The 71,469-nt window shown below is 41.5% G+C and overlaps 5 protein-coding genes across 7 annotated transcripts; 2 read left to right on the forward strand and 3 right to left on the reverse strand.

Annotated features, from left to right (window-relative positions):
- Positions 1–16,050: 16,050 nt before the first annotated feature.
- Positions 16,051–19,497, reverse strand: LOC147868043 (uncharacterized). The gene is made up of 3 exons (XM_087315765.1): positions 19,492–19,497; positions 19,321–19,375; positions 16,051–16,961 (listed from the first exon to the last, which is right to left on the reverse strand). The coding sequence occupies exons 1-3, from the start codon at positions 19,495–19,497 to the stop codon at positions 16,510–16,512; spliced, it is 513 nt and encodes a 170-aa protein (XP_087171891.1). The 3' UTR covers positions 16,051–16,509.
- A 6,941-nt stretch (positions 19,498–26,438) lies between these two features.
- Positions 26,439–29,309, forward strand: LOC147868044 (pyruvate kinase, cytosolic isozyme-like). The gene is made up of 3 exons (XM_087315976.1): positions 26,439–26,736; positions 27,255–27,716; positions 28,216–29,309. Exons 1-3 carry the CDS (start codon positions 26,470–26,472, stop codon positions 29,026–29,028), a joined length of 1,542 nt encoding a protein of 513 aa, XP_087172102.1. The 5' UTR covers positions 26,439–26,469; the 3' UTR covers positions 29,029–29,309.
- Positions 29,310–35,880: 6,571 nt separating this feature from the next.
- LOC147868045 (phytyl ester synthase 1, chloroplastic-like) lies at positions 35,881–43,729 on the forward strand. The gene is made up of 14 exons (XM_087315974.1): positions 35,881–36,554; positions 36,861–36,912; positions 37,024–37,079; positions 38,392–38,550; positions 38,789–38,893; positions 39,206–39,312; positions 39,863–39,984; positions 40,345–40,453; positions 40,540–40,670; positions 41,360–41,726; positions 42,195–42,308; positions 42,419–42,504; positions 42,629–42,741; positions 43,237–43,729. Exons 1-14 carry the CDS (start codon positions 35,930–35,932, stop codon positions 43,428–43,430), a joined length of 2,340 nt encoding a protein of 779 aa, XP_087172100.1. The 5' UTR covers positions 35,881–35,929; the 3' UTR covers positions 43,431–43,729.
- A 1,222-nt stretch (positions 43,730–44,951) lies between these two features.
- LOC147868046 (uncharacterized) lies at positions 44,952–48,311 on the reverse strand. 2 transcript variants are annotated; one of them, XM_087315977.1, is made up of 5 exons: positions 48,179–48,311; positions 47,682–47,795; positions 47,022–47,551; positions 46,148–46,780; positions 44,952–45,808 (listed from the first exon to the last, which is right to left on the reverse strand). In XM_087315977.1, exons 2-5 carry the CDS (start codon positions 47,687–47,689, stop codon positions 45,678–45,680), a joined length of 1,302 nt encoding a protein of 433 aa, XP_087172103.1. In that variant the 5' UTR covers positions 47,690–47,795; positions 48,179–48,311; the 3' UTR covers positions 44,952–45,677. The 2 variants fall into 2 exon arrangements, with proteins under 2 accessions (XP_087172103.1, XP_087172104.1); XM_087315978.1 differs by having other exon boundaries at positions 47,022–47,588.
- A 1,412-nt stretch (positions 48,312–49,723) lies between these two features.
- LOC147868047 (uncharacterized) lies at positions 49,724–53,643 on the reverse strand. Of its 2 annotated transcripts, none has more exons than XM_087315979.1 (7): positions 53,387–53,642; positions 52,379–52,436; positions 52,217–52,297; positions 52,004–52,042; positions 51,300–51,542; positions 50,317–50,455; positions 49,724–50,217 (listed from the first exon to the last, which is right to left on the reverse strand). In XM_087315979.1, the coding sequence occupies exons 1-7, from the start codon at positions 53,578–53,580 to the stop codon at positions 49,970–49,972; spliced, it is 1,002 nt and encodes a 333-aa protein (XP_087172105.1). In that variant the 5' UTR covers positions 53,581–53,642; the 3' UTR covers positions 49,724–49,969. The 2 variants fall into 2 exon arrangements, with proteins under 2 accessions (XP_087172105.1, XP_087172106.1); XM_087315980.1 differs by having other exon boundaries at positions 50,034–50,217; positions 50,321–50,455; positions 53,387–53,643.
- Between the last annotated feature and the right edge of the window lie 17,826 nt (positions 53,644–71,469).

Genomic DNA, 71,469 nt, shown 5'->3' on the forward strand with positions numbered 1-71,469 from the left:
CTTCTAGATTTGAGTGTATAATTACTTTATAAAGTGTATTTTTTTTGGACATAAGGGTAATTTGGTAAATCTGGAATTTCCAGGGGCATTCTAGTAAATAGACAAACTTCCAAGGGTATCCTAGTACTTTTCCCTAAAAAGAATATGCTAAAGTTTTGAAATCATTACATTGTATTTAATCCTTAGATATCCCCCAAATTATGGCACCACATGGGAACATGAATGTGCATTGGCAATGCTTGTGCTTTTCAACGATAAGATTGTGGGTTTGAGGTAAATGGGATCATTGTGTTACTCATGGAAATTTCAATTTGTGTTTCATGCACAGTCATAATTTGGTCAAGAAAACGAAATCGTTATCAACACATTTGAGTAATTCTTGATGAGTAAGGTCATTGATCACCTATAAAAAGGGATCGAGAGACATTGTAACACTATCGTTCTAATTTGAGTTTCATATAGTTATTAGTTAGTAAAATCTATGTCGTCTATTCTGTTAGTGTTTTACTGTTATGTTCGACTCAGTGACAACCTGCTATTTGTAAAGAATCGGGTATGATTCTTGTGTAGCGGAATAGGTGTGAACTGTGTGTATGAGAGAGAGAGAGAGAGTGAGGGTGAGAGTGAGTGAGAAGTAAGACACAGAGTATACACAAGGTAGATTGTATTAACAAAGGAGAAAGACTCAACATTATACAAAGAGGGAGGAGGGTGCTTTATATAGTCACCCTCTCTCTTCATTAACTACACGACTCATGGAGCATGGGGAATGTGAAAGCTCATAAGTTATGTGTCATAGAATTTGATTCTATGACTCATACAAAATGCTAGAATACAAAGTGGTGACTTAATGGTGACTCTTGACCATTGGAGTGTCTATTCACTCTCAAGGTGAGTTCACACACTAGACCAAGTTGAGCTTGATTCTCAACACGCCCCCTCAAGCTCAAGTCGGGTCGGTTTTAGACGGTATCCGAAATCCACTTCTACTCGTGTCGGCGTTCCGGAGTCTGCATCGACTCGCATTTATGCGAAGTTGCAGAATCCGTGCTCCACCTTGCGTTGTGCGTAGTTGCAAAGTCTGTGCTTTGGCTTGCGTCTTTCTTCACGGCTTCGTTGCGCGGTTGCGGAATCTACGCGTTATTGCGATTGCGTAGTGTCTTGCGTACTCCCCCTCAAGCTTGGCAGGTCAGGGATCGTCAATCCGAGATCGGTCATGAATTGCCATAGCTTGTCGGCTCCTAAAGCTTTAGTGAAGATGTCGATTGTTTGAAGATTGGTGCTAATGTGTTGTAGGTCGACATCGCCAGCTAGAACGTGCTCTCGGATGAAGTGATAGTGCACTTCGATGTGCTTTGTCCACGCGTGGAACACCGAGTTCTGAGCCAAATAAATATTGCTCATGTTGTCGCAATAAAGGGAGGTCGGATCCTTGATGGGTACACCCAGATCCTTCAAAATCCTCTTGAGCCATACGGTTGCGCCCCTATATTCCGCCTCCGTACTCGAAAGAGCGATGGTAGGTTGCTTCTTGCTACTCCACGATATTGCTTTGCTGCCGAGGGAGAAAACAAATCCGGAGGTTGACCTTCTATCGGCTTTGTTGCCAGCCCAATCGGCGTCTGTGTACCCCTCGAATTGTATTGGCATCGCGGTCTTGTAGAGGATGCCGCAATCCATTATGTTGCTCACGTTGTCGAGGTATTCCTCGCGGATGCGTGGAATGAGGCGGGACCTCGGGGGTCCTGTACCAAAGAGCAAGAGAGAAAGGACAAGAGACCCACTACGTGCGAGCGTAGATTCACAGGGACACGGCCCTTCGACACAAAGACGCGAGTGGGACAGCGACACAGAAAGACACGAATGTATTTATGTATTAACAAAGACAGCAACAAGAACACGGAAGCAACAAAACACGAAGTCGGTTACAACCGAACAAGCCGGCGAACAGATGTCGATGCCTGTTCGTAAACGCACAGAAAGACAGGAGCAGGTTGGAGGTGCTGCCGGAAGCACTCGGGCATTCCTCAGAGCAGTGAGAGCCTCCTGAAACCTGCACCGAAAGAAGCTATGGAATTTGCGAACCAGAGAGAGAGAGAAGCCTTCGCCCACAAACCGACAGCACTTCGTCCTCGACTCTTCGCGATCCCTTCCTCCTCCTCGTCTCCCTCCTTTTATAGGCAAGAAGGGAGTCGTTTCCTATTAACTTCCTACCTACCGAATCTACCTACCTAGGATCTCCCATGTCCCTAATTCTCTCCTATGTTCGACACAAGGCGTACGTGCGTGAAGAGACGGTTCCTATGCTCCGGCGCACCGATTCCGCTTGTGGACGGTTTTCTTCATGACATTCGCCCCCACCTAACCGGGCATCCACCGGCATGCGCCAAATTGAGTTGGGACGGAGAAAACCGGTCCAGCCTTCATTCCCCGCCCGTCGGTCCTTCCTCGGTTTCGGATCGTTCATCGTCCCGGTCCAGGCTATCCGGATCCGGCTCGTCGTCGTGACGCTTCTTGAACGCTTTGATCCGCTTCCCAGCTACCGGTATCGCCACTCTCGTGTCGTCGAGTTCCGCCAGATGGTACGTCCCGTTGTCGTTGGCGCTTTGTACCACGTAAGGCCCGAACCACCTTCTTGCGAACTTCCGTGTCGCTCGGTGCTGGTTGTCGAGGTTGCTGTTGTAGACTAGCACCCAGTCGCCTTCCTCGATCTTCTTCGGTCGGAGCCGGTGCGTTCGGTCGAACCGGGCTTTGTTCCTCATCCTTGCTTCCCGAAGCTTTACCGCAGCCTGCTCCACGTCCTCCGGTCTTCGCTCGAGCTGTCGTATACGCGCCGCCAGAAATTCCTCCCGGCTCATCTCGTCTCTCCAGTCCACAGTTGCCCACGAGGAGATCGTACGTTCCATCGGCATGACCGGCTTCTGCCCAAACATGAGTTCTGCCGGCATGAATCCGGTTACCGAACTGTGCGTAGTTCGGTCCGCCCACAACGCGTAATGCAGCAGCCGCGGCCAGTTCCCGACTTGACCTCCGCATGCCCGAACTAACGCCTTGACGATCGGTCCGTGTCCGCGCTCCACCTTTCCATTCGCCTCCGGATTGTACGCAGTGGTAAGCGAGAGCTTGACTCCTAGCCGGTCGAACAGCTCCTCGGCCTCTTCGGCGTCCAACTCCCCGCGATCAGCCACGATCTTCCCGACGCACCCGTACCGGCATATCACGTCCTCAATCAGGAACTGACATACGGCCGCGGTCGTTTTGTTCTGAAGGGCCCGGCCTTCTACCTGGTTCGTCAGATCTTCCCGAGCCAGGACCAGATACCGCATCTGTCCTTCTCCCATCGGCATCGTCACCAGGTCTACCATCCATTTGAAGTGGATGGTCGGAGGGTACGTAGGGTGAAGCTCGTCCCGATGTCGGACTCCAGAGTGCATCTGACAGCTCTCGCAAGTCGTCACGAACCGATGCACGTCCCGGTACAGTCCCGGCCACCAGTACTTCCCCTTTATCTTCTCGAACGTGGCCCACGTTCCACGGTGTCCAGCCCAAGGGCTGTCGTGGTAGGCCGTCAGCAGCTCCTCCTGTTCTTCCTTCATCGCCACCACCCGGAGCAGGACGCCGTTCCTCTTCTTCGGGTGCTTCCATAAGTATCCGTCCCGGAGAAAGAATCGGTAAGCTTTCTTCCGAATCCGGTTGGCCTCGTCCTTCGTCCATGACGCATCCGGCGTCATTGTCCTCAAAAATCCACCGATCTAGAGCCACTCGCCGTCGTACCTGCTCTCGTCGAAGTCGTTAAGTGCCGGAGTGCTCGTCCCATCGGTCGTCACGTACGCCGCCTCGAAGAAGTCCACGCCGACTTCTTCATCCTCCGAAACCATGCTGCCCTCGTCATCAAACCTCGCCCTCGAAAGCATGTCGGCCATGGCGTTGTCCTTTCCGGAAATGTGCCGTATTTCCGGCTCCAGGGACTTGATGTACGCTATCCACCGGAGCATCGCCAGGTCCGGTGTCGCGCATCCGGAAACCATGCCGAGAATCGGCAGGCAATCCGTCTCGATAACCACTTCTGTCCCGATCAGGTAGTCTTTGTCGGCCTTTACTGCCGAAACGATACCCCAGAGTTCGCGTTTAACCTGGGCGTACCCTCGCTGTCGTTCACTGAGGACCTTCGCGCCGAATCGGATCAGGAACCGAATGTCGTCCTTGTCCTCTTGGTTGACGACCCATCCGATCCCGATCGGACTCGTATCCACTGTTATGTATACCGGGGTACCCTTCCCGTAGACAGCCTTACGGAGCGTCGGTGCTGCCGCAAGAGCTTCCTTTAGCTTCCGGACCGACTCCGTGTGCTCGTCTCGCCACTCGAATTTTCGCCCTTTCTTCAGCAACCCGTATAGCGGCTCCGCAACGTGGGCGTAATGCGGGATCCATATGTGGTAGAATGCGCATGCCCCCAGGAACCTCCGAACTTCCGTAACCGAGCTACAGTCGGTCTTCATCGCGGAGATGGCTTCTACCTTTGCCGGAGACGGCTTCCGGCCATATGGTCCACATAGGTGCCCGACCACCAGGATTTCTGATTGCCCGAAGGCCGATTTCTCCCCGGAGAAGGTGAGCCTCGCATCCTCTAGCCTTTGTAGCACCTTCTCGCAGTCGCCGATGTGTGTTGCCACGAATCGCCGGCATCCGTCCGGCCCGACTGTCTCCTCCTTCTCTTCCACCGGGCACCCTTTGATAGGGATGTCGTCTAGAAACGGCATGGTGATGTCCGGGATGCAATCCCTCAGTACCTTGTTCATTGCATTCACCATGTGGGCCACCGAGTTGGTCCCTCCTTGCGGCAGGGTACACATTCGCACTAGGCCGAGGGGAGTTCGCATCGTCGTAATGTCTCCGCTCTCCACGGCTAGCTGGAACTGGTCGTACCCCAAGTACAGATCTCCGACCGAGTAAATCGACCTTCCGGCGAAGGCCTCCGTGAACTCGTCTATGGTCGGTCTGATTCCCGTGTTCCGAATGGTCACTCTGTTGACCGGCTGCAGGTCTTGAATGAAGCGCAATGTTCCGTTTTTCTTTGGTACGGTAAACCATCGGTTCGAGTATGGGGCACTCGACGGTTCGAGAATGCCCATATCGACTTTCTGCCTCAATAGCTCCATCAACTTCGGGATGTGAGCTCTCGGTACTGGAATCGGCTTGAGATTCCACGGTACATGCGGTACCGTGAATATCACCATCGGCTCCACGATTGTCGGGTCTACGCACCCGATCTCTTCCGGTGAGAATGCGAAGGCTTTCCCATGCCTTCCGAGCATCCTCCGAAACCGGTCTTCCTCCGCCGGCAGTAGGAACCCACCCCCACCGATTTTGAGCTCCCGGAGCGTCCCGTCGGTGAAGGTGTGTCCTATGCAGGCCGGATCTCGTAAACTGGGGTCCGACGCAACCCCTCTGATTCGGGACTCGCTGCCCTCCGGTAAGGGTGCCGGGACTGGCCTTACCTTCCGGTCCACAGTCTTGTACTTCGTGCTAACTCGGGCAGTCCGATCCGACCCGAGCCCCTGACTGAAGTCCGCAATGACTTCGTACATATCTTCGGAACATACCGGTATCGTCCGGTCTTCGTTAAGGTCTTCTCCGGCTACCTTCCTCAGCATTCCCAAGGTGTCGTCGAAGGAGACTGCCTCCACGGCTCCGCTGATTTCCTCTTCCGGGCCGAGAACTCCGCACGCTCGAAGTCGCTCCTCCGCCCTTGGCCTTTCTCGGCCAACGATGCCGACTATCATACACCCTCCGTCGTTGGAGAAGCAAAATTTCCTACCTATCGTACAGGGTTTCTTCGGTTTCGGTTCTATCGTACAGTTGTGGGGTTCCCGAGTGTCCGGACTGTCTCGGCCCCACGCCTCGGCAGCCCTCTCTAAAAATCCTCCCGGTTCTCGCCACCGAGGGATTCGCGGTTTCGCTCGTGGTTCGGTCGCACCGTCAGAAATTGGACCGAATGGCGCCCGTCCTGGCTTTTGACCCTCGCATAGGCCGAACCGTTGTCTAGCACCTTGGTCTCCATTCTCGCCGTCGTGATGTATGGTTCCCCTAATATGACCGGATGCGAGGACGTCTCCTGTACGAAGAAGTGTTGGTCAATCTCGACGTCGCCGATCTTGACTCGCATGTTCGGGCAGGCCCCATGCAGTTCCTCGGTGGCGCGCGTCGCCGCCCGTATCTTCCACCCGTGCTTGGTGTTGATCGGCCACTTTCCCTTCTTATAGAAGTCCATGGACATCAGGTTTATTTCCAAACCGTGGTCCACCAATGCCACCACCGGTTCCTGAATATCTCCGATCTTTACCGGGGTCTCCGTGGTCGCTCGGGCCTAGTGCGGCCTTGAATAGTGGCTCTCCGCCCACTCATCTTCCAGCGCCATGTCGTCGATGTGCGTCGTCCGCACCTCCACCGGTCTTTCCGGTTCCGTCTCCGTCAACAGCCTCTTCCATTTCACCAGGTCCACAATGGAGTCGTGGAACTCCTTCTTGGCGATCCCAAGCACCTCTCGCAATGACAGCTCCACTTTGCTATCGAGGATCCGTTCTTCTAGGACCTTTCGTAGGTCCGTAGTCCTTTCTATTTCCGTCCCCAGTCGGTATCCGCCCTTCCTGGGGTTATCTTGCGAGCTGGACCCACCGGCATCGTTTCGTCGTTGCCTGAATCGGGTCTCATACCGTTGTGAGGGCCCGGCCGCTCCGGCTTTCCCCACTCGTTTGTCTTCTACCAGAGCCTCGTAGTTCCGACAGGCGGCTTCTACAAAGCCCGTCCTCTCCTCGACCGGATCGCTCCACCCGGTTATTTCCCGGACCCATCTCTCAGCGCGGTCCGTTTCATCTTTCCTTAGCCGTGCGCCGGCAAGACCTTCCAGCATTGCCGACCAGAATCCGTCTTTGCCCTCCTTTCGGGCCTCGCTGCCCCCGACCCGAATGTCGGCCGACGCCGAGTAGTGGATGGCCTCCATGTGTCGGGACTCTGCCTCTTCCATCAGTCTCTTCATTCCTCCTCGCCCGTCGTTTCGGTTCAGGGCCCTTTTGGTGTCGCCGGCGTGCACCCGGCCTTCCCACAGGTACACCACCCGGTTCCTCAACGCTTCTGCGAAATCGCCGCAGTCCTTCCAGATGTGGCCAACCTCGTCGCACCACATGCACCTGTTCGCTGCTACCGGCCGTCGGTCACGAGCCGGTTCGCCGCCTTCCCTTCGAGTCTGGGCGATCTGGAGATCCTTTACCGCCCGCGTCAACTCCTCCAGCGCTGCTCCTCCGGACGAGCCACTGACCATGCCGGTCGAAGCCGGATCGGTTTCTAGCCATTCCCGGGTTTCTTCCCTTCGCCCTTGCGGTGCCGGTTCAAGCCTCCTTGCTGTGACAGCACCCACACCAGCCGCCCCGTTGTCAGCCCATTCTCGCCGTTTGTCGAAACGGCCACAGACTCTCTTAACCGCAGCCCAGTCGGTCGTCAGCCCGTCTTCGGTTTCCAGCAAGGAGCCGACTTGATCCCGGTCCCGCTCGTCCACCGACTTGACGAATAGTAGGACTCGGCTCGTATCTAGAACGGTTCGGTCAAGCGCCGAAAGGCGCGCAAAGCGTTCTTCGAACTCCCGGAGGAGTGCCGACGCGTTTCTTCCCTTGCCGGGGGACTCCACCCATTCCATGAAGTCTCGTTTCGAAAGCCGGAGTGCGTCGTCCAGCCCGTATTTTTCCAAGAGTCGGCCTTCGAACTCCTCCCAGGTACGGCTCTCCGCCCGCACCTCGAGCACCTCCGAATGGATGCTCGGCATCGCCACTCGACGAAACCCGGCAAGACGCCTCTCTTCCGGAATGTCCCGCATCAGCATTTCTGCCCCGTAGGACGCCAAATACTTCGTGGCATCCTTTCCGCTGAACCGGCCGATCGTACCGACGACCGCCTCAATGGCTCTGTCGAGGGCGCCGAAGCCCTCGCGTGCGCTCAATATCCGATCCACGGCCGAAGCCATGGCCTCCGCAAGATCCGACCCTTTCATCTTCTGCTCTTCTGCCGCCTCCTTCACGTCGGGTTCACCAAGATGTCGAGGTATTCCTCGCGGATGCGTGGAATGAGGCGGGACCTCGGGGGTCCTGTACCGAAGAGCAAGAGAGAAAGGACAAGAGACCCACTACGTGCGAGCGTAGATTCACAGGGACACGGCCCTTCGACACAAAGACGCGAGTAGGACAGCGACACAGAAAGACACGAATGTATGTATGTATTAACAAAGACAGCAACAAGAACACGGAAGCAACAAAACACGAAGTCGGTTACAACCGAACAGGCCGGCGAACAGATGCCGATGCCTGTTCGTAAACGCACAGAAAGACAGGAGCAGGTTGGAGGTGCTGCCGGAAGCACTCGGGCATTCCTCAGAGCAGCGCGAGCCTCCCGAAACCTGCACCGAAAGAAGCTATGGAATTTGCGAACCAGAGAGAGAGAGAAGTCTTCGCCCACAAACCGACAGCACTTCGTCCTCGACTCTCCGCGATCCCTTCCTCCTCCTCGTCTCCCTCCTTTTATAGGCAAGAAGGGAGCCGTTTCCTATTAACTTCCTACCTACCGAATCTACCTACCTAGGATCTCCCATGTCCCTAATTCTCTCCTATGTTCGACACAAGGCGTACGTGCGTGAAGAGCCGGTTCCTATGCTCCGGCACACCGATTCCGCTTGTGGATGGTTTTCTTCACGACAACGTATCGTAGAACTCGCTCAGCGCAATCCAAGTGAGTATCACGCGGTGTTTGCATGAATTGGCTAAGGAGACCGAGCGGATAACTGAGATCGGGTCGAGTGATCGTGAGGTAGATGAGACTCCCGATGAGTTGCCGATACTAAGTCGGCTCACACGCTTTCGTGCCGGAGTTCGCATCTAGTTTGAGATTGCGATCGAGCGGGGTTGCCGCGGATTTGCACTGAGCCATCCCGAACTTGTATAGCAAGTTGAGGATGTAGTGTCGTTGAGAGATCATGATTCCGGCTGGAGTCCAAATTACCTCGATGCCGAGGAAGTAGTGGAGCTCCTTCATGTCCGTCATCTCGAATTTGTCAGAAAGGAGGGATTTGACCTTATTGATTTCAACGAGATGCTCACCTCCAATGACTAGGTCATCCACATATAAGATGATGACGATCGGACTTGCGGAATCGCTTCGTATGTAGAGGAAGTTGTCCGATTTTGACATACGGAATCCAATTTGATGAAGATATTGCGTTATCTTCGAATGCCAAGCACGCGGTGCTTGCTTGAGGCCGTAGAGTGGCTTCTTGAGTCAGCATACAACTTTTGGATGGGTGCTCGAGTTGAAGCTGGGTGGTTGTATCATGTACACCTCCTCTTCTAATTCGCCTTGTAGAAAGGCATTCTTGACGTCCATTTGATGGAGGTGCCATCCTTTCGCCGCGGCAAGCACAATTACGGTCCGCATTGTCGTCATCTTTGCCACCGGGGCAAAGGTCTCTTCGTAGTCGACGCCATGCGTCTGAGCGTATCCTTTCGCTACGAGTCGAGCTTTGTAGCGGTTTACGAAGCCATCGCCGTTATACTTGACCTTGTAGATCCATTTGCATATGATCTCCTTTTGTGTGGTGAGGTGGGAACGAGATCCCACGTCTCGTTCTTCCGTAGTGCCTACATCTCCTCGTTTATTGCTTCGATCTATCGTGGGTCCTTCGCGGCTTCCGGAAAGGTTTCCGGCTCCCGTACTGTCGCTACCTTCATCATAAAGGCGTAATGGTACGCCATATAATCGTTGTAGCTGAATCGGCTTACGGGGTTCTTCTCACGGGTAGATCGGCAAAGCTTTTCATTTGCAAAGATGAGGGCTTTCTTAGCTCCGATTGGTACATCGAAGCCGCCGAACTCACTGTTGAGTGAGTGGGTCGACTCATTGTCGTCGAAGCGATCATCTTTGTATTTCGACATTTTCGCCTTGCCTTTGTCCATCTTCGAGCTAGGCCGTGATGTGCTTTGATCGCTCAAAGGCTCTTGTGGTCCGCTCAGTCGGGTCGTGATCGGACTTTTTTCGAACATGCGCGTAAGGCGATCTTCATCCTCTATCTCTTGTTCGGCGGATTCCGGGTCAAGCGGAGTCGAAGTCGAAGTTGTCTCTGGTGCGTACCATGATGCAGACTCGTCAAAAACAACGTCTCGACTTACTCGAGATTTTCAAGTTGAGGGGTTGTAGCACTTGTACCCCTTTTGCTCCAGTGAGTATCCTACGAGGATACATTTCTCCGACTTCGGGTTGTTGGGAGATAGGCCCCTCCGGATGGGAAGGGAGAAGAATAGTGTCGACGAACAAACTCGGCCGAGGCCGATAGGCCTCGGCCGAAACCAGATGACGAGTACCCGGCTACGGAGAGCAGGATGGTATAGACCCGGTGAAGACCGGATGAGGAGTACTCGGCTACGGAGAGCCGGATGATACAGACCCGGTGAAGACCGGATGAGGAGTACCCGGCTACGGAGAGCCGGATGGTATAGACCCAGTGAAGACCGGATGAGGAGTACCCGGCTATGGAGAGCCGGATGATACAGACCCGGTGAAGACCGGATGAGGAGTACCCGGCTACGGAGAGCCGGATGGTATAGACCCGGTGAAGACCGGATGAGGAGTACCAGGCTACGGAGAGCCGGATGGTACAGACCCGGTGAGAACCGGATGAAGAGACATATTCGTAAATATGTTTTCTGAGAGTCCATCATGGCTATATTTGTAAATAGCTGAAAAGTAATATTAGTATAAATATGACTTAGGGCAAACTTTTAGTTGTTGTTGTCATTCTTGTTTTGCACGAGATTAGTGCGCGTAACAGTGTACATAGAGAGAGAGAGAGAGAGAGAGGTCGTTGTCTCAGTTGTAATCGCCGCCTGTGGCGAAGATTGTGAGCACGAGGTCGTTGCCTCAGTGAACTCACTGTTGTACATTCTTGAATAGTGACAGTTTGCAACCTGTGGGCTGCCGTGGTTTTTTCCCCTAGTTTGGGGTTTTCCACGTAAACCTCCTGTGTACTCTTCTCTTCTTTGTGTCGTTTATTATTTCCCGTTTTCTGTGTATGATTCTAAGCTCGGTTGTGGCCGAGCGTTGCAGATAAGGAGCGTTGAGTTCCCGTCATGGGTCAAGCTTTTGACGCTTCTCGTCGGGGATGTGCAAGTACGCTATTGCGCCGAATATCCGGGTGTGCGATAAGTCCGGCTTCTTTCCGAAGTATTTTTCGTGCGGAGTGACCTCGTGCACGCCGGATGTTGTGCACCGGTTCATTAGGTAGACAGCCGTATTTGTAGCTTCGGCCCAATATGACTTGGGCATATGCTTCTCGTTCATCATGGCCCGCGCTACTTCGAGGATGTGCCGATTTTTGCGCTCGGCTACTCCGTTTTTTTGCGGAGTGTGTCGGCAAGTGAATTCTCGCCAAATTCCTTCCTTTCGAAGATACGTCGTGAAATCATCTGAGAAGTACTCCTTGCCGCCATCCGATCGAAGACAACGTACATGTCGGCCCGTGGCTTTCTCGACTTCATTCTTGAATGTCTGGAAGTGTCTGAACACTTCGCTCTTTTGCCGCATCGGGTAGATCCAAGTGTACCTAGAGAAGTCGTCGATGAAGAGCACGTAATATCGGCATCCTTCGAATGTAGCCGTCTACGTCGGTCCCCATACGTCGGAATGGACTACGTTGAGTAGACCTTTGCTCACGTTCCGCTCTTTCGGGAATGGGTGTCGGTGTTGCTTGCCGAATTGGCACGCTTCGCATACACCTTCAATCTCCTTCTCTTTGAATGTCAGGAGTCCGATGACAACTCCTTTCGATTTCATTGCTTTGAGTTTGTTGAGATTGATGTGGCCGATTCGCTTATGCCATAGCTCTATGTCGGAGTCGGCTTTCATTCTTTTCGCGAACATGGCGGATTTTATCTCGTGTGAATCGAGAATGAACATCTGGCCCTCTCTTCTTCCACGTGTGATGATTAGGCCTTCTTTTTCGATGAAGCACCCTTCTTGGTCGAATCGTACTTGCATCCCTTGCTCAACCATTTGGCCGACCGAGACCAAATTCTTCGTGATGGTCGGTACATGCAAGACATTTTTAATGTAATTTTGCATACCTTCTTTTCCGAACGGAACATTGCCGATGTGCCGAATCAGGTGCGTAGTGTCGTCCCGGTTTCGACATAGTCGGGTCGATCCAGCTCTCGAAGTTCTCGGAACCATTCTTGATGCGATGTCATATGGTTCGAGGCACCGGAATCAACGAACCATACGTCTTCCGAACTGGAGGCACTAGTTGAGGTAGAGGCCAACATAGAGTTTGCTCTATGTTTCATCATGAACATTCCGCCACGATCTTCGTAGTCGGAGTTGTGCGTGTAATTCGTGAGTTGTCGGCTTGTGGAAGTCGTTTCGCGCATCTTCTTTCGGCACTCTTCTTCGTGGTGGCTGAGCTTTCCGCAGTATCTGCATTCGGTTGCATTTTGACGGCTCGGGCCAGAGTAGAAGCTCCCCCTTCTTGCAAAGGTTCCTCGTTGACTTCTGTTTTGCGGCCGAAATTGGGAGTTGTTGTCGTAGGTCGGACCTCGTCCGCCTTGTCCTTGGCCGAATCGGCCTCTCGCTCGTTCGCGTCCTCTTCCTCCATTCGAGTGCGTGTAGAGCATGTGACCTTCCAACTCATTGCTCCTTGTACGCACGTGGTTTTTTCGACCAATAGCATTGATTGGAGCTCGAAGAAGGAGGGAGATTTGTCCCTTGCTAGAACGGCGGTTTGCATCGCGTCGAACCGTGGTGCGAGGCCGCCGAGGCATATTTGCACCATCTCATCATCATCGATGCTTACGCTTATTGATCCGAGCGAGTCGCAAAGCTCCTTGATCTTCAAGGTGTATGTCGTGATGGACATGTCCCTTTGTTGAATGTTGTTCAACTCTTGGCGGAGTTGAAGCTTCCTTGTGGTCGTGTTGGCGGCGAAAATCTTTCGTAGATTTTCCCATGCTTCCTTCAGCATCTTGGCTTCTCGATTGTAACCGAGCATGTGGTCGTGAACACATGTTGCCAAACAATACATCACACGGCTTGCGGCTTGCGGCTTGCTCCCATGTCGCATATCCGGGAGCCGTGTCGACGGGTCGGTCTTCGTGCGCTCCTTTGATGTAGCTCCAATAGCCTTGTCCGACAAGGTATTGGTGCATCTTGTACTCCCAAGATGCGAAGTTGTTTCAATCCAACTTCTCGGTAGGGAGAGCGCTCCCCATTTGAGTATTCATTATGTCGATTCTTCTTCTTCTTCTTCTTCTCTCTTCGAATGCGAGCTATGTAGCAAAGCTACGATAGCGATGAGCCGGTTCTTGGTCGTCGGTGTGGAGCACAACACACGATCACGATGAGGCGAATGGGCTAGATCAAACTACCAACCTCGCTCTAATACCATGTAAAGAATCAGGTATGATTCTTGTGTAGCGGAATAGGTGTGAACTGTGTGTGTATGAGAGAGAGAGAGTGAGTGAGAGTGAGTGAGTGAGAAGTAAGACACAGAGTATACGCAAGGTAGATTGTATTAACGAAGGAGAAAGACTCAACATTATACAAAGAGGGAGGAGGGTGCTTTATATAGTCACCCTCTCTCTTCATTAACTACATGACTCATGGAGCATGGGGAATGTGAAAGCTCATAAGTTATGTGTCATAGAATTTGATTCTATGACTCATACAAAATGCTAGAATACAAAGTGGTGACTTAATGGTGACTCTTGACCGTTGGAGTGTCTATTCACTCTCAAGGTGAGTTCACACACTAGACCAAGTTGAGCTTGATTCTCAACACTATTAATCATATTAAGTCAATTAGTTGATCATTGTACCTCATATCATAATTCATATAACCAACCAATACGCAATTCCATTCTTACTTCCACAGTTTCTTGATAGAACGTTCAACATTATTGTGTTGTCAGTCACAGTAGTCGACTGTCAACTGAACGACACCATTTAGCACACCATCATCAAGATGTCATGGTGGATGATATTTTCATCATGTCGTGATTCTTCTATTGGTCACCCATGGACAGAAAATCTAGGGATTGGTTGAAGGTCTATGGGTTATGAAAACTCTAGTTACAAAGCTCGAATCCTTATCCATTTTGATAAAGAAAATGGGCAATCCTCTATTTGCATTAACATTTAGTGGAGTGATGAATGAAATACAAGATAAATTTGAAGGAATGGCGGTAACTATATTTACTTCTACGGAGTGTACTCTTAGGTGTGCCTGTAGTATGTAGGTATAAACTTACTATTAAACTCATTAAAGACATTGTATGAAAAAATGTAGGATAATTTCTATGAAGAATTTTTGAACTCTTCACTAACTTAACAAAGCTTACACCTATGTTTATGTTAAAATATCAAAAACTCTACGTTGTGATGGCTTTAAAATAAGTACTTCATGAAGATTACATCATATGGATCCAAATCTAATATGTGTGGTTACAAATAAGTGATTATAAATATATTATAATATTGATGTGATAGTATGTGAATTGTAGATTTTTTATAGAAACATGTGATTGGCAATTCACTTAGTACTTATTCTTCTCAAAGTTAAAATATTGTCGTAATTAAATTAATAAAATTACATTTCCTTGCAATCTTAATGGCATGAACCATATCAGATAATGTTTTTTGGTTTTAAGAATTTATTGCAAATAAAAGTATGTGATTCCACTATTTTTCACGCGCAATTCATTATAATGCATTTCTATTTCTAGGTTCTCAAAATTGATTGTTTGTACAACTTGAACATACTAATTATATTGAGAACTAGGGAAACTCATGTCACATTGGGGGTGTAGCAACATATGATTAGCTTTGCTAATCTTACTATGTGTTGTTTTGTGAACTTTTGTGTCCTTAGGCTGCTAGTTGTGGAGGGAGGGATATTAGATGTGGGCTAAAACAAAGGCTCTTTCATTGAGATTATATACTAAATTGCATTAGAAATTCTCAAGAATGAGAGTGGCAATATCACTAAGATTGTAATGTGAGTGCGATCAATATAGTTGAGAGAAATGTGATGTTCTCCCACATGTTGTCAGGCAACAATCTTCCTTGGCTAGATTATGATGATGAGACACTTGATAACGGTCATAATACATAGCTTGGTTTATGCTAGCAATTGAGTGTTTATGGTACTTCCTAACATCATAAGCTCAACATTTTAGGGGAGGGCCATTGGGCAAAAATCATTGTGAAGGGGGGTGGGGATTTGTCAAAATAAAAATTCATAGAGAAGAAAAAGAAAGAAAAGGGAACCTCTCGAGCTCCCTTCCCTCTCTAAAAGAACCACAACTCAATCCATGCCATGGGTTGCGTCATATCCCATTCATCACTTTCATTCTCCCATGGATGCAAACAATTTACCCATCTCTCACACCACACAAATATGTTGGACGTATCACTCCCTAGATTTAGAAATATTTGGTATTCTTGAGCCCTAACCATCTTCCAATAAAGGCATATATTCACGAGTGGATGTGCCATGTTGTTTGTCATTGAACATCTTGCTACCAGAGTAAACTATCGCATTTATATATAAAGACAAAAAGGGATGTGAAGGTAAAGGTAGAGCACCAACTCTTACAACAAGTTAAAGTCAATTAAAATAAGATAGAAAGGAACACTTGGATATAAAAGTCTAAACAAACAAGATGTTAAAGATAGAACATCTTACAACAACCAACTTAAAGGTCATTAAAAATGAGATGGAAAAGAAAACTTGACTAAAAGTTGAAAAAAACAAGATGTTAAGTGGTTAAGCTCCTACAAGACATTTAAAAATAGCTAAGAATGCAATGTGAAAGAACATTGAAGTAAATGATGAAAATAAAATAGTGATAGAAAGTATAGCTTGAGAAGGATAAATATTGGTTGAAACAAATTAATGAGATGTATGGGTGTTGAACAACTAAGTAAACCAACATTACGATATTCGTAAATAGTATTGCACACAACGCACCGATGGTTTTGGGATATATTGTATAAACTACTCCAAAAAGGTACTCTTACACCAATGATTTTGGGATATAGTATGTGCAATATTCCACATGTTATTGTGCAGATGATTGCACATATTACACCAACATGTATCGAGCAATATTACACATATTACAACTAAACACCAGGGGGCGATGTAGGTATTGTGCACAAGCACATAACCTTGCCCACCATGTTGATCCAAGGTCTTTGACGTTAAGATGAGAAATGAGAATGAAAAACTAGAAGATATGATGCAATGTGAATGGTGAGGGATGTGACATTGATCGTGGCACTTGTTTTGGCCAGATCACTAGGACGAGGGACAAATTTATGGAGTGACAATATTGTGAGTAATGCGAGTCGACAATATTTATGAGGCATGCTCTAGGTAGTATATGGAGTTGACAATATTGCCGTGTTTTTCATATAATGGAGTCATTCGAAGAGGTGGAAGGACATGGAACGAGAGAGGCCCATAATGCCTTTGAACACCAATTTCTTGTTATTGGGTTTCGAGTCATCGACATAGATTTCATGGATGGGTACCCAGAGGCCCAATTCCTTGGCTTTCACACCTTTGATGTTGGACATGCGTCCTTTCGTGATGTTGGATGTGATGATGGTATCGTAGGAGCACATCCGGTCGGCTTTCGCGAAATGGTGGCGTTGCCCACCACGTGTGACGGTCCACGAGAACCCAGTTTCTTCGACGAACCCACTCTCGACAATGTCCTTGAGGGGTAGCATGTTCTCCGGGAGGCCCATTTCTCGGAAAAGCAGCACCGTCCTCTCCATGAACTCGGATTGCCCTTTGAATATCACCGCCTTCTCTCGGAGCTCCGGGAAAGCGAGGGGAGCAGCAGGACTAGGACTCGGACTAGGACTAGGTGGGGGTGGCAGTGTGGATGTCACTACCGCTTGTTCTTGCATCACAACAGCCATTTTTTTTGCTATGTGATTCTACTTCTTTTTCCTTTCTTTCTTTCTTTCCTTCCTTTCTCTGTCTTTCAGCTCTATCCCTCTCTTTGATGTTTACATTGTCTCGTCCCATCCTTTTTATGCATGGACTTCCTCATCAACCTTCGCTTTCTTGCTTTTATTACTTGCCTGCTTTTCCCCCTTTCCAATCACCTAATGGCTTTATGCCCTTTCTAGTTTACCTAAGGAGTTATGAATGCAACAAACATATCCCAACATAAACGCTAGTGGGGAATTAGATGAAAGACATTGATTGTTGTGTGCCCTAACTATGCTCGACACCAAATCTCCATATATCCATAGCGAACATCATTTATAATATAGCTTTGTCATAGGTATGGAGACGTCCAAACTCTAGGTCCTAAAGTGTATGGAGGCACACTTTACCGTAGGTATGGAGACGGCCAAACTCTAATTGCGTGCATGGATGCACATGCTCCGAGAAAACTGTCTTTATTAGTTGGCCCAATTCCATCTTCATGTGTGAAAGCATATATTACGAAGTTATGAGGAAATACCAATAACATTGTAGGGAGCTATGTAGGGAGCTAGCTGAAGCTACACTACTTTAACAATTATCTTGGCTTTGTTTGAAAACTTGAGAAATTTTTCGATAAAGGAAGGCACCGTTTTCGTGACTAATCATGTGACTACGCAATTAATAGGTACTAATACTAAAGTTATAATGACAATATAGAGTCATTAATTGGTTGAGTGGCGATGGGGAGTAACAAAGAGAACAATATGGATTTAGTAGAGAAGCTAATCTTGGCCAATACAAGTTAACCTACTTGCAAAATATTGGCCAAATACAAAGAGTACTTTACACATCCCTTTGAGGCCCAAGTCAGTTAGGTGGTAACTAATGGGATTAAATAGCATTATATGCAATGCACAAAATGTGGATACATCCAATAACCATGGATTTACTATTTATCTATCTATCTATCTATCTATTTAATTTCTATCTATAAATGTGTGGCAATTTACATTCAAAATTTACCATTCCCCTTGTCCTTGTCCTTATTGAACCTAAGATTGCTTTACAACTTACATACAATCACAAGAAAAGTACCAAAATCTTAGCCATCGTGTGTTGTAACTTGGAATCCAACTTGAAATCAAAGAACTCTTGCACATACAAGTTTGCCCAAGGCCCAAAAACGAAATGTGTGGTTCTCAAGAAAATGAAAACTTCTCTAGAGTGAGAAATATGCCACATAATGCACATGGTTTTAAGGAGTGAATCCAATTTTGAGTAGGGGTTAAGTATTTGTCTCGTTTCAAATTCAAGTGTTCTTTACGAGAAGGGGATAAATCTTTAGTATAATATATCTATGCACCATTAATTAGGATGGGGAGGTTGCTCATTAAATGGAACAATTCAATACATATATGGAGTTTTGCTCTACATAGCCAATTTAGGAACAAGATGTTGAGTTCTAGATTAATGAAATTTAAGAAGAAACGTTTTGGAAGATGGGATACGTTCATGATCTCTTAATACATTCCACTGGAATGAGCCTCTTTCACAACCCAAACGTATCACAATTTGGAGAAATGTGGAGGCTTGTGGTTCAGATATTATTGTATTCAAAAAATAATATGTTATAAAGATTTACAAACTTCAGTTAAGATTCATCCCAAGGCGCTATTATCCGTCAAATTTGATTTGGTATAACCATTGATTATGACTTGGAGAGTCAAACACAAGAAAATAGAAACTATTCTCAAAAGTAGTTTGATAGTTACTTGTGCCACAAATATTCTATCTAGCGGTAGTAATGCATCAAAGAAGTTAGATTTAGTGTCTAACTAATAGGTGGAATCTGAGTAAATAGATGGATTAACTACTTGCAATTTATTTGAAACATAACTTCTTAGCTTTGAATTTATAAGTCCATGGTAAGGAAATTTTCTGTCATGAAGATTAGGATCTTGTAATCATGAAACTTGAGGGTAACTTTATTACCTTTTTCAATGAAGTCTAGATATCACACTGTATAGCAATAGTCTACCTTGTCTTCTTACAATATGGTCAACAATAAACAATTGATGGCAACAACAAATATGTAGTATCTATGTCAAGTAGCTTCACATGCAAAAGTTAGAGCCACATACAGGAATTAAAGGATCAAGGCACAATTAATCTTCTAATTGTACATAATTACCACCCATCTATCACGAACATATATACATATATATTTTTAATTTATATATACACACACACGCACACACATACATAATTAACCATAATGCGTGATATATATAGATAGATATATATATGGAGAGAGAGAGAGAGAGAGAGAGAGAGAGTAAATGTCTAAGTTGGACCCATGATATGGTCTTACCATTAAGTAATTTATGGATATTTGAGAATTGAAAATTGGTTGGAATCCTTACCGCAATAGCTTAACCATGCCCAAAAATACATAATACAATCATTACCCAACCATAACATTGTGTTTCATGCCTAACACATGCATGTTATGATGCATGAATCCTAAGAAACAATTGAGCACATGCAACACAAAGGTTACAATCATAAAGCCACAGATGCACATCCTTAAGGAATATGTTGATATCTCACATGTTTATGTGCACCGGTACACATTAGATCAACATGTGATATGTAATCTCCCTCAATATCAGTTGTTCTGTTGGATAACAAAATCATAATATGAGCTTACCATCTTATATAAGCTTTCAATATATTTATACATTCTAAGTTAATAGGAAGCTTAGAATGATTACGGTCAGCCACGTACTTATTCCATTATAATGCGTCAACTCTTTGTTAGATTTTTCACAAAACATCATAGTGTAATCGTCCTTCACACTAAATTAATCATGGCAGTCACAAAAAAGGTCATGCATAAAACAAGTTGAGCCATTTATAGCACGGGACTAGCATGTAATATCTTCTTAGAAAAGCTCCACCTCATGCTCATGTAGAGAAATATTATTTGTCTTTCCCATAGAAGTAGTGAAGAACTATGATTTACTCCATTAGGACATCAAAAATATTTTGTACTTTTATATTACCCTAGCCATAAAACTATCCCAATGTAACATGAAATGGAACAATTGAGTTCCTTCTGGGTTTGCACATAACATTCACAACTGTAAATTTTTATAACTGATGGATGGAGTTTTGTTTTTGGAAGAAAAAAAAAACTATCGTTATTCGTGTTGTGAAACATGCTTCAATCAACACAGATAGATTGAAAAAGCTAGAAAGCGGTCTAGACGTATTTTGCAAGCAATCCAATGCCATGATCAATTGGCACAAATCTTGTGCAATATGGCTCTCTCATGATGCACATCCTGCGTGGCACCCAGATCCCGCTTTCAAGTGGATCAATCAAGGTGAGAGCACCAAATAGTTGGGTTTCCAAATTGGGTTCAACATACCTCCGGAGACTATGATTACACCAGTTATTCACTCCATACGACAAAAGTTAATACATTGGAGTTCGAAAAAACTCTCGCTAGCGGGGCACATCATAGAGGCAAACCAAGTATTACTCGCGACAGCATGGTACAGCCTATCATGCTGGACAATCTCCAAGGAAAGTATACTGTACGACTGGTACGCAAGGAAGATCATGCAACTCGGGCCAAGGTGGCGTGGCCTATACTCACATCACCTAAGTCGAGAGGAGGATTGGGTCTTATTGATCCCCTCTCACAATCAAAAGCCCTATTCGCCAAATTTGTGGTGTGAGGACTCCAATTAGGGAATGACTGCTAGAAAATGTTATTGCGGTTACGCTTCACTTACTTTAGGCCACGAAAAGGGACCAATTGGGCCCCCCAAACTAGATGAATTCTAAACATGGATCTCAAACCTAGTTTCTCCCGCCAACTAGAGGATAGATTTAGTGCAACCATGTGGAAAGCGTGGTGTGACATTAGATGAGGACTCAAGTGCGATCAACCCAATTTCGAACCTGTCTGGCTCAGTCAACGTATCCTTTGGAACCCATGTATTAGGGATGAATCTAATCAACTAATTGGATCAAGTAAGGGGTTGTCATGGGGTACATGTCGGAAGGTCGAGGAAAAAGTATAGAATGTTGGAGACGGTTTATGTCATTGCCAATACAAGACCAAGCCAACATCCTCCATGGAATCAGGGGTGAATGGGCTATGAGATCTGAAATCATTAATGCTCTATTGATTAGGGAAGCAGATCCTCAAAGGACGACAACAGAGAATTGGATAGACTACAAGGAGGAGGGCTCTTTGCTCCCAAGAGGTAGGGACACACCGGACAGGATCGAAGGCTCTGAACTGCAAGACAACGAGACATCAACACAGCGTAAGGCAATTCGAGTACTAGCATATACTGGGCATAAATGGATTGTAGATCCTAATCCGATCGTACAACCAGATTGGCACATATGTACTCATGAAAACACATGGCTACATAAGGTCAGTTGGGACCCTTCGCAATGGACATGTGTGATCCTTACGCGGGGCAAGGAAGCAAACCTATCCCTTTCTTTCAATTCACAACTAAACGGGGTCGCCATATTATAGCCGTTCAATCTGCCCGAGATCCGGTTGCTGAAAAGGTCTAGAAAACATATCATGTTCCTAACACAATTATCACCAAGTTTTGGCAGAAACTTTGGAAACAACAACACGCGAGGTGAATCACCACTTTCCAATGGCTATTAATACATAAGTCACTACCGGTTGGTGCATGGCAATGTGGGAACTTCAGCTCTCCTAATTGTGTAGCGTGTCCAAATGTAGTAGAATCAATACAACACGCTCTATGGGACTGCCCAGAGTCCCATCGAATATGGCGGGAGGTTGGCTGCTTATTGCAATTATGCCAGGTGCAAGGCTCAATCAAGTGGGGGAATGTATGTTGGCTATCATGGTAGGCCCCAGTTGACAGATGTGAGCATCAGGAAGAGGGGATGACTTTGGTTATAAAAGCACAAGAGGTTTTTTTCTCCACCATTGACAATGTCTACTCAACTCCTATCAATGCCAAATCTCAAGTTGTGTTGGAATTGGTCAACCCAATAACTCTTTAGATTCTATGGAAACAACGATGTAGACGGGTCTTCTCCAACCAAACCGTGCAGCCAATAGTGTTAATTCAAGAGATATGGAGTGAAGTGGTAGCCACTCTAAAGAGCCAATATGATGGCCTCAAGGGTGACTCTGATGGAGTTGAAAGACAACGACTAGCCTTCATCCAACAATGGTCGTCCTCCCCCTTTACTGAGTCAGTGGGAATCCACATAAGATGGACCTATCGTGTCCCTACAGGGATTTGTATATACTAATCTCATTTGTAAAATTTTATAACTAATGAATGGAGTTTTTTTGGAAAAAAAAAACATGAAGCACTTCAAACAAGTGTAACAATGAAGTGGAGGATCTAGGTGCAATAAATAGGATCTACAAGGTTACGCATTTGTATGGAGATGAATGAAGTGTCGTACATCAATGAGAATAAACATCAATTTTTCTTCCTCTCTCATCACCACTTCTACAACACTCTTTATTACATCATTGTCTCCCCATGTTCTTAACGTATGAGCTTGGAAGAGGTGGAAAATCAAAAGAGCGAAATCGAGTAGAGAATGCCGTCCATATCAAAATGAAATTGGAAACCAGTAAAATGTTAAGCCCAATATATCCTTTGTCTTAGTTTTTATTTGAACAAACACGAGAGAATGCATTATCGAGCCTTATGTACTATACTTTTCAATTTGGAGCATTTATTCAACACCACTTTCAAACTTGTTGGTTTCACCTTGAAACGTGCTTACCCTAAGCATCTCCATTTACTAGAGTAGAAGATGAACACTAAAATTCACCAGTTGAGGATTGTTGTAGAAATAAAAATGCTTAGATTTACTACCTCCATCAAAAAGTTTTTTATTGTAATGATATGATAACTTTATAGTACTAATCTTTAATTGTAAGAATATCCATAATTTGTATGGTAGACACATTCTACATCTATCAAAACATTGAGGAGTCTCACTTGTGTTTTAAAGTTTGGGAAACCTCGAAATATTATAGCATTACAGTATATATTCCAATTGAATAAGGTAGCCCTGACACGAACCCCTTTCCTCTTTATGTGCCCTTTAAACAATGTTTAGAACAAGAAATAAAATCAGTTAAAATAAAAGACATGTGAAAACTATTGGGTTACATTACTCCTAATTTATCATCTATCATTATTATTTAGGAGTGACCATTTTCTAACATGAACCTTCATTGTTTGGTATATTTCGTATTACTAACATTCACTTTTACCAATGGTATCAATAAAGCATCATTCCAAGGTCAACATGATCAAGTGTTGTATCACCACTTTAATTGCCCCATTGTATCAAGGGTAGCATTGAATCTACCCTTTCTAGTCCCATTATTCTCACCATATACCCATGGGCCAAGTTTTATATATTTTGCAATTCGTAACAATAAGTTGATGGGATGACAAATGTTGTTAATTTATTATTATCAAGTTAATCAAATAATTAGAATGGTGAGTTAAAAGGCATTGATACCATTTTTGGGAAAAAAAACAACGATACCGCTGAATCCACAAATGGAGACTGATAAACCCGAAATATGGCAATTGGTAAGCAGTATCACAATTTGGTATATTTGGAAGGCTCGATGTCTAAAGGTATTCCAAAATGTGACGGAAAGACTTGCCCAAATAAATTATGGGATTTGGACAGAGGTTCTTTAGATAACATAAAAGGTAATACGCAACTAGCAGAGCTCAAATGATTGGAGTTTCATGCCATATGGAACAAAGGCATATTTTATAGACAGATTTCTAATAAGGTGGAGTGGTTCTACAGTCTACTCTATACCAATGTATTTATTTAAGTTGATGATTAGAATTTAGAAAAGGGATTCACTACCAAAAGGTGTTATCTTGTATGTATAGGTATATTATCTTTTATGTATATCCTTAGGGCATTTCTTAATACTAATGTAGTATCTTTGTTGGGAAAAAATGATTAATCCATTAATGGATTAATAAAAACATAACAATATATTCACAAGTTAAAATGTGCATGACTAATTTAGTAGTTATTGGATTAATTAAAAATAATTAATGACACTAATTAATTAAAATAGAGAGGACTTACTTTAGACATAATAGAGTTAGTGATGAAATAAGCGGTGAAGTTAGATGAAATTAAGTAATTCTTCTCACTAATACTAAATTTAATAAAGTTATTCATCCACTAAAGTGCTCAATTGGAACCAATGGAAGTTTTACCAATAGTTTTATTATATTACACTTTTAACTAGTGATATAAGTCATTCTTCCCATAAAAAGCTAGATTATAAAATGGTACTAAGTTACGAAATCTTTTACTAGAGCTTTAATATTACAATGATTAGATTAAGTAAGACATGGGAGGGAGGGACTTTTCACCTAGGTTGGTATATCATGCTTTAGCCTTTAACTAGGGAAGTGTAATTCATCCCTTAAAGTTCCATATTTAAAAATAATTAAAAATTTGGGGAATCTTTTACAAGTGCTTGCGAAACTATGCCAAAGAAAAACATTATTTCAATATTGTTCCTTAACAGGTGAGAAGTTATTCATTCCATAAAGTGCCACATTAGAATAAATAAAACATCGGGAAAATGTTTCCTTCAATTGATAAATGACGACATAAGTAGCAAAAAGTCACTCATCCCATAAAGCGCCATACTCAAGGAAGTACAATTTTAGGGAATCCTTTACCTCTTAATATGGGGGACACAATGTCACAATTTGATATTTTTCCCTAGGATCAATTAAGACAAGTTGGAAATTTAATTATTTGGTGATTTACAAGATATTTTGTCGAGTTTTAAAGTCTCAAGAGGGGAAATTTTCATATTGTCTATTACGATGTGCTTCCCACTAGCATGAGCCCTAGTTCACCTCAAACCGAACCAAACCATTAAGCCATGACTTAACAATTTATCGAGTTCAATAAAATTAGATATTTTGGTTTGGTTCTGACACTCAAGTTGGTTTAATGGTTTATCAGTCTTTTTTATTAACTTTTTTATTCGCCAAATAGTTTAATTTATTTAATATTTAATTAATGTTTTTTTGTTTAATGATTTAATTACTTTAACTTAAATGGTTTCTGAATATAATAGTTTTTTGTTTAATTAATTTGACCTAAATGGTTTGGTTTGGATTTGCAATAAAATGGTTCGGTTTGGTTTCAACTTTTCCTCGAATACTTTGGTTTCACATTTTCCTTCAACGGTTTGGTTTAAATGGCTCGGTAGTTCTTAAATTGGATTTGTTTATGTATAAATGATTAGCTTTTGTTTTAAGGCCAATAAAAACAAACTAGGCCCATACCTACATCCCATTAAGATTTAATCTTTCCTTACCGTAGAGAGAATGTTCACTAGTTTTAGAAGTTCTTTATCAAAACCTAAGAGTAATTATTCGCTAAGATTTAATAGTTGCACCATGTGGCCTTTCATACATTGACACTTGAAATGTTTTAAAATCTATTTATCTTGGAATTTTGTAGCCTTCACTTTTTGTAATAGTGAGAGGAGAAGATCATTTCTTATGGTTTGGTGTCAAATTGCTATCTTTGTAAAGTGTATACCCTTATTGTATGAGTCCATATCTTGAAACTTGTGTTATGGTCATGAGCAAAAATACTACATGTAGTTATTGTTGATTGGAGTGTTCGTGCATATTACAAACATGTGTATGTCAACGACCCTCAACCCATTTCACAAAACAAGAAAATTAAATCTATTAAATATGTTCATATGTTGTAAACGATTGTACCATTAACAAGGTTGTAAACGATTGTCCTTGTTGCCTTGACAGTCCATTAAGGACTTTAGATGGTCCTGCCAACTCTTTGCATGGTCGAATGTTTTATAAATCTACAATAGTAATTGCCACGAAAATTACAAAGCCTTTTAATTGTACCAAGTAAGGTCTTGGGGTTCGATTTTGAGCTTATTGTTTATAATTTTGGTTTTTAAGTTGTGGATTTGTACCCTAGGAATGTGTGGGTAATCGACACGCTCCCCATGTTCTTTGTCCAAAGACATTAAAACGATCAACGTTGGAATCGTGTAGAGCCCATGCCAACGAGGACCAAATAAATACTCATGGTTTTATTTTTATTTTTTGGTTATTGCCACACACCCCAAAAAACAAAAGCCAAAGACTAGTAAACGAGTCAAAAATACACACAGGCAGGCACACACAAAAAAGAAGCAAAGAGGGATTCAGAAGTAGCAGGGCAATTGGGCGGAACAGAGCAAAAAGCAAAAAGCAAAAAGCAAAAGCAATTAATTCCCTCCTCAAAGATTGAACAGGGCAAGAGCAATCTCTCTCTCTCCCTCCCTCCCTCCCCATCGCTGGTGTGTCTCACCATGGCCTCTACTGTTAACATGGATGTGCTCTTGAACAAGGAACCCGCTGTGCTGTCCGGTACTATCGCAAAGACGAAGATCGTGTGCACATTGGGCCCGAAATCCCGAGATGTTCCTGTCATCGAGAGCCTCCTCCGCGCGGGCATGAATGTTGCTCGCTTCAATTTCTCCCATGGCACTCATGATTATCATCAAGAGACCCTGGATAACCTCCATATTGCCCAACACAACACCCAGCTCATGTGTGCAGTCATGCTTGACACCAAGGTAAAAACAATGACATCCCTCAAAAGAAATTTAAAGGAATTTCCTTTCATGTGAGCCTAGATTTTTGTGTTTTGTTTCAACTTAGCACCAATCACAAGAAGCCTTTGCACATGTTCACACTCTGATTTCTCCGGACATCATGGAATTTGATTCTATCCTATAATGGTCCTTGGATTATGGATTGGACATTATGGATTGAATTCAGTTCCATTGATCCACAAGACATAATTTGTAGAATTGAATATTTCCAGTCCCCCTATGATCCACAAGACATTATTCGATTCCATCACTATGATTTCGAGGAAATTGTGTATTCCATCCAAGACTAGAATTAGGCCCTGCTTGAGCAATGCTACATATACCTCACTTTAGGCCAAGGCAGTTCCAACTTCCAATCATAACCTAAGTACATATTAGGTGGGAGGCTCACCTAAAACAGCTGATCCTAATGTTGAACTATGTGGGATTAAATTAAAATCTCTAAATTGATGGATTCTTTCAATTTGATTGTGGAGCAGGGCCCCGAAATTCGAACCGGATTCTTGGAGGATGGTAAGCCCATTCAGTTGATCAAAGGGCAAGAGCTAACCATTTCCACAGACTATGGCCTCAAGGGGAACTCGAAAATGATAGCGATGAGCTACAAGAAATTGGCTCATGATTTGACACCGGGTAGCACCATCTTGTGTTCCGATGGCACGATCACATTGTCGGTGCTATCATGCGATGTCACAACGGAGACAGTGAAGGTGAGGTGTGAGAACACCGCGGTTTTGGGAGAACGGAAGAATGTGAATCTGCCCGGGGTGGTTGTTGATCTTCCTACTTTGACAGACAAAGATGTGGATGACATTTTGAACTGGGGAGTGCCCAACAATATCGACATTATCGCCCTTTCATTCGTAAGGAAAGGCTCCGACCTCGTCAGTGTTCGGAAATTGCTCGGACAAAGCGCAAGGAAGATATACCTCATGTCCAAGGTAACAATGTCCTCTGTTTCTTATACCACTAGCTCTATCTTGTGTTTAGGAATTGGCAACGGTTCAGTTTCGGCTTAACCGGTTTGTCTTTGTCCAAACCAAACCGGTTAAGCCTAGACCGGTTTGGGAGTTTCCAAACCTGAACCGAACCGGTTTAGCCAAGCCGATCAAACCTTAACCGACTTGGAAACCAGTTTGGCCCAAATCGGTTCGGTTCGACTCTAGCCATCCCAAACCCCAAACTGAGCTCAAACTGGTTAAGGAAGCTCAAGCCTACACCGAACCGCCAAACCGTTTAAAACGATTTAATGGTTTGGTGTAGGCTTGAACTGATCGGTTGCCAATTCCTACTTGTGTTCCAATTTTGCCTAGCGTTCATTCGGATACATTGGAGTGTATTATATGCTAATTGTAGTACTGGGATCCTGACTAGTAGCAAATCGGGCCAAATATAGTTAGTTCGATCTAATTACCTGAATATATACTCTTCCTTTGGCAGATAGAGAATCAAGAAGGCTTGATCAATTTCGACGAAATTTTAAGGGAATCCGATGCGATCATGGTGGCTCGGGGTGATCTCGGCATGGAAATACCGGTTGAGAAGATATTCCTGGCACAAAAGATGATGATATACAAGTGCAATGCTGTGGGCAAGCCAGTCGTGACGGCCACACAAATGCTGGAGTCGATGATAAAGTCGCCTCGTCCAACACGTGCCGAAGCGACTGACGTGGCAAATGCGGTGCTTGATGGGACTGACGCTGTCATGTTGAGCGGAGAGAGTGCTGCCGGGGCATACCCCGAATTGGCCGTGAAGACGATGGCCAAGATTTGTGCAGAAGCTGAAGCAGCCTTGGACTATGATGCAATATTTAAAGAAGTGATGAAGTCAGTCCCACTCCCAATGAGCCCCCTTGAAAGTGTTGCATCTTCTGCCGTCCGGACCGCTAATAAAGTGAGGGCCGCCCTTATCGTGGTCCTTACTAGAGGCGGAACAACTGCCAAATTGGTAGCAAAATATCGGCCCTCTGTCCCCATCGTGACCGTAGCCGTGCCCATCTTTACTACTGACAACTTAGCATTGGTTTGTAGTGATGAGTCACCGGCTAGGCAAAGTCTAGTCCATCGGGGCCTTATACCACTTCTCGCGGAGGGCTCTGCGAGGTACTCCGATTTGGAATTCACGGATCGGATTCTTAAAGGGGCTTTGCGGACTGCGGTCTCAAGAAAGCTATGCAAGATGGGTGATGCAGTGGTGGCAATCCATAGGATAGGACCTTCTTCGGTTGTGAAGATCATGGAGGTCAAATAAACTCATTGGAAATGGACCCAATGTTTATTTATATGAATGCTTATGTTTCTACCTTGTCCTCAAACATGGTGTCATGAATAAAAAGCCTTTACCATCTTCCTATGCTGCCATATTTTTTACCTTATTCAACCTCTTCCTTTTTGAAGCCTTCCTTATGTTTTCTCTTTAATGAGAAGGGACTGGAGGGTTCAACATTGATGAAGCCCTCTGTTTTTGTAAACTTGTAGGATTTAAGCTTTAACTCAAAGCAAAAATAAAATAAGGGTCATCTTGGTGATGAATGTATGCATAATTGTCAATGCCATTCTAGACTCTGGTCAAACAAGGTACTTGTATTGTTATATTATTGATACTGTATGAGCATTGTACAAACATAGTAGAGTCATATTATTGCATAGTAGACATGAAGCATTCATTGTATGAACATAGTGATGAATCATTAGTACCGATAATGTTGCAGTTACTGATTTACATTGAACATTGTCCAAACATATAAACTGAATTATTGTTATTAGTTACAACATTCAAAAGGTTGGCATTGTCCATGGTTATTAATGACCTCAACTTAGCAACTCAACAATAATATTATCAAATAGCATAAAACGATAGATATAGTAGTAACGCACTAATCAAAGGCACACAAACCTTAGTGAGGCTGGACATCAATATTTTTGGTATTGAGGGGAGTACTTCAAACACTTGCCAAGCCCTTTGTTGCCTTTTAGTTAATATATTTTGTCTACAATGATGGTGACCTCCTTATCAAACTCACCTCTTTTTTCAAAACCAAGTGTAGTATACACACCCCCATTATCGAGACTTGCCATAGCAACCTCTCACATTGGATTGAGTACCTCAACCACTTGGTTATGATATTTTTCTTGTTTATCCACATATTATGATCATTATCATCACCTTAACTCATCGTTTTCAGATAACTCATGCATCAATGTATTTTTGAGATACCTTTCATCAACTTTCTTTGTATACAATAGCTGCTAGCTGCTAGTTGAACAACGTTGGGGACACATTTTGTTTTTCTAAATATTATTAAGTAACAAAAGACTCACCCAAACTTATTGAAAGAGTGGATTTCTCAAGGATAAATGAAGGGATCAATCCATTGTATCTAGCATTTGAGCAAGGGGTTTGTCATGACTTCAATTTGACCTGTTCAAATTATCTCCTTGATGAAGTCACATGCTCACACATAAGTCATGCTTTCTCTCTTTTTCGTGTGTGTTGTGTGTATGTGTGCCTTTTATCTTCGAGTTCTTTATGCAAACTTTCTTTTTCTTGACTAAGTAATGGAGGGGTTTTAACTTTTAACGATCATTTCAAAATATTGACACTTTTAGATAGGACAAGCTTTTTTGTACAATAATTGAGGAGGATACGAGGCATAGATTCCTTGCATTTTGAATTAATTGCTTCGCCGTTTGGGCTATTGTGTCATAATTTAGGCATCGCTAACCAAGAAAACATTTGATTGCTCCAAAGGTTTTTCGCATAGGGAGCTATAGAATTAGAAGATTGTATGTGACACTAGCTTAAATATTGGTGTATGGGTTCAATTAGATTTTGAGAAATGGGTTATTTTCACAACACCTTAAGAGCAATAACATTCTCAAATTTGCAAGAAATAGGAGACTTTTTGCCAAAGTAGAAATTGACAATGTGAATCATATGGTAATCTTTAGGCATGGGAGGATGACAGAGAAAGGGTTATTAAGAGATGGGGAATCATGAAGTGTGTGTGTGTGTGTGTGTGTGTGTGTGTGATATGTATTGATGGGTTGCCTCTTATGTCTTCTTTTAAATGTAAGGAGTTTTACCATTAGGGAAACAATTTGGATTTGGGAACATATAAGAGATCCATCCTGTTTTGCTTGTTATGCTACTGGAAGTAAGTTTCCTAAGGCTCAATAAAATTTTGATACTTATACACAAAAAGAAACAATTTCCTAAGGCTCTCTTTTAAATGTAAGGAGTTTTACCATTAGGGAAACAATTTGGATTTGGAACAGAAAAGAGATCCATCTTGTTTTGCTTGTTATGCTAATGGAAGTAAGTTTCCTAAGGCTCAATAAAATTTTGATACTTATACAAAGAAAGAAACAATTTCCTAAGGCTCAATATTCAGCTCTCTGTCACAAATCCAATTGCCCGATCTTTGGTTTCAATATAGAAAACAACTTAATTTTCTTCAAAGGTTTGATGGGATAGATCTTGTGCATGCATGGGCTGAAATCCAAAATGAATGTAGCTAGGTTCAAGTTTTCCCACGGTACACATTATTATAATTAAGGACCCTTGATAACACCACCAAACGATCCAACTTAGCACGACTAGTGTGTGGCTCAAATAAGCTCCTATGTGCAGTCATGCGTAATTTCGTATATTGCTTGAAATGCACACACCACAACAAAATGCTTGGACATGCTCATATCATGATTTCCTTGAACATCATGGATCCGATTTGGTTCCCTTATGATCTACATTATTGAATTTGGTTCATGAAATTTGAATACTATAATCCCAATATGACCCTTGGGTTTTTTTGATAGAGTTCTACTGCATCAATACGATTCCGAGGAAATTTTAGTTTTACCTTCATTTGCAAAACATGCACAAAGGCCAAACTTTTCAGAAGTCCACACCACTATAAAAGACTAAAGGCCACTAGGGCAAATTGGCCTACATTTACCATGACTTCAACTTACTCTATTCAAATTGAGTCACATGCATCTCATTATCATTTAGTGAGTGCATGTGCTTTTCATTTTGTTAAGTTATTTATGCACACTTTCTTTTTCTTCGAGGATAACAAGTTATGTTCCCAAGTTTGCTCATGAGTACATACATGGCCAATTTAACCACTACGTTTTTCAATATGCTAGCATAAGCCAATATATCGAAATTGCCAATTATTTGAGAGAAAACACATGAAAATAAATGTAGTCATTCAATGTTGTTGAGATATCAAGCTCAACTAGTTTAATCTAGTTAGTCAACACATGTAACTTAGTAGTTACCTAGATCGAATCTAGTTAATTATGTGTTGACCTTAAGCCTTTAAACAGGACCTTGTACTTAAGTGGGATATTCTAGATCCTCCACTCCTTAGTACATTTAATGTAGGACTTACACATAAGTACCTATGTTCTACCCACACATGTGCACCTTTGCACATGGGTTGTATATATACCTCATTGTGGGTATTTTTGTATGTTGATGACACTTTTCAATATAGTCAATCATCCCCCATTTATCTTCGTGTTCATAAGTGTAACTTCCTCTCTCTCTCTCTCTTCCTCTCACACACTCTCACGTGCATATCATACTAATCTTTCGCTGCTTAACGTAACCATATAATTAGTCTCTAATTAACCCTAGTTAATTACCTAATTACTTAACAAATGTCCTAGGTTCATCACCTTCATTTGACATGAATGTCTTCTAGGCTATTAGTGATTTTACAAAGAGTGTAGATACTATATATATCTACATATATGACAACTATTTACTATGTTTATTCTTTGAAAGAAACCAAGGATACTTGACACGGACTGTGAACACCAATGTTTTTAGTTATCCTTTCAAATACAACAATCATTTCAATTTCAAGGATCGTTTTTAACAACTATTTAGGTTGAACTACCTTCAAAGACAGTGTCGATCTTGATAACAACTAATTGACCACCCTCGATAACATGCATATACACACAATCTTTACTAGTGACTCGTTTCTTAAAATTGTTTGCTTAAATTCAAGGTTGAATAAAACAACCAATTGTAAATAGAATAGACATGTAAAAGAAACACGACATTGTTTGTATCTCATCTTTTAGTAACCCATATTGATCACGTGCATAAAAAAAAAAGACAATTTCCTTAAGCTGACCATTTTGAAGGAGAAAAATGTTAATGTGTATGATCTTGACACATTCATTGTATACCCACCTTTGGTACAAGCAATATCACAATCCATTGCGATTGTGCTCTGTATGCAAAGTAATGCAACATGTGCAGGAGAAGATGTTAATGTGTATGATCTTGACCCATTCATTGTATACCCATCTTTGGTACAAGCAATACCACAATCCATTGCGATTGTGCTTTGTTTGTATGCAAAGTAATGTTATTGTTTTTCCACTTTGTGGAGAAAATTACGTCGTCAATTCGCATCGGAAAACACAAACTTTATTAATAACATAAACCAAAGCTACTTATCTTTGATTTGAGAACAATCCACATAAAACCTTTTTTGTAACCAAAGAATAACCTAGTAAGTTGACAATGAGACAAGATGGACAAGTGAAAGCGTTAACATGGTTCTATATAAGGCAATAATTCAAACAAAGCAAATATTATGCAATAGAGGTTGAAGCTACTTTAACGAGAAATCGCGGTGTCCAACATGTACATTGTGTGTGCGTGTGTGTAGAGAGAGAGACATAGAGAGAAGGGGGGGGGGGGGGGGTTATGGGGCCAAATGCCATTTTTATAAGTGACTAGCAATCTTTTGTATCATTGCTTCCATTGAGTGTCTTGGATGGCTATCATTGAACGTTTAAGAAGAATGTACAATACACCACGAATGGTGGTAGATCTTAAAATGTAGTTAGTATTCTAATTTGCCACTTGTAGCAAAGGTCTACATTTGGAGAGTTTTGATTGGGGGATTGCCTTTGGGATTAGCTCTAAAGCGACTGGAAGATAGTACTCATCATTTTATACAATTTCTGATTGCTTGTCAAATTTGGAGTTACGTTTGTCAAATTTGGCAAGTTTTATCGCGATGTTATTTGATGCCTAGACAATGGGTGTTTGCACAATTTATACAAAGTTCACCCAAATTTAGAGATGAAGATTGTTTTCCTATTCCTAAGGTATTGGGAATTGCGTCATAATTGGGATATGCGCAATCCCTTTGTATTTAATAGTAGGCATGGAGTGAACACATATCTACGAAAGTTGGCGGGAGCACTAATGTGGCAATTTTCTTTATTAGAGCAAGTGGAAATTCTTCTATCATTGGAGTGTTTGTCTTTCAAATTGGCAATTCAACATGTTCCACTACCCATGTAGTTAGTGGGTGACCATACATATTCTATTGTGACACCCATTGTAACTTGTGTTTTTCACACACATTTATTAATATAATTCCGTGTTTTGACCGAAAGAGAGGGAGAGAGAGAGATTGGTTAATGCGTCTTTTTGGTTCACTTTGCAAGAGACACGCATGCCCTACTAGGATTCATGTACATTCGAGGAGAAGTTGGTAAAGCTTTTAAAACTCTAGTGTTGTGTATCTCTTGTATACTATCAAATTAGGATATTGAAGAGAGAATTAGGAATCCAATTAGAAAGTTTAACTTTTCAAATAAAAAGAGGTTGATTGGTAATGTGTGTAAAATCCTCCCATTTAATAAAGATATCCATGTTTTGAGAAATATAGTGGAAGTTTTAGAGAGTAAAATGCTAACTTTATAAAGCAAGAAAGTACACCATACAATAAATATTCTTATAGAATGGCCAAAATTTTGAACATAAAGCTACTTGGACGTGGCTCAAAACAAACCTTGGAAAAAGAGAAACCAATACCACGAATTGATGAAAGAAATAAAGTCATATTTATGTGGAGAGAATTGCAGATGCGTACATAAAAATGTCAACCACACCAATCATTACACCCTTGGAGGGATGCACTTTGACAAGCTTGAAGACTATGGAAGCGGTTGGTGCTCTAATGTGCACGCGCACATGCATTCAAAGATTTTACGTCCACGGAATAACTAAGATGGCATGTCATATTACAAAAAGTTTGATACCCTAATACTAACAGAGAGCATTTCCATGGAGATGCATGGGATCACATGCAAAATTAATCGAGGGAGAGAGGGAGAATGAATGAATACAAAACCACACGATTTGAGTGAGAGGCACTTCCCCATTCCGCGATGGATACTATATGTACCTTTTGAGAGAGAGAGAGAGAGAGAGAGAGAGAGAGAGACGTTGGTGGCAAGCTAAATAAAGTAGAGGGAGAAGGAGAGCACCCACGACAAAGGGAGGCGAAAAGAGAGGTGATGTCTCCTTTGCAAAGAGACAAAGGGATCTCAAGAGAGGGATAGAAATGGTGACATCTTGAGAGAAAGAAAGACACATTACTATCTCATCAAGAAGAGGCCTAGTGTGGTGGGGTTACAACGAGAGGGAGAAAGAAAGATATATTAACGTCTTCTAAGACCAAAATTGGCCCATGAGACAATCGGTTTACAAAAAAAATGGGGTTTTTACCCATTTATCGAGAAAGAAAGAAAGATATATTAACGTCTTCTAAGGACAAAATTGGCCCATGAGACAATTGGTTCACAACAAAAAATGGGGTTTTTACCCATTTATCGAGAAAGAAAAAAAGATATATTAACGTCTTCTAAGGCCAAAATTGGCCCATGAGACAATTGGTTTACAACAAAAAATGGGATATTTACCCATTCATCGAAAGTAAAAAATAAAAATAAAAATAGAGTTTTAAGCTAAATGGGTCTAGTAAAAAAAACATGTTTTATAAGGAATGTTCTATAAGGAGAGATAGAGAGATGTCCACCCTCCACCCAGCTAAATGTCCACCCACATGGCCATAGGATATAGCCATGGCCAACAACTATATAACAATTCAATCGAATGAGAGGAGGAGATCACAAGGAAATACGTATGTATGTACGTATACGTATACGTATACCTGTATTTGTGTATGTACGTATGTATGTATGACATCCCATACGCACTCTCTCTCTAGACGCGCTCTCTCTCTCTCAGATTCCTCTCATTGCTCCATCGTTTCTCTCTCTCTCTCTCTCTCTCTCTCTGCTTCTGTGTGTGTGTCTGTGTTTCAATGGAAACCTTCCATTGCCAGCCATTGGGTGGGTTCTCCATGGTGATTAATCGCCAGATAGTGGTCCGCCCACGCCTGCCTTCCCTCTTCAGAGTCCCTGCCCCTGCCCCTGCTCCTGCTCTCTCCAAATCCTCATCATTCTCAACCAGAATCGCTGCCATCCTCTCCAAAGAAGATGGACAGAATACCTCCAAATCCCCCAACAATGGTGCTGCCATTTCATCATCACCATCACTAAGGCCATCTTCTACAACACCATCGGCATCAGCATCAGCATCAGCATCTTTGTCATTAGCATCAGAATCATTGCCATTAGCATCATCACCATCATCACCATCACCATCACCACTCTCAACTTCATTACCATCACCATCGTCCACACCATCACCATCACCATCACCATCACCATCGCCATCGCCATCGCCATCACCACCATCACCATCGCCATTATCAAGTTCTTCAACTTTGGCAGATTCTCCTAGTATAGTTAGAGGGGTGCAGGATTACATGGATCGCGTCCCAAGTCTCATATCCAGCAGCGGGCCCACTACTCAACCTCGATGGTTCTGCCCCCTTGAATCCGGAACACCGCCTGACGGCTCACCACTTCTTCTCTTCCTTCCCGGTATTATTTCACCAAGTAACCCTTTGGCTTATTTTTGCATCGCTACTTGCATTAAACAGGGAAGAATGAAAGACAGGGCGAACTAAGCAGCCCTTCAGTGCGAAACCTAGAACCATTTGAAAATGTCGTACATACAATGGCTTAGCTAGTCAGCTCGCCACTTCCAAAAATTTGTCATTCGAACATGTACTCATACAATGGCGTCACATTCACCACTGGAATATGCAAATTCGTGGTGTTCTTAGCTTCTCAAATCAGATTTTGCATTTTGCTTTCTAAACCTTATGGGCTTTATTTTGTGTGCAGGTATGGATGGCACTGGGCTTGGGATAATCGGGCATTTTGAATCCCTTGGACGGTAAGATTTTCCTGAACGTGATGTTTATGCAATGAAGTTGTACTCTCCCTGGAGTCTCACTAAAGTTAAGGCTGGTTATGAGTATTTTTTTTTTTTTTTTGGGATTTTCAGAATGTTTGAAGTTCGGTGTCTGCATATTCCTGTTGCTGATCGAACTCCTTTTGAAGGTCTAATGTTCATCTCCTTAGACTTTGATCCATGAAAACTGTTATTATTTACACAAATTTTAGCAAGTGTTAATAAGACTGATGGATAATACTGCTCACAAAGGCCAAATTTAGCACAGTAATGCAAACAAATGCTGAATTAGAATTTAATTCGCTTATGAGGCAATCCTTTAATATTACATCTTGATATTTTTCTGATATTTGTTTCTGCGATGCAATGGAAACGCCTCTTAAGAGGATTCAAAGGCTCTAATTCGTTTTTCATTGGATGGTAGGAATGTTCATTAACACATTACCCGTCACAAAAGCATTCATCAAGTCAAACATATCATAACGCTTGGGATTACTGATAAAAATTTATGTTTTCACCACATAGCTTAAATTCCATGTAAAATTAAAGTCATTGAAATGTCTCCATTGGAATGTTAAAACTGCAAGCTCAAAGTAGGCCAAGCCATTATCCTCCCTTTTTCTTCCTAGCGTGACAATGGTTAATTATGACACTTGGAGCAACTGCTGCAACGTATCCAATTTTATACTTTGGAGGAAATAAGGGCTCTCACAGGATGTACGATCGTTCCAAGAAGAATGCATAGTGGGGTTTCTGTGTACGCTGGCATGAGATTGGTTCCATTACCAGGCATTGCTATTGCATCCAAACATATTACTGGGGAATTTCAGCTGTGCTAAAAGAAAAATAGATTTTTTGCTATAATTTAAGCGTGTGTGCAGCAATGAAACAGAGCCACACAGATTTCAGTAGGTGTCAGTTACTATTGGAAGTTGGTTCCTAGGATTAGAATGCATAGTGGGGTTTCTCTGTACGCTGGCACGAGATTGGTTCCAATTACCAGGCATTGCTATTACATTCACACGTGTTACTGGGGAATTTCACCTGTGCTAAAGGACAAAGGGTTTTTTTTTTGCTATAATTCAAGCCTATGTAGATAGATCTTTTTAAAAAAAACCTTTAGGAGATGCATAAGTAATGTCCAATTGCCTGTGCACGGGTTTGTAATGGTCTAAAAAAATGAATCAGTATGTGATAGATCAATTTTTTAAAAAAACATTTAGGAGATGCATCAGTAATGTGTCGTAGAAAAATGGAGGATCCAATGCGTGTTTTGTAAATTGCATTTAGGTAGAGAGAATGATGTGCATGCTGGTAATGCTATAAAAAATATTGACTTTAATTTTACTTGTTTTTAGAAATACAAGCATTGGTATTAAGTACCAAGTAAGGGGAAAACACAAGTTTTGAAATAGAGAAAGGCTTTGTAAAATATTGCGTTTTATGCCATGTTTTCTGCAGCCTTGATTAAGATTGTTGAAGACGTCGTACTGTTGGAAAGCCGCAAAGCACCATCAAAACCTATTTATCTGGTTGGGGATTCTTTGGGTGGAGCTCTTGCATTGGCAGTTGCTTCTAGAAACCCCAAAGTGGACCTTGTACTTGTATTGGTGAATCCGGGTAAATACATTTTATTTCATTGTTTCTAGTTATGCAGAATTAGTATATTAGTATTGCTTCAAAAGTTCAGATTAACAATTTTCAAAGTTTTTCCGTTTCAATAACTTCAAAAACTTTAAGGTGTATTTTACTGAAGACTGAAACAAATATGGTTTTAAAGAAAAAGTTAGGCTGATTTATAAACTTTTTGGAATCACCTCTGACAAAAAAGAAACCATGGTTTGTTTTTGGGATACAGCCACATCCTTCGAGAATAGCCAGCTTCAACCATTGTTGCCGCTTATGGATTTTTTACCTGATCAAATCTATCAAGCAGTTCCATATCTTTTGAGCTTCACAATGGGTATGATTTCTCAAAACTTCTTGGGTCACATGACACGTACATAGAAAGTTTGGACATGAATTTGAATAATGAGTGCACATACATTGTTGAGATAACGAATCTTGATTTGTTGCAAAATAGAAAACTAGTTTTGCGCATCATCATCAAATTGTTTTTCATGACTAATATTTTAGAATAACATTTTGTACTGTTTTACTACATTTTTTCTTTTCCAAATGAAGGTACTACATTAGCATGAAGAAGCACCCTAAGGCTGTACATGAAATATGAACATATAGGTAATTACGCCCATGTTCTACTACTTTTTTGTAGGAGATCCAATTCGAATGGCACGTGCAACTGTTGAAAAGAAACTCTCAGATGTAGATAAAGCCCTGGCGTTACGTGACAATCTAGTTGGATTACTGCCGACACTTTCAGTTTGTCTCTCTCTTTCTCATTTATTATTGTCGTAATGAGCTTGTCTCAGCGGTAGAGCTATAGGTTTCAACATTGGCTGTGTGTTCAAAGCCTTATTTTCACGCATCTTATTTACACCATAGGTCACTTCTCCTAAACTACATGCCACATCGATGTGTGGGTCCCCGAACAGTAGATGCAATTGTTCCAACTATGCCCCCTATTGGCTTTCTCTCTCTCTGAATAAGAAAATAGTGATTTCCAAAAATTGTAACCTACAAAGAGATAGACAAATCAAATGTAAACATAAGAGACAAATTTTGATGATATGGAGGTGTAAAAGAAAAAAAAAAGTGAAAAAAAGGCCATAGGATATGAGAAACAGTTTAAAAAAAAGTAAAAACCAAGTCATTCCATAAATTCATAATTAGTTGGAGTGAACTGCACTTCTATATCTATTATTGTGATCCTTTAGCCCGCCTTCAAATGCAATATATCATGTAGCAAATTCTTTATGTTGCTATGTTTTGCATTAAGTTCCCCTCAATATTTTTCTTTCTCAAATGGCAGGTTCTTGCTGATATTCTGCCTAAAGAGGCATTGCTTTGGAAGATAAATCTGTTGACTTCAGCTGCATTGTATACTAATTCTAGGCTTCATGCAGTTCAAGCAGAGGTACTCTTGTTGGTGAGGTGGGTTTTCATGTTAGTTTTGACATTTAACTTAATTATGTTAGCAATTCACTTCTAGAAGTTAAAGGGTGAATGTTCTCATTTGTTAAGATTGTTAGAAAGTGTTCATAGCCATCTATCATCTGTGAATAGTATGGTCTTACAAAATTATAAGTTCTGGCGTAATTTATTGTGATTTTGCGAAATATTTTTTACTAGACATTATCTTATTTGGAGATTGTGTAAAGAAATGCAAACAGTGTAGATATCTTGTTAGAAATCATACCCAAGTAGGGTTGCAATCTGGTTATACAAGGATATGGATGGTATGTCCCCCGTAGTATTCATGCTCTGTTCGTCCTTTACTTTTCTTTATGACAGTGGGAAAGATCAAATGTTACCAAGCAGTGATGAAGCCAAACGACTCAAGAAAATTCTGAAAAAATGCACTGTTCGGTATTATAAAGATTCTGGCCACACATTATTATTGGTCAGTGTACTGTCTTTTCTGTTTTCTTGGATGAATGAAATCGTTGGGTTTTGTCTAAAATTTCTGCATATATGAAATAAAAACAGGAGGACAGCATGGATTTGGGAACTGTAATTCGTGGAGCTAAGCTTTATCGTAGATCATCAAAGTTTGATGCTGTGTCTGATTTCATAGCTCCAACAAGAAAGGAATTTGGTGAGGCCTACGAACGAAACAGGTAGTGGAGTTTCCTGTTAATGTTATGATAATGAACTTTACTATGTTTCAATAGGATTCTAATAGATGTAGAGAATGAAACAAAGCTTTTTATGCTTGTACCGTCAATGCAATTTATGATGTAGTGGCTCTTTTCATTTATGTTAACGACAGGTAGTGGAGTTTCCCATTAATGTTATGCTAATGAACTTTACTATGTTTCAATAGGATTATAATAGATGTAGAGTATGAAACAGAGTTTTTTATGCATGTAATGTTGATACAATTTATGATGGAGTGGATCTTTTCATTTTTGTTAGCGAAACAGGTAGTGGAGTTTACTATTCATGTTAAGATAATGAACTTTACTATGTTTCAATTGATTTAGTGTTGAGTAGACGTACAGAATGAAACAGAGCTTCTTATGCACGTAATGTTGATGAAATTTATGTAGTAACTCTTTTCGTTCATGTTATGGTAATATTCTTTCTTGTGTTTGAATAACATTCTAATACTTTTAGAAAAAAAGAAAGCCAAATCAAGAGGAAGAAAAATAAACAATGAAAAACAAAACGTGTATACACTTATGCACACCATTATATTTTCCTTTATACCGATCAATAACCAGCTTTTGGTTGTCCAAATCCTTTTCTGAACTCTATTTGTAAACTAAAATATTTCCGTTTTCTTCTTTTATTTATGTATTTGAAGGCTTTTGCGAAGGATGACGAGTCCTGTATTTCTATCAAAGATGGAGGGTGGGAAGATTGTTCAGGGTTTATCTGGAGTTCCAAATGATAGACCAGTCCTTCTTGTCGGATACCACATGCTGATGGGGCTAGAGTTATCATTACTTGTGAGTGAGCTTTTGAAGGAGAATCGGGTGGTTCGTGGTGCTGCACATCCGATTCTATTCTCCCCTGCCCTGGAAGGTGACCTACCTGAGCCTGGATTCAATGATGATATTATTATCTTTGGGGCTTTACCTGCAAGAAACAAAAGTTTTATAAAAGCCTTGGCCAGTGGGCACTCTATTCTCCTATATCCTGGTGGAGCTCGGGAGGCACTTCACCGCAAGGTTTGTTAGGATTTTTTTTCCTTTTTTTCTTCTTTTATCTTAACTTCTTCTACACATTCTCTCCAGATTTTGTTATTTTTTTTCATCTTAATTTCTATATGTTTGCAACTATTACCATCAAAATTAGTGGTGAGAGCTAGTTTGTTTAGTGCTATATTGATGAGAGCATTGGGCATGCATTCATTGGTGGCTCATTTCACTCAAGAAAGAAGAGTCTAAATCATTGTGGGAAGTGAAAATAAAAAAATGAAAGCAATTGGTTTTTAGAGAGAAGGCTAGTTCCTAAACTGTTAAAGATTAATGAAAGCATGAAACATTCATTAAAGACTCTAGTATTTGAATAAAGGCGAATGTAGAACTAATGGTTACTAAGGAGGTTAAGCATGCTAATGAATTGCGTAAAGAAGAAAGAAGAAAACCGTCCCAAGGCTGATTTACTTACCTCATCTATTCTGCTCCTGCTCCCAGGGTGAAGCATACAAATTATTCTGGCCAAACCATCCAGAATTTGTCCGAGCTGCTGCTCGTTATGGTGTCACAATTGTTCCATTTGGTGCCGTTGGTGAAGATGATGTAATTGAGGTATGTTTAGGTTTTATTTCTCATATTATTTATTAATTGATATAAAATTGTGCGTTTTTCTCACTCATGCATATATTTGATTCCTAACTAAGATCTTTTTGTTCATGAAGCTGTTGATGGATTATGACGATATTCAAAAAGTACCTTTCCTTTCACGAATGTTTGAGGATGCTAATATTGACGCTCTTCGAATACGGTAAGTAAATTAATGTGGTAAACTTTCAACAGCAGGTCATATATAAGAAGGGAAGAGTGAACCTTATGTTATCCTTCAATCAAGTGGTTAAATATTTTATGCTTTGTGTTTCACATTTGGATAGGCGCGGAGAGACTGGTGAAGTAGCTAACCAAGACCTATACATTCCATTGCTTGCACCGAAATTGCCACCTGGTCGCATGTATTTTCTATTCGGAAAGCCTTTCAGAACAGCTGGTATATATGAATCTTGTACCTTATGTTCTCCTTCCTACACAAAATGCCACATGCAATCAAATGAGAGATTATATCTTCAAATGTTGTCTCCACTGGAGGACACACCGAAATAAATATATTAACGTCTATCGGAGGCCAAATTTAGTGTGTTGAGTCAAATCATGGTTACAGTAGACACACTGTTAAACCTATTTGTTTGAGCTCACAACTTTTAGTACACACCATCACACAGTTTATATTAACGCTTATGGGAAGCTGAATGGACCAATTTTGAGAGTGCATTGTTTTCATAGTAATTGACTTCCAGCTGTGCCATTGACACATATTTAGGAGATAAATAATCATATTATATGCCTTTCTATATTAAAGAAAACTTGATGATGCAAGATGTCCTCTTGAGAATGCATAACCTAGTGGTTATTTTTAGTCTTCACAAAATGGATTAAAGAGTGATTATTGATTCTTGTTTGGCAACTGGATTTTGTTTTATTCTAGGTAAAGAAGATCTCCTTCGAAATAACAGGGAAGCTGCAGAGGAAGTCTACTACGATGTGAAAAAAGAGGTGGAGGATTGCTTGGAGTACTTATTGAAGAAAAGAGAAGAGGATCCTTACAGAGATTTCCTCCCAAGGTTCCTCTATGAGTCTACTGCAGGTGGAGACTCTCAAGCACCCACATTTAAATTATAACTAATAACGAACTTCGGCCTTACATTAGTTCCCAGGAAATTAGTTTGTTGTAATGATGCATGTATGTATGTAACATATCCTCCCCTTTCAATATTGGTATTGGTTTCTTTTTTGCTAGTGTATACTATTTACAATTCTTTTAGATCCATTGTCATGAGGGGGGGAAGGGGGCACAGGAATTCAGCATCCAACCTTCTGGCTTTCTTTCAAGGAAGTAAAACACTCAATGCGTCTGTATATATTTTTTCCCAAGAATGATTTTATTTTCTTGAGGAATATAAAAAAAATTACATCATTATCTCTCTCATGAATTGATTTGGATTTTGCCTCGTGATATTTAAACTCAAGGAATTTCATAAATGCATTAATCTAAATAATAAATTTATACGTCACCCCCAAACCTTGTACTAATTGCAATCTAGAGATGCGAATTTATAAGAAATAGTATATGGTAAAAGAATTAGGTACACGGATAAATGTGACTGAATGATTCTTAAAATTTCAATAACGTGCCCTCAATCAAAATTGTACACTAGGAACTTTTGGACTACTCAAACGGTGTCTATCTCAAGCATACCATACAATACTTCCATGTTGCATCACTAATGGCATCTGCCTATACTGAGAAGAATGTGATACTGTGAGAATATTCATTGATCGTATTTTTAAAACACACTTCTACACTCTAAAGCGTGGGAATTGACACATTTGTAAGAGTTGCTTAAGTATGAAATTAATCAGAAGGAATGCAAACAAAGACATTTCTCAATTCCAAATATGAGTTTTTTTTAATTAATATATACACGAAATGAGCAAATCGTAGGTTGTTGGTAATATGCTGAATTTGGAAACAAGGTTTCCTTAACATCATTTCACGACATTATATGCCTAATATAAATAGTTCTATGCATCACAATATTCATTGTTTAAAAGCCAGAATGAAACTTTTCTGTATTGCTTTCATAGTTGGGTGGGACATGGACCTTTAGTATAGATAATGACATAAGAAAACCCATACAAAGCTCTCCCTTTAATAGCGTTTCATTTGGGCTGGTTTCTAAATCAAGATATAAAAACCCTTTTTCTCAAGATAATATGCACAAAGATGGAATTAATTTGATATCAAGTAGCATTGCTAGATTTACATCCATGTGAGTAGATACAAGGGTTTGACCGGTACTTGGCAGCATCTCAACTTTGTTGTGCCCATCTTTTGTGTATAGACAAATACATTACATCCTTATAAAAAAATTCACTTCTAATTGTAAATGTGTTTTGTCATCTCACTCATGGCAAATATGCTTTGTGATCATTGGATTCATCCTTTGTTATGTGCGCTATATATACATATACATGAATGCACTTCAAAATCTGGCAAAACATAATTTCTAATGAAACAAAGAAATAATGTGCAAAATAATCAAAGAACATGCACTGTCTAAAGTAATTATGCCAGCTTACCTGATTAGTAGTTCCAGTAAACAGCATCACTTCATAATTTCCAAACACCCAGTCCAAAAATAGTACTAAAAAAGCAAGCCAAATACAAACTTCACATCCTTAAAATGAAATTACATAGATTCTACTACTATCCATGTTAAGGATAATCTTGATGACTTGTTTAGGTTAGATATGCCTGAATGACACTCAAATTAGACATATGAATGTACAAATAGGATTCAAAATAGCTGCGTATAGGAACGTGACAGATAAGTTTCAGATACTAGTGCACATCCATTCAACGTTTTCGAAATTGATCAAGAATGGCATATCATATCCACCCAATCTCACTCTCTTCCTTAACAAGAGTTTATTAAGGACATACCTACTGCACTACACATGTAACAAAATCGCCAATAAGAAAGTACTTGTGGTGGACAGAGTCAAGGATCCAAGTAATTCTCTCTTGTGCCTGTAGTATGTACAAGAAAAGAAAAGGTTCAACAAGTTTGACACAAAATATCTGATCTCTTTGATAACAGCTTTCTCGGAGGACTTTAATAAGGCATGAACTGTTCTTGGTTTCTGACAGGAGTCTGATTGAGGTCTTCGATGAAAACTGGATATCTTGGCCATTTACCGCATGCCAATTTCAAGAGTGTTATAATATTCTGATCTCCTATCTCCCTGCATTATATTTTATTTGTGAAAGAGCAGCTATTTATACCTAGGATCCTCTGCATAGAAGAAATTTTCAATCCTTGGCACACTGCACCTCCAAATAGTGTAAGCATTCACACTACAAAGTTATTCGGTTCCTTTTAAATCATTCAGGCACTTTGAGATGATGGAAACAATCAATGGTGGACGGTCATCATGTAAGACATCATTAATATGCTGAATTGTTCCACTTGCAGCAATATCTTTATGATCAAGACCTATAGCAGCAGAGCATTATTTTTAGTTGCTGATAAAAGATAATTGAACAATAAACACGCTTCCTCTTCCTAATAAATTATGGGGAAACACTCGAAAATACTGCTGACATTTTTGTATTTCCCCAAATGCCCCTGAGTTTATTTATTTCACAAATACCAGTGTTCAGGTGTTCAGCCCCCATAGAAAGAAAAAGGTGATGAGTTGACCAGATAATTGCTCTTTCTGGGGTTGACAGTTCAAAGGTGGTGAAATAATGAAAACTTAGGAGCATTACAGAGTACCGATAGGAAACATGAATTGAAAAGCGCGCGCACACACACACACTCATCAAGATCTACCTTTATCACAATCTTTTATTCCAAGCTCAGGCGTACTATGATCGAGTTGTACCATGGCATCTCTTCCAGCATAGCTACATTCAATTTGGTCATCAACATCAATTTTTTTACTACATGGATCAGATTTTTCATCTAGAATAATCTGGGCGTTACATGTATTAATTCTACTTGAGATTTGGGTGACATTAGCTGGTACGTCTTTGTTTATTAGAGCATATGGACACTTAGGTTGTCCTGTATGGGCATCACTGGTTGTCTGTTCTTCTTTTGGATGAATCTGACAATTTCTTGTATCAATTCTATTTGAGATGTGGTGGATATTACTGTTGTCTCTGTTTCTCAGATTATCTTCATGAACGAGTCCAATATGTGCATCAACGATTGTACTCTCATCTTCTTCTGGAGTAATCTTACTGTTACTTGTAACAAATTTATCTGAGCTTTGGTGGACATTGGATGTAACATTTTTGTTTGCCATACAATCTTCATAAACACGTTGTCCTATATGGGCATCACTGCATTGTTGAACATTAGATGATGTGTCTGTACTCCCAAGTTCAGATTCCTTTTCCTGAAGATCATGTTGATGAGGTTTTCCTAAGGTAATACTTTGATCATGTACAGATTTGGCTTCTGATGGGAAAAACAAAAGGCAGTAAGAAAAGTTACGTTTTACGAAATAACAACTCTAAACATGTGAAAAAGGAAGTTTCTTTCTATATCTTAAGATCCGTTTGGAAAGGAAACAACAAAAAAGAGATGAAAGGAAACAAAAATGTGCATAGATGGATATATAGCAGCATCTATAACATATCATGCATTATGTAGGGGGCTACGTGGAGCATTTTGCTTGAGAAATATTGTCACAATTTACCTTGTTTTTCACTTGGAATGGCTACTGGAGCACATGTTGAGTTACCCATTCCATCTAACGCAGCAAAAGTTTGTTCATCCAATTTAAAACATAAGCCCTCTGCGTTTCTCTCCTCTAAATTCATTTTCCAAAAGCTTTCTTTACCAGGAGGTCTAGAACTCTCCCAATTCTTGACCTTTGAAAAGGCAAGCATTAACTTATTCCACTTGTCTCTGCATTGTGGTCCAGTTCGATTGATCCCACTGTTATGACAATACGCTGATATCTCTTGCCACTTCTCTTTGCTTGTTTTTTGAAGAATTTCTTTTCCCAATTGTTCAAGTTCTTTCTCTTGCTTTTCCTTTGCTTCAATCAATACCAAATGTTCATGTGTTTGCCATCGGTGTCTGTATACATATTTCTTTTCCTTGACATCAATAGGTTGTGTTGCAGATTTAGAGGCCATATCCCTGAAACCTACTAGTCTCCATGAACTAATTTTACTTGAGATATGGTGATGAAAAGATGGATGGAAGAAAAGACACCTCATACTGCAGGAATAGTGTTATTCCATAAGTTATTAAAGCCCTGAAATAAGAAACAGAACATATACAAACTGCTAACAAACTGAAATGGAAACAGACACTATGCCTCAATTGCTTGACTTTAAAACGGTAATACCTAAACATATATTTGACTATTGAGATGAAATGTCGATGATCCGAAGAATGTCCACCATCAACTAAAATTTTCCAAATTTATGCATGATACCAAATGTTAACGCTGGCCATTATTCTGGGACAACGCATAAGACATTGGAATTAAAAATGGAGTTGTTTCTCACTATTTACATCGAATTCGAGCATAGAAATTGACGTTTTGAGCAGGTAAATAAAGTTTATTTTCACTCTTACATAAGATTTGAGATGGAAACTAAAGATTGTTTCATAGATAATGCATAGAACGAGGATTTCATTCATTAGCACATACAAATCTGGGCAGGAAACACGATATGTATTTCAACTCATACACAGTCTAAGATAAGAACGCACATTGAAATTTTTGTGCAAAAACTTAAATGTTTAGTGGGTTGTTTTCCACTGAAAGTTTACATGCTGGATTCGTAAGCAAAATAAAAACAAAAGAGAGAATGAGCCAATTTTCGTTTGGACACTAACCAGAATATGAAAGGAATGGTGAAAGAAAGCGATGAAATGCGCAGCTGCAGAAGAGAAATTTTTCTTCGTTTGTTGTAAGCATCAAAATCACGAAGAGGAAGAGAGAGAGAGAGAGAGAGAGAGAGAGAGAGAGAGATGGAACGTGTCCGAATGTATTTTATACGTATACGTAGGTATCGTATTTGTTTATATTTTATACGTGTGTCTTCGTATCTGTGTAATGTTATTTTCATGCATATTGATTGTATTTACATACATACATACATACATACATAGTTCATAGTTGTGTCGTGTTCAGACAAACATAGGGACAAAAGTCATGGAAATCTGCCGACCCACTCACGTATTTCCCGAACCCAATTTGACACCTAGGGTTTCCATTTGACCCAATTGTTTTGGGTTGGGGAAGGGGACAAAACAAAAGAGCCATAACCAATGTCCACATACTTTATTGTTGTTGTTGTTGTTGTTGTTGCAGGGACTTGATAAGAGGCCTTCAATAATCCATAGATAAGCTTGGAACACCTGAAGGGTTTCAACAAGAAGCGTTCAATAATCCATAGATAAGCTTAGAACACCTAAAGGGTTTCAACAAGAGGCCGCATGCCTCTATTAAAAAAACAAAGGCAATTTTCTCATGTCGATTTACTAGCAATTTGGAGGATTATCCCCTCTCACACTCTCCATCACTAAAATAAAAGAGATTCATCACTCAAATAAATATAAATAGTTGAGGACAATTGTATGTGTGGATGAATTTTGGAAACACATCTAGCCATGTTGCTCTTATGTATGGACAATTTAATACAGTTCTTGTCCAAAATTGGCTCCCTTAATACCTCCAATATGAGGTTTAGCACTTTTAATGAGACTAGTGGCCACTCGATGAATGTAAGCAAGACCAATATATGGTGGTTGAAAAGATCAACCCCTTACTTTACCTGCAAAAACTCACATCATTATTCGCACACAATGAGATGGGCAGTTATGCTCCTTGGCCCTCATAACCCAAAGAGTGTAATGTGGCTATCAATGCTCATCCAAGGAGGATCATAGATGCACAACATGCCAATTGACCCGAGATTGAGGATGAGAAGCACTTTGTGCACAAATCTGTTGCATATAATAAAGGCGTTGATAATCACACACACAATGGAACAACCTCAAGGAACTTCTAACAAAGCTGCTGACGTGTAATTGGATTGTTCAGCATATGCAATTGAAAACATTGTATGCTTTTATTCATCATAATTTCAAAACATAAATGCATCCTTACATCAAAGTTGAGGATCCTAATTACATTCAATTCCAAAGGATATCCATGGAATACAGTTAATTAGCCTATAAATCATAATTAAGGATAATATATTACTGTAACCCGAGTGATATGATCAAAGTTACTGATTTGTAAATTTAGCTTCTACTGCTCTCAATGCAAGATTTTGATTTGACCAATTAGGACATGCTCTGACTTTATAATAAAGATCAATTAGTAATTACCCATGTTCTTAGCAGAAAATCCTTTCATAATTAGTGGAGGGAATCTAAAAAATAGGTGAACCTATGCTCTGAGTTTCTAGCATTTACAAGCAGTTTTTAGCCATTTTACATTTAAGAGATGTCTTATTATTTCTCCACAAGACATTTTATCTCAATCCCTTTTTTCACACTTGCGCAAGTCCATTTGCAAAGTCTATATGTATTTCTAATGTTGAAGTACTGAATATACAGTAAGGAATATGAAAGCATGTAGGTTATGAATCATGATCCAAAACATGGCCTTTCGTTGGCTTATAGCTTGCTTTCTAGGTGAAAAGCATCATGTGTCACTGATTTTGTGTTTGGAAGATTTCTCATATCATGTGTGAGCTTTGACATCTGATTTATTTCAGCTATCATAAATTCTGATAGGTAAGGAAAATCAACATTAATCTCGTCTTTAAAAGCATTCCCTGATCGTTTGAAGTATGTGGAAGATGCACTTTCAAGCATTTTTCTTAATTCGATGGCATATTCTTCAGGGTGGTGTCTTAAATGCCCTGTGAAAACAAGATTTCATTATTTCATCATATCAATGAATTGATAAAACAAATTAATATGATTCAAGACTAAACACCCAATATTGACAAGCATCATACCTACATGCTCTGATTGTTTCCACACAACTAAAGAAACTTTCCCACCAAGTTTCCGAAGATTGGAAGCAAACATGCGTGTTGTCTGGGCAGGGGCAAGCTCATCATCCTCTGAGCTTAGTATAAGTATGGGTCCAATCCTCTGGATAGGTTATCATTAATCATGAGAAATCCCAATTGCCTGAAATCGTATACAAAGTGTAGTTGCATTCCAGACAATATTCTTGAAATCAACATACTCCTCAAACAAAGAACTACAATCTCTGAATATTAGATATTGCGACGTTTTCTTAACAAGTTGAATCCAAAACCAACCATTATATCTATAATCACCAACTTCTCTAACTTAATATTTCAAAAGTCAAGCTAAGATTAAGTTGAGCTTTGAGGCTCAAAATAATCACCATTGGAATATACAGGTAGCATTGGTATAATATCTTCTTGACATCATACAATTAGTGTTTTCCTCTTTAATCCCCATCTAATTATTTGGACAGTTACTCCCTGTATTCGAAAGCAATTTGTTACAGTGACTAGGTGGCGGTGTGCTTATTTTGCCTAGAAATATACGAATTTCTAGTTTCTTCCAATGTATAAGTTACAATCTAAAAATATTCTCACTTTGGAGATGCAAATATGGTTATACAAAGAAAATAGGAGGAAAAATTGTCCACGTAATATCTTTCTTTCACTTCCAAGTGTTTGATGTTATAAATACAAGGTTTCACTGATATTAATCACCTACCTCATATGTTATTAGATCTATTGAAAACTATGGACCCACCACAGGGTAATGGTATGTGTTTGGACTTGTATTTCGATAACTAAAATATATCATACATTAGCAAAAAAACTGCACTAATCTTTCTCCATTTCTTCCATATGTTATAGACTATTTATACTATTTTTTCCCAAATAAATAAATACCTCCGTATAATTTCACCCATTTAATCCCATGTAATTAGATCACTTACTAAGAAACATACCACAAATGAATAAAGTGCATGCCAGAGTTCTATTCGTTGTTGTTCAAATGTCTTTCCAAACACCGCATCAAGTCCCTTCCCAATTGCATATGTTCCATACAAAAGAGCCCTAATCGGCTTGCCTCTTTCCGAGGCTAGTACTTGGTAGCTTACAAACTTTGCACCAATATCACTAACAAAATCCATGGGACTCGAATCAAAGATAAGCCCTGCGAGATACTTCCTGATTGTTTCCAACTTGCACTGCTATTAACATAAAGAAATGAATTAAAAGGAAAAATGGAGTCATCACATGCAATAACAAAATCTATGTTTGATGAGCATAAGCATTAATTATTGATTAGGAGCCAAGTTAAGATTAGTTAGCCTTGTTCATATCTATACTAGTAACTACAGCTGTAAATTAGTTAGCCTTAGTCCCTCCATATCTGAAATCGTAGGTATTATCTAGACCATTGCTATTAATAAACTATGATGATCACAGTCTTGTTCATTTAGCCTTTATTTGGCTCATAATGCATAGTTTGCATATGCTCATAACAATATATTGGTACACTCCGAGAATTTGGCAACTCTTAGATTTTCTAAACCATCATCAATATATGATTTCTGATATTTCGACTTGTTTAATGAATTATCTCACTATCATTAAAAAAGATAACTGCAAATAAACTTGTGGTTTTAATAAGGACGGATATATTTACCTCATCAACATTGACTTGAGGGTATTTCCCAAGCAAAATCTTGCCACACAAAAAACCCATAGATATTCATTCACATTGGATAATTTGTACAGTTCTATGGTGAAGAAGTAAACGTATTTGTTTTCCAGCTGACACCAGTAGTCTTAAGCCAGCTGAAACCTATTAGTTTTAAAAAAGTAATGAAAAAGCTATACTGAATGTTATTTTGAGAACCTGTATCATCTTATAAAGACAAGCCTTGTGACCTCCTGAGAATACTGCTAATACAACAGGACAAGGATGCCGCCCGAGATCCTATCAAACCAATACATGTCTAAAGACCCAAACGTGTTATTTAAGTTCCAAAGAGTCCAAGAATACTTCCAAGAGTCTCACCTTAGCAAGCTCAGTCAAAGCTTTCAAGGCTAAGTCAGTAGCCCAGTGTGTAAAAAATCTGCAAATGTAAAATAGATCTCAAAATACAAGACATAATATAAACCATCAAACAAGTCAATACCCATCTTCTTCTTCTTCTTCATCACCCATCAACATCACTCTTTTCCAGCTTTATCCACCACCATCATCACACACACACAGACACACATCCCACATCAGCAGAAACATCTATCATCCCAATCCTCATCAACAGCATCTTCACTCGTCCTACTTGAATATCAACATAAGAATCATGATCAAGGGTCCTCCAACTTCAGCACTGTCACTCACAGTATCAGCATCACTATTCGTCTCTTCTTCTTCTAGTATCAACATCAACATTGTTGTCTCATTTTGACTCGTTATCCATCCACATCATCACCAGCACGATCACCATAGTTATTCTTCACCTGCTCTTCTAATATCAACATGAAAATTATCTTCTTATTGTGATTGATCATTTGACAACATAGTCAAACTCTCTTCCTCTTTCAACATCAACATCCCCATCCCCATCCCCATCATCATCATCAACAACCTCGACCTTATCCTCATTCACATTATTATTTGCATTCATCAACATTACCCTCCTCATCCTCCATTAGCAATTAGCATCATCACTATCATTTAGTAATGTGTCTGATTATCATTATTCATCAGTTCCTCATCAATCATTAGCATCATCATTATCATCGATCAAAATGTCTCACAATTATCATTTTCAGCTCCTTCAACATTTACATCATGAATTCATAAGGGTATCAAAAGAATCAGAAATAAATTAGACAAAAACCAAATGATGGACAGAAAATCCAACCAATATCTTCCCATTCAGTACCATAGATCTATCAGTAAAAATGGGGTTTTCAAGTTTTTCTTCTAAGGTATAAAAATCCATCCTGAAAAATAATATCCTAATCTGCAGAAAAACCAAGTTCAAGAGAATGGACAGTAGAGATCGACACTTACAGGTTGAGAACGTGTGGATGCAAAACAAGACAATCCCAGCCACACGATTTGTAGAGACGAGTATAGGCCATGAGATTCCTCTGCGTGCTAAGCATCCATCCTATAGCCACAACTATACCCACACGTGGACGATCGTCTTCATCGACTTTTCTGTCCCAGTACCAGAAGCTGCTTCGGAAAATTTTGGAAGCCATAGCTTAGAGCTATGGAGCTCTGTTTTTCATGACACGACTCTCAAGCAGCCTACTCAATATATATATGTACATATACATTGCGTGCCAATCCACGCCATCTTATTATTTACATGTAGATGTAGATCCACGGCTGCAGAGGAGGGGAGAGAATATATGACACTAGTATGTATATATGCTTATACATATACATATTATGTATGTATTATTGTATATATCAATATGTATACATCAATGAGGTGGATATACATTAAATGAAGAGATAAGCACCAACTTCAAATTTGTTTTATGTTATTGTTGATTTTTGTTGGATTAATGGAAGTAATCACATTGTTTACCTCACAAATGATTGCATCTTATAAGGATTCTCGTTTATATACACTACATTCTATTATGATGGTAGTTTAATCCTCGTAATCCTCTATGTGGATGATATGTTGATCGGGGATAAGTTGACAGATCACACTAGGGCTCTAATGAAGCATATTCGATTTGAAGGATTCAGAACTAATGAGGCATATCCTAGGGATATGGACCTTGGTGTGGGGGCTTAAGGTTATCATCAAAGACTTGGCAAAATGGAGATATGATGAGATAATCTCAACCCAACAATTGAAGATAGCTCAATTAACAAGAGTTAGATTTTTGAATGATGAGGTGGAGGGTTCAAACCTTGTTAGGGGCCCTAGAAGTGGAAAGGATAAACTAATTTGTCTTTGAATTCCGAACACTAGAGCAAAATTTAAGTGAAGGAACAGAAAATTGACGAGTAACAAGATTTGAATTTGCATCTCTAAATAGTGGGAAATTCGATGGCCTTCCCTTGGACGACTCTCGTATCAAGGAAAATACGTGAAAAGCCATCCTTAGGTCCTAAGTTTGGACCTAGGGACCCCAAATTCTCCCTATAATGTCCTTATTTCGAGCCTAGGGACTCTTGAATTGTCCATAGGTCCTTGATTCAAACTTATGGTGTTCACATTTGGACCTAGCTAGGGGGATGAACACTTAGGCCAAAATAAGGGAGAGCATATGAAAAGGAAGAACAAGGAAGGAAGGTAATGGGCGCTCCAATGCAATAATCATTGTTCTTGTTGTTGCAGGTCTATGTCAATAACCGAAGCACGACGTTGAATCTACGACTCCATGCTAGAATCTAGGCTCCACACTTGGTCCTTTTTTATCTTCCTTTTCACACTCTACACTTTAAACTCTAAAGAAAGGGTTGGGCAACTTTATATTTCCAAAATACCCTTCCCCTTTCCAATAAAATATTAGAAAGATGCTATACTAAAATCCTAATGTTTACACACCCCTTTCCAAAAAAAAGAAGTGCCCATACAACTTCCTTTCATACAACATATACACAAAGAACTTTACTTGTAAATAACAATCAGCAACAATTTGGTTCGGTTTGAGAGTGTCAAAACCGAACCGTTTAAAATTTTGAAACTTGAACCGAACCACAAAACCGTTAAACCAAACTGTTAAAAAAAAAATCAAACCATTAAACCGTTAAAACCGTGGTTTTGTAGTTTGGTTTCGGTTTTCAACTTAGGTCCAAATTCAAATTTAAAATTTTAAAATTTCAAAAATTTAAAGAGTTTCTTAAAATGTGAGAATAAGGCTTGAAAATGAAAAGGTTGTTTAAATTTTTTTTAATTAAAAAAAACCTCGTTAAATCACGGTTTCTAATTGAAACCGAACCGAACCATTTAAACCGTTAAACCATGGGTTTGCGGTTCGGTTTCAACTATTACCTGTAAACATGAAAACACATATATGGACCAAATCACATACACTTAAAAATATGCAAGCACATACACAAATGGGCACTCACATACTTAATGCACATACACACTATACATATAAACACATTTTACTTATACTGTCTTAACTATACATACTGTCTTAACTATACACAAATGCTTGTGTATATCTAGGCACGCATACACTACAAAACAAATAATCATCATACATACAAGAGAAACATGAGAACACATACCCCAATCTTGCACATACTCCCTTATTACTATACAAACACTCACTTATATAAATCATGTATCATACACATCTAGATATTCTAACACATGAATTCGTCGAACTGAACCACATTTCACAAGGAAAAGTGAATTGCATTAGTTAGCAGTGTTTGTGTGTGCACTTACAAGTGCACTCGTCCAAAACAAAACGGGAAAACTCTACATTGAGTATCATCTCCTGTAACCTTTCATTGACAACATCTTTGTCAAAGCCATCTTCCTTGGTTCAAGTCCAATGTGGTTCCGCTCAACAGGTGAATGTGTGTGACAATGACATTTACTTCTAATTTTTTTTCAAGACTACAAGTGAATATAACATGTGGTCTTTTATATTAGACAATGGAATAAAATTACATATCTTAAATTTGTGAAGGAGTTGCCTAATTTGCCTCACATAAAGCATGGCCACTATAGAACATTTCACCAACAACATAGATGCAATATGAATTCATTGCAAGGGACTAATTTCCATTTATACAATTCTCAATGAAAACTATTAAGTTTAGAAACTTTTTTTGGTGATATGTATAACATATTACTTAGGAATATGAGGCGTAAGTGTAAAGTTCAAATTGTACCTTTCATTAATATGAAATATTGAGTCCTCTTTAGATTTTGTGTGATACTAATATTCAACCAGAACATTTAGCTTTCAAATATGGAATGCGCAATACTAGTACTTGCCATGTTTCAAGTTTGATTCTTGACTCTTATTTATTTAGTACATGAGGCAAAGCTACTCACAAAGTAACTCATGGTCACATGGACAATGTCAGGGTACTCATGCTTGGATAATAAGTAGCTTAGAGATGATATCAATAATTGACAAATGAAATGACCTTTGGCCACATTTGATACATTAGGATTAATAATATGTCATATTCATGGACCACACAAACACATGTATGTGTTCATTTGGAAGGCAAACACGATTACTTTGTTGTACTTCTAAGATAAACCAAATCACCTTTCAAGTAGGGTTACACTATGAAGAAGGGATTTGAACACCTTGCAAAATTGATATCTACTTCTTGTCCTTGACCTTTGATCATGAATCCTAGGACATCCATAATACTCATGATAATGATGGCCATGCTTGCAATTGTGGGACCATGATTTTAATGTTCTCAACAAAATTGTGTGTGGATGCCCTCTTATTAAATTAACTTGTAGGTTGTCATTGTGCTATTTTATCCTCTCTTTTTTGGTCTATGAATAAATCTCAGATTGATTATGTAGATTGACTTAACTATATCATTTTGTCTAGAAACATTCTAATAAAAATTGTGTCATTTAATATTGGGTGCATTCATTTGGCCAACAAGTGGTAGGCAAGCTTCTTAATTCTTGAGGCTTGCTTTTTCTCAAGAAGCCCAACTTTTGGTGTAGGTTGGCAAGTTTTGGAAAGTATGTTTTTTCCTTCCAGGATCCTTAAGCATGACTGTGTGATGATGTGTATTCATCACCCATGCAAATAACCATCTAGATTCTATACCGTTCCAACCAAGCATTCTCATATTAATACTATCTCTAATTAATTTGAGTGGTGTTTTGACAAGGACATTTCTTGGAGATATACAATTAGGAAACTTGCTTATTAAATTGTGGGTTTGTTAATATTTAACAATTACTAACAAGAACCTTGATTAGCAATATGAGCTAATCACGAAAAAAAATGCATGTGGAACTCATGCTATTAGGGTTAGCATTATGTTTTAGCACTTTTTTCAGTTTTTGGAGTTTCATTTTTCAAACTTTAGGAAAATGAGAAGTTCTATACAAAACCCAAAGCACCTAGTTGAAGGAAGCATTGATGGAAGTCTCTCTTCATGACATCTATTTATTTGAATGCACAAAAATACAAAATACAAAATGGATTACATCACAATGAGAATCACATGTTTTGGTAGCTCTATCTACTTTTATCAATGCATATTAATGTTTTTAACTCCAGCAACTATAATAAATGTAGAGAGAGGACCACATGATCCCATCCTCAACATGTATCAACAATTTGATGTACACCCGATGTATTTGGTCACAAGATTAATTCTAGCATTGATATTTTTTGCTTTCCAACATTGTAACTTGAAAAGTGATCTACAAGCCATATTGTTAGACACTTAGTATAATTTGTCCATTATCTCAAATTGAACGCATTTGAAGAGATTGGGGAAAAGAATATTCTGGTTGCAAAGCACGTCAAGCTTTACACCCCTACAGCCTCATCTTAATATTTTAAAAAACACGAGATATTGATCAAATGGTGAATTGACAAACCTACAAGACAATGATTTGTTGGTTGAAGAGGGGGGGTTTTGCATGTCTCCAACATGAATTATAAAGGCAATGCTTTCGCAAAATGCTTTAGCATCTAATGTCTCGTTGTCATTATGTTCATAAATATGGGGACAACGCATATGCAGATTGCCTAATCTTCGTTTTAAATTTCATATCTAGGGGCTTGGTTACGTTATGAAAGTGTTTGTCCTATTTTCCTACACATTAATCTATAATGCTTTAGCTAATTGGCAACATACTTGTGTAAAGTACCCTCTCCTAAGCATCACAATAACTCACATCAACACTAGCTTTTGTGAGAAATTAAATGCATTCCCCAGTTTAACAACACCAGAGAACAGAAAGTTACCACCAACAAAGTGTTTTTTTAGGGTCATAGTCTATTTTTCGATGACGTTACAGATTCTTACACACTGACATGCTATCTTTTTAGATTTTGTGTGTCGCTATAATTTCTTAATGTTATTGTTTTCATTCTTCTTATGATGGAAAACATGACAATATGCATCATCTAAAACTAAATCGTGACCAAGTTTTATTAGCAATTCACAACATGGAAATGGACCCCCAGAGATTGACCTACAACCCAAGCATTGCAAGCATAAGTTCATTAATTTTGCACTACACTATCACGATTATGTATTTGAATCTCAGAGTTTCATTATGATGACTTCGTATATCTATCTAGACAGTATGTTGTGTATAAGACATGCTTTTATTGATCATTTTCATTTTCATGTTCTTTAATGCCCGAGACATTCATTAATGAGAGTAGCCTCACTTCATAAGTTAAATATGAAACTATGTACAAATTTCAAGAGTATTATACATATGCGATGATCGATCCATCCAATGGTGGATAGAGGTAGATCAAATAAGCTTCTCTTGAGGGTCGTTCCATCTGAAAGGTTTGATAAATATGGAGGGATGGCACCCAATCATGGAAGTCAGGTAGTGGACGATGCATACATTATAAGCCCATTCACGGAGCAATTTCCGAGCAGAGTTTGTAGAATGTAATATAATGTACCTATTACGATGGATGCAGTGGGATGGAGCAAAATGTTTGAGAGAAAGGGCCAATTTCGAACAATTTTGTGAGTCTAGGTTAAAGAACTCTTGAGTCTTGACATGAACAAAAGAAAGTTTGTCTGGAAACTTCCAAGGATTCGATCGAAGAAAGGAACCTGCGGCAATTATTGCAAAACTCAGAGATATGTCAATTGTGGTTCTTTGGGTAGCACAAACAGGGAGGGACCCGCAAAATGTTCAGGGAAAAAGGTATTAGAATGATGTCGCTTCTTTTGAGCTTGGTTGACCACATAATTATTGTCTTGGTAACTTCACAATAAATCTGGTGAGAAATTCTTCGTAAATTCATTTTATCTCATGAAATTCAGCCAATTGGTGAAGCATTCCAACCAACACGTTGGGTGATGCTTTCTAAGCCAATGCATCTGAGGGATACAATGAGTGGTACATGCTACTTCCTAGTAGATTGTGATGCAAAACCAAACATGAACCACACACACACACACACACGTGCGCCGCATGTGATTTAGTTGGTCACAAACAGTGGCACGAGATGATACCAGTCTTTGGGTACTAGGGAAAATGCGAACAAACATGTCAGCTTTGAGCTCGGTGAAATGAGCGAATCGCTCGCTCTAGACATCAATCAAATATGCGCAAGCCATGGAGCTAGCGGAACGGGTGAGATGGGCACATCCTTAGAAACAAACGGACAGAATGCTTCACTTCGGTGGCTTTAATTTCGGGCAATGCCGAAGATGAAATGAGGTTTACCTATAGGCTATATATATATATATATATATATATATATATAATATGAGTGCTCTTTCTTTCATCTACATATTTCTCCTTTGGCAATTATGGTGATAATGTACTTTTGTGAACCATTGAGAAAGGAAAAAGCGGACTGTAAGGATTGTTGTGCATGGGAATGGTAAGGGTAAATAGTAGGAGTACGGTTGGGGGAGTTGGTAATGTGTCTTCAATGGTGGTACTGGGAGGGAGGGACCATTTTTGTGCACTGCTGAGTGGAAGGAAGGAACCCCCCTCTTATGACTGACAGGTATGAAATGCTAAGGTAGTTAATGATGTGGCTGGGAACAGGTATAGAAAGTGAATGTGCCTCATTTATGATCATGTGTAGCTTCACGGGGGGGGGGGGGGGGGGGGGAGGGGGGGGGATATATGGTCTTCAATGAGCCCAATGCAAATGATAAAATGCTAATGTTGGTGGTGGTCAGAGCTGCTAAGGTAAGGTAGTAGAGCAAGAGCAAAGCAGAGCAAATACTGTAGTGTGTTGTGTTTTGTGTGTGTGTGAGTGAGTGAAAGAGAGATATGGCAATGTCCGCGAAGACTGTCACTGCTATTGTAGTAGTTTGTGTGGTGTTGCTAGCAGCGGTGGGGGAAGCTCAATCGTCCGGAGGAGGAGCCAAAGGAGGAGGAGCACCAGCAGCCGCCATATATAAGGTGAATGGAGATTGTAATGCCGTGGCGGGCGCGGTGACCCAGTACTGCAGGGACTTTGTGGTGGGCGATGCCCCGCCATCGCCCGCTCTCAACAGCCCCTGTTGCAAGACTCTTCGACAGAATCGGGCCCGACTGGATTGCTTGTGCGGCCGTATCAACTTCGCTTCCCTCAACAAGAAGAACCTCCTCTTAACCGCCACCATTTGCGTCGTCGGCCGCCTACCTTGCACCTGAAAGAAGGGATGGATGGATGGATCTCTCTCTCTCTCTCTCTTCCTTCCAATTGTTTTCAATCCATCTCATTCATTCAATCCGCTAGCTACCTCCCTTATCCTCTCTCATTTTCTCGTCCTACTTCCCAATGATCTTTGGTAGTAGGTAACTGTGTCTGTCCATGATTTCATTCATTTCCCTACTAATTTTCCATTCCCATACTTCCCAACTTACTTCCTCTTGTTTGGAAAGCATAAATTTTCTTTATTTTCATGAGTGTCCAAGGCAACAACAACTCCGGACTACATTGTGTGCATTGGATATATATGCTACAAATTAAATAACATTCATTTATCAATGTTTGGTGCCAGGTGGTTTCTTAACAATTTACAAGAAACAAACAGTAACAGTTGCAATCTTATTGTTTACGGTTCATTCGCCACAATTGGCCATTCTAGGGTGATGACCATATAATAAAATGACATTCCTTCATCGAGATTTCACTCCCCGACCCCCCTCGAAGGATTTTCCATCCTCATGTAGTAATCTCAACTTGCTATATTTCATTTCCTAATTAATTCAACAGTTACTCTGCTTTCTTCCCATGTTCTGTCTGCTTGACTGATTGCCAAAATTACAACATCTGTTGCCATAATGCTTAAGTTACTATATCCATATATGTATGTATGATGCATCTCCTACAGTGGGTGGCGTTCATTGTGCACTTGGGCATTCTAGAGAAACCCATTCATAATAACTCTCCCTTCCTTGAGTTTTTCTGATCCTTTACAGGATCTTATGGAAAATTACATATTTGTCATGTGCGTTCTTGTCTAACACAAGAAACAATGTGTCATATCATAATCAAATAGTGATTGTTCCTTCCATGGTCATGGTTACGCAATTAATGGAGATTACGATTCTTATTCTTAATGCCTGAATACATCAATAAATTGTAACTATGGTTTTCTTTGATAAGTCGCGAGAAAAGTTTATTCTTTCAAGAGAAATGTTAGAAGACTTACTAGTAGAATGACTCGATATCACTGCACTAGGATGCGCTTGAAGAAAGCTTATATTGCTATGAACAATGGGGCACAATATGATACTTATCCATAACTGAGAGATTGCTTAAATATATGTTGGATTATAGAAATGTTTTACCATGTTCTTTGGAGCATATCCGATGTATTTTTCACAGTCTTAACCAATTTACCTTCTTATTGGTCACTTCATTGATGAGGTGTTGTTGCTTGAAGAAATTTAATAGGTATTTGTCCTTCGTGCTCTTTAGCTTAAACCCCCAAAAAGGGTCCTGATTCCTGAAACAAATTGATCCACTGTAAAGGTTAAAAAACACAGTCACGTGGGAACTAGCGGTAAAGAAGTACTTAATAAAATGAATGGAAGGAATACTTATTTGGCCAAAATGTAAAGGTAAAGGTCAGAAAGAAAACAATGTAAAGGGTCAAGGCAGCAAAGTTCTTGTCACAATTAATGGAATGAATACCTATTTTGCGTTCATAGCCAATAAATTTAGCTTTTTGAGGCTAAACTTAATGGAGCGTATCTAATTTGACAACGGTTCTTCTGACAAAAAAAGAGAAACGGCAAGGTTTCAGACAAAAAAAATAAACGCTTAAATGCAACAGAAAGCAATTTAACGAAAAGCAGCAGAGGCAGTGCAACTTTTTATTTTGAACGGAACTTATGTGGGAAAGACCCGTCCCCATAGCCAATATTATGATCACCTCACGGACATTAGTGCTATATACATACATAATGTCCATTCACCTAAGAAATATATATGGCCAAAAAATGGACAAAAAGTGTGGATGAAAATGAAATTTTAGAAGATGATGCTCCCCGTTTGTTCTTCTTGGAAAGAATTTCATGATGTGAACAATTGTAGGTGGGTGGGTCCTCTTGCTTCAAAGAGCCTCTGACGGTTCAAGATAAAAGGTAGATTAGATCCTTGACATGAAGAGTGAGACTGAGTCGATTCAATAGAAATAATTAGGAACGGAACCAGTAACCCTACCTATACTAGGTAAGTGGACTCCGACCATGGAAATGAATCTATTGATCTAACCACAAAGACAGTTTTATCCTGAAATACAAAGTGAGGCCACTTAGTAGTCACAACAACAATGAATATATACACACACACATATATATATTGCGATGAAATCTTCTCCCCTATTGTAAAGACATTATCGATGTTGTTGGCATTGTGTCTAAGGACATGGAACTCGAGTCAATAGATGTAAATATTGCCTTTTCGCAAGGAGTTCTTAAAGATTGAAGTGTATGTGGAGCAACTTGGTTTTAAGGAATTCAGTGAGAAGGAAATCATATGCCTATTAAAGAAGAGTCAGTAGAGATCGAAGAAGGGACTATGTATATGATAACCTCTATGATAATCTCTATGCAACTATTGGAATTGTAGTACTTGCATGATAATAAGAGGATAGAAAAAGAATTTTAAAAGGCTTTAGACCGATGATAAGGGTTTAGATTTTAAGGGCAATGAAAGAATATAAATGGGAATGCATGAAGAATGCACATCAAATAAGTGAATTTTAAAATAAAATCTTTGTAAGAATAGATGTCACTAATGGAGCAATAGAATAATCATTCATGGGAGGGAGAAAAATAAGAACTCATGTCACTACAGGTTTTCTCAGATGCTACAGGTGCATCACTTAACTGGAATAAGTCGGTTGGCCTTTGGGTGGGTGCAGAAACTCATCCTGAGTGGTATCCAGGTCCTGCTTTTCGATGACTTCATCATGGTGAGCCAATTCGATATTTGGGATGTATGGTTGGAATAGATTTAAGGCCAGAAGCAAAGCTATCTCCATTACTATTATCATTAAAACGTAAATTACTGTATTGGGATGCCCAACAATTGTCTTTTGCGGTTCGGGTTGTAGTAGCAAACACAATACTATTGGCATCAATGTGGTTTATAGCATCTGTGTGGCTATTTTCTAGATCAACAATAACAAAAGTGCAAAGCTTGATTTGGAATTTCCTTTGGGGGGGAAAACATGGCTCTCCTACAGTAGCCAAAGTTGCTTGGAATGTGTTGATTCAACCTAAAATCAATGGAAGGTTGGCTTTGATAGATCCTTTGATGCATGCAAGAGCTCTCTTGACTAAGTTTGTTATCAGAGGTTTGTTGCCAGGATCAGAAGCTTGGAAAGGAATGTTTTTAAATCAGTTAATGCAGTTAACTCCGAAGACAGGAGGAGCATGGTCACCCTCTCTAAAGTGGTTGTTCTTGAATGACATGAAAACGCCAAGGAGGAATCTTGCATCCAATAGATTTTTGCTAGGAATCATAAGAGCGTGGGATGCGATCAAATCATTTTTGCTACAGGACAAACCTTCTACTTGGGATGCATTACTTAATCAGCCTATGCTTGCGAATTCTCTATTTCAGGATAATGCAAGAAAAGTATTGGGCATGTGTACTCACCTTGCTTGGGGTAAATTGGATAATGGGCCAGCTGCATCTGTAAGAACTTGGACTCATTTGTGTTAACTCTTCGGGCCGGACAATGGCCTAACACAGGGTGTCTACGAGAGACACTTCACCAAAGGGTGTTACGGCAACCGGATTAGACTTCAACGCTTAATCCGACTTAGTTAAGTTACTTATTAGGATCGTCTTCATAACACGCGTAAGATATAACAATTAAGACAGAACGGCAATTAACACAGAGATATAACAACGCTTAAGCTTTCATTAATTAACCGCTAACTATTACATTGTATCCGGGCCTTTAAATATGTTTCCGGTCTGTATTACAAAACGCTTTCATCCGCACCTGTTCGGGATCGGTCCGGATCCGGAACGGCATACCGTTTTCGGTCGGTCCGTCCACACTCATAGCTTAATTACAACCACATTCCTACTACTTAATTAGCTCTCCGTTTCCCACTCTGGACTCCTTTGCCGGCCGGTAACACATGGCACGCCCGTGGGACAGTACCTTGTACGTCGAATCCACAACCGACCCTTGCTATTCTTTGTCCAAAATGTCCAGAATGCTCTGTTCGAGAGGCTCCAATGGTTCATCTGGAAGTGGTTGTTGTTGCTGCTCTGTTGCTGTCTGCTGTGGCGGGTCCGTTGGTGGTTGCTGCGGCTGCTCCTCCGGTTGTGGCTCTGACACCGGCGTCTCCGTCGTTGCTCCCTGCGTCGTGGTGGTCTCCGGTTGACTGATTCCCTGTTGGCCCTTAGCCGGCGACGGTTCCTCATCACTAAGGTTAACCGTTGTCGCTTCCCGTGCTTTTTCTTCCCGCACCCGAGACCGCTCGTAGCTTTCAAACTGGATTTGAGCGTCCAACCTATCATCGTCTAACTGAGCTACGAGCTGCCTGACCTGCGCCAGCTGTTCATCTGCCAGGACTTGGAAGTCGTCGGCCAGCTCGTCCCGTATGGCGGTGAAGTCCTCGGAAGTCAACGTATAACAGTCATCTCCTTCCTTCCGCCGGTTTGCCACATCCGCCCGTAGCAACTGGAGTTCCACCGCGTTTTGTGCCCACTTTGTCCACCATTTCACGGAGCTTTCATGAATCAAGTGTTTCGTCTGATTTAGCCATGCCCGGAGGATGGACTGAATCCGGCTCGTTCCCAATTGCGATTTGGTTTCCGCCGCTTGCCGTTCCTCCTTCAGTTGTTTGATGATTTTTACGTTGTCCTCCGCCTGCGCCTTGTAATGCGTCAATTGCCTTTGATATGTACTTTGTAATTTCTGCAATACTGTTGATGCTCTCTCTTTGTCTTCCTGCTGCTGCCTCTGGAGCTCCATTCAGACCTTCTCCGCCTCTTCCAAGCGTCTTGTATTTTCCGCCCGTTCGTCGGCGATCGTCGTCGCGGCCCGATCAACTGCCTGCTGGAGCTCGGCCATCCGTTCTTTATGCTCCGTTTCTAGCCGTTTGTAGTCCCGGTGCAGGTGCTCAAAATCATCTGTCTTTTGCTTGAGTCGTGCGTTGATCTGACGACGGGCCCGGTCCTCGCGGTCCTTCTGCTGGCGGAGCTCTTCCTTTAGCCGTTCAATCTTTGTTTCCGCCGTTTTCCGTAGCTTGTCCTTTTCCTGCAGCACTTTGTCTTTCTCCTCCTTTAGCCGGTCGTACGCTTGATGGCCTTTCCAGAGGCTCTCCTCTGCCCGGCGGAGGTTCTCAGCAGTCTTCTTTAATTCGGCTTCGGCCGCCGTCTTCAATTCTCATTCACGGCTCCTTAGCGCTTCTTGTGCGGCAAGTTCCTCTCTCAATTCCGCAAGCTCCCGAGCTTGCGCCGCATCTCTCGCCGGAACGGTTTCCGTTGTCGGGGTCTTATTGCTATGTACAAGTCGTTCCGTTTCTTTATTCTGTACACTTACCGGAGTCACCGGTGATTGGATCCGTATTTTGGCCATCTCTGTCGTGACCTGATCCAAATCTTTTTCAAGGCACCGGATTCTGGACCGGGCCGTCTCTAGTTGTTCGGTTATGACGAGCAACCGTTCGCTTTGCGCTCTTTCTTCCGCCTCTATATACCCCACTGCTCCGGCTATCTGTTCGCCTATCCACCAAAGCCACAGGCTACCGGTGCCTTGTTGTGCTTGTACGGAGGTTTGATAGATGGGCTCACTTGTAGAGGGGTGGTCCCGCCTGGTTGCGCCGAGTTGCAGTTCCTTTTCTGCCCGTGGGCCATCCTGCTGTCCTGGTTCCCCTTGCGCTTCTTCTTGGTTGACCGAGGGAGGCTGCAGTGACCTTTCCGGCTCTGGTGGGATGGGACTTGCCGGTGTTGCCGGTGGTGCCGGGGCTTCTGTTTCTGGTGCCATCTGCACCGGTTCCGGTTCCTTCCTTGGCGTGGGAGTCTCAGTCTGGGGAGCCGGTGTTCCCTCCGTCTGAGGGTCCGAACGTTTCCCAGCTGTCTCAACGGTCCTTGCCGACGACCGTCGCTGGAGGTGCTCCGTAGGCTCCTCCTCTATTTCCTCCTCCTGAGCTCCGGCATTGAGTTTTGCCGCCAAGGGGTCCACTTCTCGATTCACCGATCGGCGGAGTGTGACCTTTACGAGCCGTGCCGGTGGTTCCTCCTGCGCCTCCGTTGGGCGCTTCCGGCTGCCGCTTCTTGTTGCCGCCTGTTCTGCATCCGCCGCCTTTCCCTTGGTGTCGTCCTTGGTGTGCCGTCCGGCACTCTTCCTCGCTTCTTGGGCTGGACGGTCTGAACGGATGGCACCAGCAAAGTGAGCCACTGCGTTACGGCGTGCCATATCCTTCATCCGTCTCGGCCTTCTTTGCCGTCTTTGCCTCTAACGATCTCGATCGCCGCACACAACCCGTCTACGATCAATACCGGCCAATCCACCTTGATCCCTTCATAGGTGGCGATGATCATCCCTGCCCGGTTCTGCGGCATGACAGGGGGTCTAGGGTATACGTGGCCGTATTCATGGAGCACACGAGCAATTTCGCGGAACAGCATATCTCCGCCGCCCTGTGTCCGGTAGCCCTTGCTGGCTAGAGAGTACTCACCAAAATACCTGATGAGTTGCTCCGGGGTTGGATTGTCGATCGTGAGTATGCCTCCCTCCGGAAGGCATGTTAATGCTCGAATCGCCTCTGCCGTTATGACCTCTGTATCGATTTCCTTGATCACTTTGTCGGCTTCTTTGTGTGGCGGTACTTCCATCATCATCAAGAAGCCCTCGAGCCCGTGTTGCTTCGGCCATGTCTTGGCGGCTTCCGACAGCGTTTGCGGGTCCATCTCTGTGTCAGGGTCGGATTGCGGTGACGAGGATGGATGGTGATGAGAGCGGGGTTGAGAAAGAGAGAGTTCAGAAGGCGGGGGTTCTCTGTGCGCAGTTTCTCGTCTGATGATCTTGCAGCGTTTCGGTGCTTCTGTGCTCCTGGGTTCGCGAAAATAGAGGGTCTCTACACGCAATGGTTTTTGTCTGTGCATTCTGGCGCCTTTTTCGAGTTTGTGCATGTCGCGTACTTAAAATAGCATTATGTCCTGTGGTGGCGCTTTAAATACCCACTACGTACCTTTTCGCTCCACGCTCTTTCATCCATTCATTCCTCGCTTTTGCATGATTGTTTTTTTTTTTTTTTTTCAGTTATTATTATTATTAGTGTGACGTCACATGTCCGTTGGTCCTCCCGGACCCTTACTGGCCTCATTCTCTCCGGTTCCCAGCTTGCCGTCTCTGCCGTCTTGGTGGTTGCCGTCGGTCCTTTGCTCAAACGGGTTCTTAGGCATCGGTCCTCTATATGCCTTTAATCGGAATCCGTTGATCCATTTGCCCAGCACTTCCGTGTCCCCAACTGGAAGGACCCATTATACTCCCGTGTTAGACAATATGGTCCGGTCCATCTAAACCTTAGTTTACCCGACATCTTGCCCATCCGGGTTTGGAATACTAACACCGGTTTGCCGATTGCGAACATTTTTTCGTTACCTTTCTTGTGCCGGTCGACGAATGCTTTCCGTCGCCGTTGCTCCAATTCTAAATGTAGGATGCTGGCCAACCGTTGTTCCTCCAGCTCACACAGCGCTGTCAACCTTATTGTCTCCGACTCCTTCTCGTTCAGCCGTTCTCGTAGCTGGATCCGTAAGCTAGGTACTTGAAATTCTACTGGCATGACCGCCTCGAGTCCGAACGCCAACCGGAATGGTGTTGTTCGGATACTCATTTTGTATGCCGTCCGGTATGCCCAAAGCGCGCTATGTAGCTTTGTGTCCCAATCCGTCCGGTTCTCGTTGCCGATCTTCCGAAGGATGTTCTGGAGCGTCTTGTTTGTTGATTCCGCTAATCCGTTCGCCTGTGGATAGTAAGGTGTGCTTCGTTTGTGGACCACGGCATAGAAGGTCATTAGGCTTTCCACTACTTGTCCGAGAAAGTGCCCCCCTTGGTCACTTATCAATTCAATGGGGCATCCGTAATGGCACCAGATGTACTCATATAGAAACTTTGCCATTGACGCATCGGTGTTATCCCGTAAAGCTTTGGCCTCCACCCATTTCGTGCAGTAATCCGTAGCAACGATAACGTACTGATTACCCGTTCTCATTGCCGGTGGCTTGAACGGTCCTACAAAGTCCAGCCCCCACTTTTGGAATGGCTCGAGTGGTAGTACCGGCTGGTGTGGCATACGAACCTGCTCCGTTGGCTGGCCTATTCTCTGGCATAGGTCACATTTTTTTGCGTACCGTACCGCATCTCTTAATGTCGTTGGCCACCATAGGCCACTTTGCCATATTTTTCTGGCTGTCGCATCTCCGGCATAGTGACCTCCGGCAACTCCGCAGTGGGCTTCCCTCAGTATCAGTTCCTTTTCATCGCTGCGCACCGCCCGTCTCCATATGCCGTCAGCGACTTTGTGGTACAATGTGTCTTGCAGTAAGCAGAAATGTCGGCTTTGTACCGCTAGGCGTTTCCGTTCATCCCGGTTCAGCTCTTCCGGAGGCAGTCCTGTGCTCAGAAACTGGTGCATATTTGTGAGCCACTTGTCTTCCTAGGCCACTGTCTCATCTGTTGTCGTCTTCGTAGTGACTCGAAACAGCTCCGCATCTGGAAACTCATCCGGTACTGCGTCACCCGTCTCTCCGGACTCCAATCGGCTTAAGTAATCCGCTAGGGCATGCTGTATACCGGGTCGGTGGAATATTTCAAACTCGAACTCCTGTAACAATAAGGTCCACCGGGCCAATTTGCTGGTGAGTGATGCCTTGGACACTAGGTAAAGGAGTGCCGAATGATCTACATGGAAGGAAAACTTCCTTCCCAATAAATAGTGCCGAAACTTTGTCACACTGTAGATCATTCCTAGAGCTTCCCGTTCCGTAGTAGAGTAGTTCCGTTCTGCTTGGGATAGCTTCCGGCTGGCATAGTACACTGGCCGGTACCACTTTGGTTCCGTAAGCTGCATCAGTACGCTTCCGATTGCGATGTCGGAGGCGTCCACGAACACGTGAAATTCTTTACTCCAATCCGGAGGTTGTACTACCGGTGCCTGCGACAATAGTACCTTGAGGGCCTTATACGCCCTATTTTCAGTATCGGTCCACTGGAATGGTGTCCGATGTACGACAACATGCAATGGTGTAGCCAGGTCGGCCAAGTATCGGAGCATCCGGTTGTGCCACCGGATCTGGCCTAAGAACCGGCTTAATGCCTTTGCCGTTGCCGGCGTCGGTGCTTCTAATATGGCTTTCACTTTGTCCGGGTCGACTGCAATACCTTCCTGGCTCACGATATGTCCTAATAAAGTTCCACTGGACACGCCAAATACACATTTTGCCGGATTCAAGCTTAGCCGGTACGCTCTACACTTTTCTAGACAAAGACGGAGGTGTTGAAGATGGTCCTCCCGGCAATAGACAGCGAAATCGTCAAGGAAAACCTGCATAAAAGCCGGTATATATTCACCAAAGATTTCCATGATGATTCTTTGAAACGTTGCCAGTGCCGTTTTGAGTCCGAACATCATCACCACGGCCACAAACACCCCCCATTCGGTGACGAATGTCGTTTTCTCCTGGTCGTCGGGGTGCATCCGGATCTGATTATACCCGCTGAATCCGTCTAGGAAGCTATAGACCTCATGGCCGGCGACGACATCCAACACTCCATCTGTGAACGGAAGTGGAAACGCATCCATTACCGTAGCCGCATTGAGTTTCCGGTAGTCCACGCAAACTCGAATTTTTCCGTTCTTCTTCAGTGCGACTACGATCGGGCTCAGCCATGTCGCTTTCTTTACCAGACGGATAAAGCCAACTCTTAGCAGTTTGTCGATTTCTTCCTTGACCTTGGCAGCATAATTGGGATTCATCCGGTACTGTCTTTGTGCCACTGGTTTTGCGTCCTTGCTCAAGTGTACTTGATGTTGGTATAACTGAGGGTCGAGTCCTCACATATCTTCGTATGACCAGGCGAACACATCCCGGAATTCCGTGAGAAGTGTTATCATCGCCGTTTTGTCTTCGGACTTCATCTCCTTGGCGATGTGCACCGGTTTTGCTTCGTCCGTGGTGCCTAAATTCACCTCTTCCAGTTGCAATGCTTTTACGCGTTGTGAAACGGCCATTTCCCGTTCCAACGCTTCCTGCGCTTGCCGTAACTCCCGGATTGCGTCTTTATCCGGTTCTGCTTCCTCCTCTTCCGGTTGCGGTAAATACGGTGCTACGGCTTCGGCAATGTCAATTTCGAAGAGGGGTATGATCTTCGGGTTTTCCTGCAGGTATTGAGCTTCTTCTTCGTCTGCTAACCCTTCTAGCATGTTGACGCATTCCGCATACAACGGTGTACATTCCTTGCCAGTGCTCGTCCTTGGCTGTGTTGGTACCCGTACCTTGGCTTTTCCTCGCCGGAAGGTAATTATATTTTTTCGCCAATTCTGTTTGATATGTGCCGTTTTCAACCATGGCCGCCCCATCAATAGCGGGTATGCGCCTTGTGCCTGTAATTGTAGCACTACGGCCGAGATGTGAAATGTATGCCCGCCGACGGTGACTTCTAATTTCCGTATTAATCCTGTCGGCCGCACTGAGCTTGTATCGGCCATCCGCAACCAGAACGGACACGGCTCCCACTCGTGGATTCCTAGGTCCTCACACGTCCGGAGGCTTATTACATTTACCCCAGAGCCTCCGTCTATAACTGTGCCGGGGAGTTCTTTCCCTTTTACAATGGCAGTGATTACCGGACTGCTGGTGTCTACCACTGTTGGTCCCTCCTCTGGATTTGAGAAGAGTACCGGTGCCGGTGATGGTTCTCCTGCCGTCATGGCCGTCTTCAGTCCTTCTGTGAATCTAGGCACGAGTTGTAGGAGTCTTCCT

The sequence above is a fragment of the Azolla caroliniana genome, unplaced genomic scaffold, assembly GCF_043228905.1.
Source record: "Azolla caroliniana isolate FFs.n. ecotype wild unplaced genomic scaffold, voAzoCaro1.0.p SCAF_2, whole genome shotgun sequence".
Taxonomy (NCBI): domain Eukaryota; kingdom Viridiplantae; phylum Streptophyta; class Polypodiopsida; order Salviniales; family Salviniaceae; genus Azolla; species Azolla caroliniana.

Excerpts from the sequence above, each read along its gene's own strand:
- LOC147868043 (XM_087315765.1), bottom strand. Across the intron at positions 16,962-19,320 it reads CCATATATATATCTATCTAT|CTAGTCCTAGTCCGAGTCCT; the intron begins ATATATCACGCA and ends TGCCACCCCCAC.
- LOC147868044 (XM_087315976.1), top strand. The coding sequence starts at position 26,470 with ATGGCCTCTACTGTTAACATGGATGTGCTCTTGAACAAGGAACCCGCT. Across the intron at positions 26,737-27,254 it reads CAGTCATGCTTGACACCAAG|GGCCCCGAAATTCGAACCGG; the intron begins GTAAAAACAATG and ends ATTGTGGAGCAG. Across the intron at positions 27,717-28,215 it reads AGATATACCTCATGTCCAAG|ATAGAGAATCAAGAAGGCTT; the intron begins GTAACAATGTCC and ends TTCCTTTGGCAG.
- LOC147868045 (XM_087315974.1), top strand. The coding sequence starts at position 35,930 with ATGGAAACCTTCCATTGCCAGCCATTGGGTGGGTTCTCCATGGTGATT. Across the intron at positions 42,309-42,418 it reads GTGAAGATGATGTAATTGAG|CTGTTGATGGATTATGACGA; the intron begins GTATGTTTAGGT and ends TTGTTCATGAAG. Across the intron at positions 42,742-43,236 it reads AAAGCCTTTCAGAACAGCTG|GTAAAGAAGATCTCCTTCGA; the intron begins GTATATATGAAT and ends GTTTTATTCTAG.
- LOC147868046 (XM_087315977.1), bottom strand. Across the intron at positions 46,781-47,021 it reads CATTCCAAGTGAAAAACAAG|AAGCCAAATCTGTACATGAT; the intron begins GTAAATTGTGAC and ends TTTTCCCATCAG. Across the intron at positions 45,809-46,147 it reads AATAAAAGATTGTGATAAAG|GTCTTGATCATAAAGATATT; the intron begins GTAGATCTTGAT and ends CTGCTGCTATAG.
- LOC147868047 (XM_087315979.1), bottom strand. The coding sequence starts at position 53,580 with ATGGCTTCCAAAATTTTCCGAAGCAGCTTCTGGTACTGGGACAGAAAA. Across the intron at positions 52,298-52,378 it reads CTTTGACTGAGCTTGCTAAG|GATCTCGGGCGGCATCCTTG; the intron begins GTGAGACTCTTG and ends TTGGTTTGATAG. Across the intron at positions 50,218-50,316 it reads GAAACAATCAGAGCATGTAG|GGCATTTAAGACACCACCCT; the intron begins GTATGATGCTTG and ends TTGTTTTCACAG.